Consider the following 72,089-nt stretch of genomic DNA (forward strand, 5'->3'; position numbering starts at 1 on the left):
ATGAGTTGTTGATGGTGAATGATTAGGGAGGCACGTTTGGGTTGCCAGATTTGATGAAGGCCGCGACAAAGATTTTGGGAAATGGAGGATTGGGGTCAGCTTACAAGGATGTGATGGGTGATCTGTGGTGGTGAAGAGGATGAGGGAGATGAATAGATTGGGGAGAGATGGAATTGATGTTGAAATGAAGAGGTAGGTATGGAAGATTAAGGCATAGTATACCCTCGCAACTTTCGTATCCTTGTGCCATAGGATTTCCTCCAAAATATTCCTTGCAGTATTGCCCTCATTCTCCAATCAAAACTTGAAATGCCCAGCTCGAAAAGCAACATATCAGCATTTGGAAGGTAGATATAGGATTGGTCTTCTTCGTTTTAGAACAAAAGAGTTTGTTGGGTTTGTTAATCTTCATCTCGATGAAGTTTTGTTGGGTTTGAAATAAGGGTATTATCGGAAAATTTGCTAGTATAAAAAGTTTGCTGGGTACATTTAGAAATGTTTGTAGATTTTTTTCTACAATTTTCTGATAATTTTTTTTGGATAAAACTGGAATTAACAAGCCTTTATTTAATAGGAGCCATTGATCAACTTTTTCTGATAAAATTTGATCCGTTAGATTATAAATATATCCATTGCATATAAAAAGAAAAAGATAAAAACATATCCACTGTTTATTTTCAAACCAATTTGATCCTAGCCATCCATTAAATGACCATTGCAAAACTACAACGGTCAAAAATGGACAGCTCTTGATAGTGGGTGTTAGGCGGGATTCACATGTCTTCAACTTTTTCTCTCTCCATCCAATCTCTGCTGCAGCTCCATTCATTGCAGCTAGACCTGTAAATGGACCGGATTTTGATCCGGACCCACTCCAGATTTGTGGCTATTGGACGGGTTTGGATCGAAAATTTTGATCTATTGATCCGTTAATGATCCGAATCCGTTAATCCGTTTATTTAACGAATCAAATACGGATTTAGGTCGATCCGATCCGTTAATGATCCGGTCCGTTTTTGTAATAATAAAATATTATTTTTTATTAATATATTATTATTTTTTTAAAATATAAAATATGAAGAATTTCTAATACAAATTTTTTGCATAAATCTAAGGGACAGTCCACCACCCAAGATTCCAAGAAGCATTAAGAATTTTGATAACGTAATTCTACTTTTGGTGATAGTTTTCATGTTGTTTTAATATTTTATTAATATCTTATGAGGTATAATGATATAAATTTAATATTACTATTTAAAATTTTAAAATATTTGAAATTATAAACGGGTCGGATTAGTGAATCAGGTATCCGTTAACCCGACGGATACGGATTTGGATCGAGCTATCAATGATCCGCCGGGTTAACGGAGCGGGTTTGGATCGAATTTTTTTTTAAGTAAACGGATTTGGATCGGATCCAAATCCGATCCATTTACAGGTCTAATTGCAGCGCGTCACAAACACTCTCCCCAAGTGCGTCAATCTCGGTGTTGGGCTGGCTCATTCCTTGTTGTGGCCCCAATCAAATGTAGGTGGGTCTTGGTTCTGAAAAAGTCTCAAATATGAGACTTGGGATAAGCCCAAGTCCTATAATTATGAAACCAAGTCCCCTTAAAATGGACGGTTGGAGATATGAAGTCTCAAAATGGAAAAAAAATCCAATATAGCTCCCTGTTGGAGTTGCCTTAAGACCACCGTAGAAGGAATGCAATAGATCCAACCCTCTACTTGGATCCCACACTTCCCAACAACCTCCGCCACCATCATCTGCCATCCAAACAAACATTTGGCTCACTGGCAAGGCCAAACCAAGCACACCTAAATTCCCCTCGGAAAACTCTTTGCCTTCAAAAATGACGAGAGCAAACAAGAAGAGGCAGAAGCCTGAACTAATCTCCTTGAATGGAGAATGTATAGGTTGCGATGGATGCAAAAACAACGCCGTACCACATACCCCAGTAGAGAGCGCTAGGTCAGATCAACAGATATAAAACTTGAAAAAAAAAAAAAAACAACTCCCAGGAACATGAAAGATTATTGAAAAAGTATTGGAAGACATAATTTGTTGGGCTCAAGTGTTGGGTAGTCACTTCGTTAAATTAATACAAAAATGCAAATTTTTATTACAAAAAAATAGAAATTGGAAAATATAATTGTTGGGTCCTGGACTCCTAGTGTTGGGTAGTCGGTTCGTTAAATTGGCAGTGAAATGCAAATAATGTAAGATGAAGCGTTATACCAAACAGTACCAATGAGGTTTCCTGAATTGTTAACGTCATCAATTATATTTGAGTTTGTTATTTTTTTTGTTAAACATTAAATGTAAATATGCATGTGATTATAAGCTAGTGTGGCTATATAGTGATAAAAATACTGTATTGTACGTGTTGATAGAGAATTAGAGATGTAAGAGCAACTCCAACAGCTTCTCTATAATTTTTGTATTATAGGGAAGCAAAAGTCAAAGCTTTAAGCAATTTTTCTTCTTCAACTCCAATAGATTCCCTAGTTTACAGCAATCTCTAAAATCTCCAAATTATTCCTTAAAATTTTAGAGATTGCTGTAAATTTAGGGAATTTTGTTTTCTCTCTCCTCACTTTCCCTAAAATGGAGAAAGTTATAGGGAATCTGTTGGAGCAAAAGAGACTCGTTTTTCCCTAAAATAGAGAAAAACTAAAATATGGGGAAGCTGTTGGAGTTGCTCTAAGGGGCATACTAATTGCCGGTGAGTGATGTTCAATGCTTGATACAATTACAAATACTAATTTTTTGTATTAATCTTTTTTATTTATTTACTAGTTTAGCCTTCTAAAATAGATTTGTACCGGTATATTTTACAAATAGTTTTAACAGACTTCAAACTAGCATCGATGGAGTACTTTTCCGGTACCGATTTCAGGGCCGGCTCCTTTGTGCACGGCTTATGCCGTTCCCAAACCTGGGTGCTTGTATGCGCTGTTTCCTTTTGTTCAGTTTCAATTGAGCCTTGGCCATCATCTGCTTCAACCTAATCTTGGTTGTACTTCGTGAGGGGGGGGGGGGCGGACGTGGATGCGCCATCTAGCTGGGCAGGGACTGTTGACCGACTTCGACCGAGTCGGGAGCGACTGAAATCGGGTTGCATGGAAGGACCTGGCCTGGTGGCGGCGGGGCTGGGTGAGAGATTCATGAGGGGTCATTGTTGGTCCATGATTACATATGATGGGAAGATGTCAGATCGGTGGTCGAGTTCGGGATTTGCCATTGACGCACGAGTGGTCGAAAGGATCTGGATTTGGCGGAGCACTAACCCGATTTCGATTCTGAACCACGTCAAGACTGGTGGCGTCGGTGGTGGTAACCGGGCTAGAGTGAACGGAGCCGGGATGGGTTTTTTCCAGCTAAGGAAGGCAGCGCGGTGGCTGGGGTCGAGGTTCGGGCAGATCTGGGTGCCCAGAGAGAATTTGGGTGCCCAGATGTGGACTTGGGCCTCGTTCTGTTTTGACTACCCACGGTGGGCCTTGTCTTCTGTTTGGATTCGCATTTGGGATCCAAGAGATTTTCTATGGGCTCACTTTTTGGCTGCACTTTGGAATTGGAATTTCGGCTACTTAGGTAGAAGATTGCTCTCTACTCAACGTATTATTTTGCGTAGAGTAGGTAAGGTCAGTCACACTACCGGCAGTTACCTTGATAGAAGGTTACCCTCTATTCGACAGATATCTTTGCGTGGAAGTATGGTTGGCCATACTATTGGTACTGTTTTACATTGCCTGGGCTCTGCCTGGTGCTTCATCAAATGCTTTATAGCATTCCTCATTATTCTTGTTAGGTTTTATTTTCGATGCCTTGTTGCATGTAGTATTGTTTTTATTATGTTTCAATTTGATGTAGTTACTACATCTATAAGTTGTAATCTTTCTTATTATTATTAATAAAGTGGTTGACTATTATCCTCAAAAAAAAAAAAAAAAAAAACTAGCATTTCGCTTTCAAGCACATCTGAAATTTTGAACAACATGAAGATGCTCTATCAAAGTTTGGAAGAACTTCCCCCAGAAATTTTCCTCATTGCAATGCCTCTTGGCCTTCATTTCATTGCATTTCTTTTCTTATATGTACTCAATGCAGGGGGTTCTTTTTGTCTAGAAAAAAAAAAATTTGTTTTGTAGACCATTATTCACAAATCGAAATTTTGATCAAGGTCGTAGTGGTACAATTATCATGTGCCTTCTGAATAAGCTGCTTTGCATATTTTTCTCGAGACAAAAAGAGTCCTTTCTCCTTATACCTGATTTCAATCCCCAAGAAATAAGACAAGGGACCAAGGCTTTCATATCAAATACATCACTCAGCTCAGTGATAACAGATATGATTCCAAGTTTATCTGATCCTATTATAACAATATCATCAAATCCTAACGAACTTTCTATTAACTAATCTATTACAGGTTGTTGTGATGTTGATTGGACTGGAGAAATAAATCAAAGAATGTCTACCACTGGTTTCATTGTGTATCTTAGACATTGTCCAGTTTCATGGCAGTCTAAAAAGCAGGGATCTGTTTCAGGGAGTTCTACTGAAGCTGAATATAGATCACTTACAAATACTGCAGCTGAGATATCTACAAGGAACTATTAATAAGGGTATGTTTTACAAGTATGGAAAGTCTCCAACATTTCCAGCATAAATCAAAGAAGGTCTACCACTGGTTTCATTGTGTATTTTGGACGTAGTAATTCATTCACGCAAATCTTTCTCTTTCTTTTGATGATTGGGCTCACGCAATTCGTTGCAACTTGTAAGAGCCACACAATGAGTTATGTCATACTACCGGGCTTTTAAAGTCATCAACTTCCACATTTCTTGAACGTTATTTCATTCTAGGCTGTAAATTATATCATTGTATCAACTATCAACTTTTCAAGTCATGTTTGGGTCATAGTTTTGTCGCAGATATCTTAGCAAGTTTGGGTCATGAGTTTGGAGAAGATCGTGTTTGGACTAAATCCATGCCTAATGAGGCTTCAGATCTAGAGTCATTTTAATTATTTGACGTTGTAAACTCTAGTTGCCTAAGAGACTTCCACATTTAAGAGCATCTCCAATAGATATGTCAAAATGCTTATGCCAAATTTGAATTTGAAGACTAATGTATCAATTGTCATTTTGACAAAATTCTAGTCAAGTGGATACGTTAAATTTAAATATTATTTTATTATTTATCATAATATTTTATAGGGAAAATTTTGCAAACAGTACACCAAGTAAAAACTATTAATAATTTCCATACATAAAGTTCCAAACGGAGCATTTTGGTACACAGACTCTCGAGCCCGACCCACTATGTAGACACGACATCAATGACGTTGTTAACTTTAATGTCATTATTCATTTGTCGAAGGATAATTTAGTACTTTCACACTCTGGCTCATTTTTTTGGTATTAAAAAAAAAAAAACAAACGTATCTCCTCTGACTCTCTCCACACCCAGAAAGCTCGACCCGGCGACCACCGCATCTCCTCCACTTTCCAAATCCATACCCACCAAACTCAACCCCACTTCTAATCCCACCAAAACCCTATTCTAATCCCAGCCTCATCCTCATCACTGATCACCACCACAATCCCTACGCCCATCCCCATCATTATGTTCCTTAATCCTTATCATTCATCGCACCCTCCACCGCCTCATCTGGGGACTTCGTGCCCAACCGCACCCTCCACCGCCTCATACAGATCTGGTCCGAATCTGTCCGTCTCCGAAAGGCGCGATTCTAAACAGACAACACCAGCCACTCGAAAGACCAGGTGGTAGAGCTGATTCAACAGATGGACCACCACAGCTCCTCTTTTGTGGATTCGCTGGCGAAGATTGCGCGGTTCGCCAAGGAGTTGGAAGAGAACAGGAAATTTCTCGCCAAGTGCAAAGGGTTTGTTACGCTGCTCGTGGAGGCTCTCGGCGGCGGTGGCAATGCCGGCGACTGAGGTCACGGGAGCAACAACATTCGCATTCTCGAGCAAATCGTCAGGATCATTCATTTTCTGATTGGAGAAATCCAAGAGAATGATGAATTGATGAGATTGATGTTGAAGAAGAGCGGTGTCGGCGCCGACGAGGAGATTGCTTGGCTTCTCTACTGCTTGGTGGTGGAGCAAGTCGGGTTCTGGTCGGGAAGGACTGGAAGAGGCGGTGAGAACCCAGAGTTGTTGTTGCTGTAGTAGTTGTTGTTGTTGAACACTGGGATTGGGATTATGGTAATGGGTGTTGATTCAGCAGAGATGAAATGCTGTGGATTGATGATAATGGTTGGAATTGCAGAGGTGATCGGGATTGGGAGAGGGGAAGAGAGATGGGTGCCCATGTCCATAGTGAGAGAGAGAGAGAAAGTCGGGTGCTCAGAGTAAAAAACTGGAAAGACCATATTACCCCTCAAATTAACGGCGTCATTGACGTCGTGTCTACATAGTGGGTCGGGCTCGAGAGTCTGTGTACCAAAATGCTCGGTTTGGAACTTTATGTATGAAAATTATTAGTGGTCTTTACTTGGTGTACTGTTTGCAAAATTTTTCCTATTTTATAATTAAAAAAATCACCTTTTCTCTTTCATCTATATCTTCTTCTCAGTATATTTCTCTTCATCTTCTCCACCTTTTTCTATATATATATATATATATATATATAAATCAAGAACAATAACACATGAAATTCCAACATTATAAATTCCAAAATACCAGAATCCTCAGTTCCTCCAAAATACATTTACAAACAGAGGACGACATAGAACTAGACAAAGCGTTTGGGAGATTATAAACTCATCTCATGAAACCTCTATATCTCCCCAAATAGAGATGGCTATATACTCTCAATCAAACCCTTCGATGTGCATCGCCACCTGTTTGTCCTCGGATCCGGACACAGCCTCTATTGCGCCACGCCGTGGGAGAAAAAAGGCTAACGTTGCTGCTCCCAAACTGCTCATCTTGGATGACAGGGTTTGATGCCCGGCTTGGCGGACACCCACTAAAGAACGGTGGCGATGAAGCCAATTGCTTCATGGATCTCTCACCGTCATTGTCCCCCTTATTGAGAGTTAGTAGTGCATTTGATTTTGGGTGTAGATATTCTTGATTTTGCTTTGGTCTGGATACCGGGTGCGAAGAAGATGAGAAGGAATGAGGGAGAAGAGAGAATAAAAAAAGAAAAGACAGATTACTTCGAGGCTATCAAATTTGACAGACTCCAGAATATGTCTTTTGCCATGTCAGATCTGATACAAGGATTGGAGGATGTAAATTTGTCAAAAGTAGTTGTTGGGCACTCCACATGGCAAAAGACCATTCCACTTGTGATGCTCTAATATAGTCTTTTCGTATAAAGAAAATAAAATAAAAATAAAAATAAAAAACTTGTCAAGTCAAGTCATAACTGGCCATATGCACTGATAAGCTATTTCATGGGCATAGACTGTCTATTGATCATTCTGGAAAAAATGAATGCAAAATTGTCCGAGCGATTTCATGGGCGATCGCCAAAGGCTTGATTGCCCATAAGGACCCAGGCTAGCACATAAATGGTAGGCCCGCACGTGCACGTGCAGAGAAGCAAAAACAAAATTTAATGAAAAAGAAATGTCAATTAGTTGGTTGGTTGACATGACTTTCTCTTTTAATTTAGTCATGAGAATTATTTGTTGGCATTAGGGTTTGGTTGGGTAAGGAGGAAAAAAGAAGAAGTAGCTATCCATTTATACAAGTAGTAATAAGGTAGTTAGTTTCATATGCGCGAAGTTTAACGCTGATTCCTTGAAAGTGATTGTTTCAAACTTCCAATATAGCCTTCATTCGAATTGTGCTAAATTAGCTTCATCAATTCAACATCATGACTGGAAACTTCACTTTCGAATTTGTAAGGCCGCTAAGGGCTCTTGTTCAGTGGCAGATTCAGGATGAAAATTTGGGGTGGGCTAAACTAAGGCTTGCTTAAAAAAAAAAAAATTAAATCAAATCTAAGGCTTGCTTATAAGATTTTTTTTTTTGGCATTAATGATTTGAAAAATTTTAGGACTAAATTTTAGAAGAAATACTAATGGAGAATGTTGTAACTAAAGAAAAAAAAAGGACAACATATATATATATTTTTTTTGAATTGAGCCCGAGGGCAAACAAATATATTTATCATAAGCCAGAATAGGCCGTTACATACCCTTCCGCTGCCATCTAGAGAGACAAGAAGATAGTGGTAGTACCCGGCCATAGTAGTACATAGAAAATAGACTTACTCATTGTACAATCAAATACGTAGACATAACGGGATCCCCATTTGGTACTACGCCGGAGGCGCTAGGAGAAACTAAAAAAATAGAAAGATCCGGTCCTCCCAACCTAACTCATAAACAGTAAATCTAGTCGCTTAGAGACCTCAATTGGTGTATAACTAGAAACACTAAGAATTAAGTCGACAAAGACCAAGACCAAATGCTAAAACTAGATGCACAAAGGTGCTTAGACTGTCCCTGAAACTAGGAAATTATTGGAAACAAAAATGTAAAGTGAACTAAAGAATAAGGCAGGGCCCAAAAATGAGCCCCAACCTAAACTTCAGCCTAGGGGTCGTTAATGGGCAGGGCCTGGCCGGCCTTGCCCAAAATTAATGGGCTCGGGCCGGGCGGGGCAGGGCCACAAGGTATTTTTTTTTATTTTTCGGGCCAGGCAGAGCCGGGCTTCTCTTGAAAATCAAGGCCCAGGGCCTTTTAGGGCCAGGCCGGGCCAAGCTTTTTGGGTGGGCAGGGCCAAGCCCATTATATTTATATATCATATTATTTTGTTAAAAAAAAAAATATAAAAAGCTATGAAAAAATTAAGATATGTTAATGATTGAACAAAATAAAATACAAAATTAAAGGAAAATATGGCCTAATGCAATAATTAGTTCAATATAACTACATAAAAAGATATTAATACAAGAATTGAATGGGCTTTCGGGTAGGCTTATAAGGCCGGGCCGGATGGGCTTTAATGGCCATATAATGGGCCGGGCCTGGGCTTTGAACCCTCCGCCTAGGGCTAGGATTTAGAACCGAAAAATCTAAGGAACCGCACCGAAAAACTAGGTTCGGTTCGGTTCTACAACATATGACACTACATTTTTTTCGGTTCGGTTCCTGGCAATGTATTCTCGGTTCGATTCCGGTTCTTACTTTCAAAACCCCCTTGAAACCGAAATACAGATGTCAGTGTATAATTGGATAATATGACCAAGCTTATTTATGTAAAATAGACCCTTTCTCATGTGATCAGGCACCAAGTTAGTCTTCCAAATGCGATCATAACCTTCCATTTTAATAATCTGATCTCCTATCCATTCGATCAAAACCCTACAACATTATCTCTTCGACCCTTCCCTCAACTCTCACTCTCTCGGTCTCCACTCTCCAACCTAGAAACAGAAACAGAGAAGCCGCAATTGAGCAATCCTTATCATCAAAACCCAGATGAGCGAGACGACCTCCCTCAAAGTCTGGAACCCAGAAACATCGCGTCTTCTATTTGTGTTGGCCATCTGGGATTTGGTTGATGCAGCCCCGTCTGGGATTTGTTTGATGAACCATCTGGGATTTGGTTGATGTAAGCTTTCATTTTTCTTGCTCTACTCTCATCAATCTCCAATTTCAATTATAATAGGATGTTTGTACATCACTCTTTGCCCGTAAAATCTGACCACTCTTTCCTCTTCGTTTGAACCCAGTCCTGCAGTGAGTGCAATCCAATTTCATTCTTGATCAGATTTCCAAATTTCTCCCAACCCAGTTCAAAGGTTTGCCCTTTTCCTCTATTTTTCCAAATTCTCTCGCTCATTGCAGTTTGCAGCTTTCCTCTTTTCCATTCAAAGCTTCAATTCAAATAGTTGGGAATTAACTAAATTTGCTTTCTTTATAGGCTTTACAGGTGATTGAGCAAAACCCAGAGCCCGAGAACAAGCAGAGAGACAAAAGGTTCTTGAATTTTTATGCTTTATGTGTAATGTCTTTGACTCTTTGTGGGAATTTTGTGTTTACTGTTTAAGTTGGAAAAGTTGGTGATATAGGCTGTTCTTGATTTTTTGTGTTATAGTTGGAAAAGTTGGAAAAGTTGGTGATATAGGCTTTACAGGTGATTGAGCAAAACCCAGAACCCGAGAACAAGCAGAGAGACAAAAGGTTCTTGAATTTTTATGCTTTATGTGTAATGTCTTTGACTCTTTGTGGGAATTTTGTGTTTACTATTTAAGTTGGAAAAGTTGGTGATATAGGCTATTCTTGATTTTTTGTGTTATAGTTTCAGAAATCGTAGAGTTTCATTACTGTTATATTTTTTGTGTATACTGTTTACAATGATCAAGCTATAAGCTCTACACTTATTAATCATTCCTGGTAGATTGACTAGATTATGTAGGTATGAAGTACTAAGCAAACTTAATATGTCCTAATTTATTATCACCACACTAGTTTGGCCATAATAAAGTAAGACATTAATTTAATAGGTCCCTATATTTGTTTACTTTGGTCACACATACACATTACTTTGGAGTGTTAAATTAATCTATGTTGCCTATTCCAAAAAGTATAGGCTTGTTGCTGGTGAAAGTTGGTAGCATAGGCTTGAGTTGACTCACTGTATTTTCGGCTTTGAAGAAAATTGGGAACTTATGTGGGTAGGTTACGTGTGGTTTGGGGTATGAATTGTGGTCTAATTTGGTGGCTGGTTAAGTAATCTTGTGTGAAAGGTCTGAATTGTATTGTATATTTGACTATTTGTATTGCATCTGTTTTGGTAATTTAGATGGGAATTGAATTGCATATGTCAGGAAATATTGAAGTTGTACATACACTTTCTACCTTGGAGATCTACTTCCATGTTTGAAGCATCTGCTAGCTCCTCTGACCCATCCGTTTCCAATTCTGAACCATCCGCTTGCAATGAAATTGTGGTTGCAGTCAACCAAGAAGAAAAAGCAGAAAAAATGATTCAATTCACTCAATAATCAAGGCTGCATAAAGGTCTGAACATTTTTGCTTCATTGAAGTTCTTTTTTTTTTTAAATTATCCTAATACCATTAATTGCACATTTGTAATTTTCTATAATTCTATGTAGATTTAGTATTGACTGAAGGCTGAAGCCTTGTTGCATTGAGGAAGAGGAAGCTATGCTGGAAATATGTTTGCAGTTGTGCACTTTGATGAAATATTGAATTATTGATGGACTATTTCAATTTTAGGTTATTTGTTTCAGTTTGAGACTTTGAATTGCTCAGTTTCAGACTTTCAGTATTTTAGTTTGCTGCAAATTGATGCACCTGCATTGTTCAAATTGGACAGTCTATTGTTTGTTTTTATTTGCTGCAGTTTGCTGGAAATGTGTATTATTGCAGACTTGCAACTTTGCATTGTTCTGTAATTCTGCTATTTTGCAGTTCTGCAGTTTGCAGACTTTGAGTTTGTAGTTGTATTGCTGGAAATTGCTTGAGTGTTGAGTGTTTGATAGTTTGCAGACTTTGAGTTTGTAGTTGTATTGCTGGAAATTGCTTGAGTGTTGAGTGTTTGACGTGTTTGATAGTTTAATGCTTTCATCAGTTTCATCTTTCATGCTTTGATAGTTTGGGAGTTTGCAGGAAATTGCTAATTTGCTATGTTGATGTTGATTGTTGAATATGTAGATTGTAGATAATGTTGAGTTTGAATGAGTGAATAGACTGTGCAATATTGAATCATTTGAATGTATGTATGGAAATCAGGAAAAATGAAAACTGGAACTAGAAACGGCTAAAAAGCAGTGTTTCTATATGGAAAAACCGAGGAACCGAGTTTGGAACCGAAAAACCGAGAAACCGATATTGGAAGTGAATTGAGATTGGAACCGAAAAACCGAGGAACCGACCTGAGCATGGTCAGTTCGGTTCTATTTCGGTTCTTGATGCAAAAAACAGCAAATTCGAACCGATAAGCACTGGTCGGTTCCGGTTCCGGGTTGAGTACTTGAAACTGCAAAACTGACCCGAGGCCAGCCCTACCTCCGCCCTAGCCCTGCCTCGTGCCCAATGGGCAGGGCCGAGATGGGCTTTACTGCGGGCCGGGCGGGCTCCCGTGGGCTTTTAGGCCCGCGGGTCAAATGATGACCTCTACTTAAGCTCATAATGGGCCCACAGCCAGTGCCTAAGCCAAGAAGGTCAAATCAAAAGGTGGGTCGTACCCAGCCCTCCCTGCCGAGATCAACCTCGCTGCGCCTTCATCCCCGTCTCCACCACTGTTGTCGGACAAAAAAGACGTCGTTGCCGTCTGACCCCTGGCGAGGACCGCCACCAATTGCCATCCCTATCCCACACCAGACCACACCCTGAGCTTTGCGTCAAAATTCAAACCAGCAATCCGATCACCGCTGTCAACCAGTCGAACAGCATCCGATCCATTCCATCTAACACGACCCACCAACTTCCGACCGTCACCAGACACTGCTACGCCCCGACAGAGCCTTGAGTCTACTCCGATCCCAGTCTGCAGCCACGACTCAGCTACTCCTTTCAATCGAGAGAGAGGAGTAGGTACATCCCCCGATCTCCTCTTCCGAACCTGAAACACGGCATCAAAAACGAATTACCCGTCCGGCAGCACCCACCGTGCGTTGGCTAGGCCAGAGGCCGTCACCATTGTCGGGGCGTAGCTGGACAGGCACTAGTGCAATCAACGGCGTCTAGAGCGAGAGAGTATTCTCTACGGTTTCTAGGGAGAGATTTTACTACTTTTGAATGTATGTAGAACAATATGGGAAAAGAGGGAAAAATAAAACAAGCAAAATTTTCCTTTAAGAGAAGAAAGTTCTAAGAAATACTAATAGAAAATGTTGTAACAAAAGAAGAAGAAAAAAGGCACAAAAAAAAAAAACAAGAACAAAATAAAGAAAGGGGAAGGAAATGGGGAAATGGCAAAGCAAATAGGCACGAGGGATTGAGGGAATTTGAACCAATGTCAAAGCTTGAGGGAGGGCAAAATAACTCATCATTTTGCCAGCAGAACCAACATCACATTCATGATATGTTACACACTTATACTATCTAAAATATTCCATAAGCTTTCAGTTGGGCCAAATCAGTCTTTTACGGTGCACATTTAACGTCGGAATGTGTTTATTCGGGTCATTCACGGCGTGCATCTTATGTGTGCCGTAAATTTAGTTATCTATTTACGGCATGCACAAATATATATGCCGTAAATGAGTTATTTTATTAGTGTTTTATGACTTATTTTTCTAGCATGCCGTAAATAAGTTATAAAATATTAAATTTTATCTTCTTTTTTTTCGAAGTATTCTTATTTTTTATTGCAAAAAGGAAAAGCGAAAAAGAGATCCCTCCATTCTGATTTCAAATCGAATCCCCAAACAAGAGCCCTGTTCATGTCTTAAAACCCACGCATTTGATTTTTTCGACGACCTCTGTTCTTTCTGAAACCTTTCTCCGTCCACGAAAGATTGGCGTCCGATTCAAGCATTTCCTTCCTCAAATGAGTATCGTCGGATCTTGTATCTCACTTGCAGCGATTCGTGCATAGCTCATGTTTGGCTCCCAAAATCAGTCTGGTACAAACTGTCTCTTTTGAATGCGCGAGCGTGCCAGCACCGTGGGGTGCAGTCGTCGGGGGAGTCCCTTGACCTGACTTCTTTCAAACGATGTGGACGAGGAGAGCACCAACCTCGTCACAAGGTTCTTTTCTATGCCTTCCGGAAAATGACTTTTTACCTTACTGGTAAGGGCTTTGGTTGTGGTCTCTTGCGTTCACCGAATCGATACTTAGTGTTGTAGATTAAGCAGAGCAATCACTGGGAAGTTGGGAGAAGCACGGGGTTTGCTAAAGCGTGACTTTAGCTTCGCTGGGTTGCGAGGGCGTTACCCTTGCTTCGCTGGTTGAGATAGTCTCGGTGGCAGTGGTACTGGCAGTCGGCTCCTGGGGAGACTGGGACTGGAAGTACGGTCGCCGGGTTGGTCTGGTGGCGCTGACAGTCGGCTCTTGAAGAGACTGGGACTGGAGCGTGGTCACCGGGTTGGTTTGCTCCGGGGAGGCTTTGATAATCGTAGAGATTAATTGGAGAGAGTTGTTTTTTTCTGTATCGTCTTTAGCCTCTATATATAGGCTGCTTGTAGATTCACTTTCCAAATGGGAATGAAATACTATATTTTAGGCCACAGTTATTGGCCTTGAATCAAATCAAAACTCCTAAGTCTTGATAGCTATCGTAGACAATAATTAATAATTATCCTCTGTCACCGCTGGAATATAGGCAAGGTTACTTGCCTCTGAGAACAATTTCTGGGCATGCACGTCTTCCATATATATATTAATATATCTTCGCGAGGACTTCAAACTGCTCGCATCCATGAACCTCTAATTGCACGGGAAGTATGATTGTTTGTTTAATATCGGCAGTGAAGGATGTCCACCATGCCAAGGAGTACGTCCTTCCTTAATTGGCCCACCACTAAGCAATCATATATACATGATATATATTAATTCCTTTGATTCCTTAGTCAATAAGAGCTCCTGGCCTCCTGCTTTCACGTCCCCCTTAATTGCATGGGAATCTAGATTCCTTCCTCAATCTTCCTAATTGATAAAGCCATGACACCAAGACTCCTTGCTGATCTTTTGCCAAATATGTCCATTAGAATCCTAGCCAAACATAATCATGAGGCCATCTTTAATGCAAAGATCTTCCATATATTCCATCTTCGTAACCAAGTAAACCACTATTAATTATCAAATATCTTGATTATTAATAGTAAACCGATAAGATCACGATTTGCCTTATGATTACTTGGTCTTCAAGTAGGCTTTACTTAGCCTCTAAACAATATATTCCGAGCTTATCGAAAATAAATAACTTGGGCCACGGATATTAGCCCGGATTTCTTCGAGTCTCTCTCGTCGGGAAAAAATGTTATTTTGGGTTCAAACAGCTCGACCTCCATGGCCATCAGAGGCGTCGATTTCAAGTGTTCAGTACCTTTCTTCTTGCTCCGCCTAGGTTTACTGTGCCAGGTTTCTGATTTTGAATTGTGATATTTTTTGCTTTGCAAGGTACGATGGATTCTTCTTGTCGATGAATTATGAAAATTTAGTTTTGGTTTCTTCAATTTCTTCTTGAAGATGATTGAAAAGTTGCAATTTTACTATTGTACTTTATTGCTTTACAATTGGGATTGATTTGGCTCGGTAGTTCTTTAATGATTGGGACTCCTTTTCATGTGCTTATTGTTTTCCTTATGGCAAAGTTTGAAATTTTTTTGGAATAAAATTAGGTTATTTTCTTCAAAGTATTTGTGTCTTGTTCTAGATACTGAGAAAGTTGGAAATATTTACGACTGAACTTGTTGATTGTTCTTCAGTGGGACTCTTGCATCTTCTATTTTTGGTGGTTCTTTCTTTGTCCAACTTATGATGTGTTCCTGTATTCAGTGTTGGCAATTGTGGTTTTTATGTTATAATAAATTTGGTACAGTTTTGAATAGTTTTTATCATAAAACAATCTGCTATCTGGCAATTGTGTCTGTTTTGTATATATCTTTCTACCCGACCTGATGACACTAAGGAAATTAAAGCAAGACTTACTACCTGGCCTAATGACACTGAGGAAAAAGTAAATTGGCATCTTACATTTTACTCTCATGTTCTTTATACAAGTTATCTTAGGTTGTTCCCTAAACTAGACTCCATTTTGTCTCAAGTGCTGAATGATAAAGAAAAGAAGAGGAAATTAGGTAAGCCTCTTCTGGATCTAAGTACTTTATGAGTTTTCCCTAAACTAGATGATTAATATTCTAGAGGGATGGTGTTAAACCTTGCTATGAGGTATTATATCTGGAGATGAGTTGTTCTCATATACCAATGCAACTTTTTTTTCTCTGTCTCTCTTGAAGGAGATTGTTGATTGGTTTCTGGTGACTATTTTTGAAGAGAACCATAATCTAGTATCACTCAAATTTGAAAACTTACTTTAATTTGGCTATTTGTTTTGTTTCAGGGAGTAGCTTAAGTCAGTCATCTTCCATCCAGGTAAATTTTGGCTATACTGTGCAATTTTCCATGGTTTTCGATGTCCAGATTATATTCAACTTTTTGATCAATAGTTTTTGTATCTCCTTTTATATTTTGCTTTTGCAAATTGACAGGATAACTGGAGGGGAATTCCTACTAAATTGAATAGCATCCCACACTCTAGAGACATCAGGAACTATTTTTATGATGATGTACTGCAAGCCACCAAAAGATCTATAAATGATGGAGGAATTCGATTAAAGGTTTGCTTTTGTTTCTACTTAAGATGCATAAGTGATATATGTGTGTGTGTGTGTGTGTAAGTCTGCATTTCTACACTAGGATATTGTGTGTACATCTCTTTGTCAAGTCATGTGGTTATTCATGTAATGGGGCTGGATTAATTTGGCTTCATGTGTCATTCCATATTGGCAGGTGGAAATTAATATTCCAGAGCTGAACCCAGAAATGGTAAGGGACCTTTGCCTTAATTTTCCTAAACTTGTTTGGAGTTAACTATATCTTATGATGGACAGGATGTTTATCGAATAGGTACCTTAATGGAACTTGTTCGAACTCTAGCTCTTTCATTTGCTGATGATGGGAAATCTGTCAAGGTATTTTGATCCTGGTTGCTCTTACTTAGACTAGTGCTTAATGATCATGTGAACTTTGCCTGGCATCCAAAATTTTCATTGTCGGGTTTGTGTGTTCAAGTCTCTATGGGGGAAGGTGCCCTTGCTGGAATGCCATTGCAGCTTGCTGGGACTCGACAGGCCCCTTGTTATTTTCTTATGAATTGAATGATTTGAGCTACCAAGTTAAATTTTTGTTGTGATGGTCTTTCAATGATATCCTTTATTTTCAAATTATCATCTTGAATTCAGATGTATGATGTGTGCTGCCTGGCATTTTTTGAATACAACTGGTTCTTTTATCTTATATATTTTGTTTATTTACTTGTTTATATGGGTGCTGAATGTATGATTCCAGGCAATAGAGTTGGTGCTCCATGGCAGGCAACATGATCTCATCAAGCTTGGCACTCAAAAGGGTGGGATATGCAAAAAATATGGGATCAACAAGGTGTGTATTCCTAAATTTACTTTCTTATATCTCCAAACTTTTGTCAAAAAAAAAAAAAAAAAAGAGGAGAAAATAAGAAACATTTACATAATTTTGCATCCTTTATGCCTTCTGGAGCATTCTATGTAATTGTCATGTGTGAGCCTTTGATTTAAGCTTCATCTTTAACGCAGAGTGTCTATTTGAACTCAATTAGCTGGGACTAGGGAAACTGGAATTAGTTAATCTGGGTAATCATAGTTTAGGTGTTCTGCAGCTTCTGCAACCTAGCTAGCTACTAGCTGAACAACTAGGGTGTTGGACTTAACATCTCTTGATTTGATATGCTAGAGATTGATACGAAATGTTTCAGCCTTTTCTGATCTTCTAATATTGTGTGCATGAGAAATTTGAAAAACTGCGGAGATGTCTCAAACACTCCTTAAAGGTGTGTAACGTGATATAAATCATGTCCTAGTGTTTGGACCCAAAATGAGCATTTTGGCCTGACAAGGCGTGTCTTGGAGAAATTGAGCCAAAGTCAGTGGCTCAAGCTATATATTGTTGACAAGTTCGAAATATATTATTTAGAGGCTAAATAAAGCCTACTATGGAAGATTATGCGAGCTGCAAGAAAAGGAAATGATGGAAGCATGGAAATGAAAAGTCAACTTTAGCACATTTTCCTACTTCGGCTAGGAGAAACCGAGCTAAACAAGGAAGGAGGGATGGAAGACTGACCAAATGAACTCGAAATGAGCTGAAACTTTGCAGATCCATTCTAGACATCCCAAGAATCATTTCTTATGAAGAGTTCCAGAGCTAGTTTTGAGTGTAAGGCCTTCAAAAAATCAGTCCAATTTTCTGCAGAAGCAAAACTGGAAAACTGGACCTGTAAGAGGTCCAGCAGCATTTCCGGCCCAACCACATGGAAATAAATTCTGAAATTTTACCACAATAATCTAAATTCATGGTGGATCATTTCATATGAATAAATCGAAGGTTGAATCTGAGTTGTTAGTGGAGATAAAAATTGAAGGATAAGGGAGCAGAAAATGACTTAAACCTAACAAATTCCATTAAGTGTTTAAGTATTCAAACCTAACATTCCATTCATGTTTAAGTGCTAAAACCTAACCCATTATGAGTTGTTTAAGGCCAAATAGTGTTGCTTGGTAGCCTATATATAGAGGCTACAACAAGTATCAAAGGCAACAACACAATTCAACAAACATCTCTAAGATGATCTAAGTTCTCTCTAGAGCAACCTCTCTAAGAGCAACTCCTCTCCTTCTCTTTCTCTTATCGGTGATCACACTCCTAGTCCTAGTCTTCTCAGAAGCCGACTTTCAGTGCCACCAAACCCTCTGTCAACATGCTTCGGTCCTAGTCTCCTCGGGAGCCGACTGTAGTGCCGCGACCAAAAGAATGACAACAACAACACAATTCAACAAACATCTCTAAAATGATCTAAGTTCTCTCTAGAGCAACCTCTCTAAGAGCAACTCCTCTCCTTCTCTTTCTCTTACCGGTGATCACACTCCTAGTCCTAGTCTTCTCAGAAGCCGACTTTCAGTGCCACCAAACCCTCTGTCATCGTACTTCGGTCCTAGTCTCCTCGGGAGCCGATTGTAGTACCACGACCACAACGGTTACGGAACCAGCCAAGCAAGGGTAACGCCCTCGCAAACCAGTCAAGCTAAAGTCACGCTTTAGCAAGTTCTCTCTACTTCCCAGTGGTTCTCGCTCTGCTCGATCTACAACATCGAGTATCGATTGTGATTTTCAAGAAGCTCAGCAAAAGTCCTCACCACGAGGCATAAAGAATCCCACGACGAGGTTGGTGCTCTCCAATCGCTTGATAGAAGTCAGGTCAAGGGACACCCCCAACGACCGCACCCGAATGGTGCTAGCACGCCCGCGCAGAAAAGAGACTGTTGACCAGCTGCAACAAAAACTGGAGCCAAACACCTAGTGATTGCTTTTTTCTCATTATGTTTTTTTTTTTAATTCTTTGCAATATAACTGTGTAGCTTGGTGTTTTTATTTGTGGTTGAATTATTTCTTAGATCTGGGGAAGTAAGAGTTTTTTTTTATAAATTTTTTTTTTTATATATATATGGGGAAGGTAGAGAGTTGCTCATGTGGATTAAAGTTTTGTATCTTCTAAATTCACCTTGAAAGTGGGGTTATTTGTTTTGACTTTTATGGATGATTCTTTTGGACTGATTGAAGGGCCAACTTCACTAATGATTGTCATTGCTTGTCTATGTAGGCTCTATGATGTATGACTTCTTTATAGAAAATGGTTGGCATGTGGCACCATATCAAGCTATAATCAGATCCTTCAAATACTTATGTAATCAATTTGTAGACAATTCTAATCTAGCTAGCATGCTCTATATTTGAAAACTAGTTATACTATGATTTTGTAATATGAAGTTATTTAATTGATATCATTTACTACATGAGTGCTGTTCTTTACTATGCTTGAATGAAAGGGTTTAATTGAAAGTATTGTCTATTACACTACTACAAAAATTGAATCAGATGACGCCTCTCACATGACGCATCATATTTTTCCGTTATCTAATTAAATTTTATTTTTTCGGACGTCGTTTCTACAAAATCTGTCGTCTGATATGGACTTATGAATTAGTTCAGAAGGCGTTTAAGGACAAAACCGTTGTGTGACGCTTAAAAAATTGAGCGGCAAGTTTCCCACCATGTAAGTAGTGCCAAACTCCATATCAAACTCCAAATTTCCTCTCAACATGTATTAATCATACGACGAAAAATAATAAAACTGTGGTCTGATCAATATGTTTGGCTGAAAGAGGGAGATTTCCCATCACCATTTTTCTCTACCTCCCAAAGAGGGAAGTCAAATTGATTGGAGACAAATCCCAAATTTAAAATGACTGTATTCAGACCACATTTTTATAAAATTCTGTCGTGTGAGTCTTTGTCCAAATTGATATAGCCAGACTTGAAGCCCTGACACTTGAGCAAAACAATAACAAAAATATCCACAGCTCCTCAATCTCTTGACAGCGCCTCACTCTCTCTCTTGACACAGACCCATAACCAAAACCCACAACTATCAGTGCCTCCTCACTCCAACCATATCTCTTTGTTCTCGATGGTGTCGAAATTCATCAGATCTAAAACCTAGACCTCTCTCCTCTGTCCTCTCCCCGACAACCAAACCAGTTTCCGCCTCATAGAATTGATGGTGAATTCATCCCATCACTCTCTCTTCAAAACAAACCGGAGAGAGGCCTACATTGGAAACCCTATCTTCTCCAATTCTTCGAGTCCTCTTTCTCTTACATAATCCAAGGCGGCCTCTCTATATATGTTTGCAGAAGAACCCGAAGCTCGAGCTCCTTCGACCCCATGAATGGGTCAAGAAGATCGAGTCGGTGCCTAGCATAGATGACGAAGAACCCCATCGCAACTGATTCTCTCCCGAAAGGTAAATGTCCCCAATTGAATCTCTGTTAGAGTTGGATCTCGAGATACTTCGCATCTGTGGTAACCTCTCTGTTATTTCTTATTTCCATGTTGCCATTATTGGCAGTTGTCTCTCCTCTCCTCTCTCATGCTCATCGATTGTGTTGATCTTTGATTGTAATTTGGTTACTGCGCGAATTTATGTGGATTTCGTACCATATTGATTCGCTTTTCTTTTTGGGCTCAAGAACTAATTTTGATTCGCTTTTCTTTCTGGGTATTCAGGATTTCATAAGAGAAGGACCTTCCCCAAATGGGTCTCTCAGATGCGCCCCAGAAATGGTTTCAGCTCAAATCCTCAAATAGACATCCACTCAGTGCTCTGTCTTTTCATGGCGGTCTGTTTATTCATTCTTCTCTTGTTATATGTTTTTCTTGTTCCATTTGCTCAGGTTTTGTGAAATTTGCTTGACTAATTAGTTTCATTAATTATTTGATTGGTTGCTTAGAAGCATAGGTCTGCTTTCTCATGCATCATCAACTGTGTTTGTTATCTGTTGTTGTGTTCATCAATCAGATTTAGCTATAGATGAGACCAATTCTAGAATAACATAATGAATTGTTGCTGGTTTGGGTCAATCTTGGAACTGTCTGATGTTTCTGCCTATATATTTTTGTGGGTAATTTGGTATTTGTGCTTCTGCAGCAGTTCATGGTTGTATACTAGAATTACTGAACAAGAAACTTGAAAACCAGAAATGGGTATCACGTAGAGGCAATGTGTTGAGCTCCTTCACAACTAAAGCTGCTTCTTTGGAAGGTAAGGCTTTCTCTACCTTCTTGGAGCAAACCCAGCAGCTTTAGCTACTTCTAGATTAAACCCAGTTTCCAAAATTGCACAATTCAGCTTTAGCTACTTCTGCAAATCAATGAGGCTTTGGGAGAGGTCATTTAGAGCATGTATGTGAAGATTTTCAATGACAGACATTAAAAAAGATGTCCTTATCAGATATATTGATTTTTCATCTCAGGTTTCATTTCTCCTTTTGGAACAAGTACGGTTTAAGGCAGCTGATGCCGGAGACTGGAAGCTGTGGAAGTATGTGGACGAAGCTCAGTTTGGGCCTGGGCCGCCCATCAATTCGGTGTTTGTTAGGGAAAAATTAGTGAATGCAGATCAAAATTTACAAGGTTTGCTTATATCACTCACACTTCAGCATTAGAAATATCTTTTTTCGATTTTAGGAAGCTCACTAGTTTTCGTTTCAGTTAGATATATTCGAATATAAAGTTGTTTGATTTTAGCATCATCGTATTCATCTGCTTTCTCACGAACTAGTTTATCAATCACAGCATAGACTGGTAAATCTTCACCATTATATCGAAAAGTGATAGATTCACTAAGAGGAAAAGATATTTCACCTATTGATGGTACATCCAGAACATAACCGATAGTAAACTTACCGTGAGTAGACTCAGTAGTGTAAGCGTACTTGATTAGTAAGTGCAATACAGCTAAAACTATCAGATCACACTGATTACATCTTAAGTATGGCTCTTTGAAAATTAATCCAGCTATTATCAACCCAGGATAAGGTCTAATGCAATACTCACGTTCGATACTAAAAAGTAAACTGTAGTATAATGCCATTATTTGATTCCGGGTCATTACAAGTGTAATGCATAAGAGAAATCCCCCTCTTTAAATCACGCATACAAGATTTGAATTCTTCGCATTTAGAATTGTATGCGGCGCTAATATTATCTTCATCTATTCTACCATTATGTATACATAATGGATAAGCATATCTCCTATAAGTTATAAGTATACATTGATTCCTCTGTTCCCACAGTTTCTTCTTAGAACTACTAATTTTCTTTGGTATTCTATCATTCAAGATTTGTTGAAGATAATCAATTGGAAGTGGTCTATCAAAGTAATGAGGAACTGTATGCCCAACCAGCAGATTACGAGTAATATAAAAGTTAATTAAAGTTAAAGGATTAACTAAAACTTCTATTAAAGTCTAGCTTTCCGCATGGATTCGATAATATGTTTTATACTAGAGAAAAAATATAGGAAACAAATGTATTTTTAGACTTGGATGAAAATGTTTTAGCAATGTATTAACAAGAGGATTTTTTGTCGTTGAACAAAGCGGTGGTTTTATGTCTGGAAGATTAGGCAAGTCCTGTACTTAATATAAATCGAAGGCTGTAGGAGAAATAAAAAAATGGTGAAAAATATGCTGTTTTGGTAAGATATGTGGGACTTATGTTAAATGTACACATGCAGAGACGTGTAAGTGGATGTCGGTCGAAAGCTGTCTAAGCTGGCTTCAGGAAGTGAAACCAAGATGTGAGCGTGTGGGGCCTTTGATAGTTGTTGGGCTTCCAAATGAATTTGCACAAACAAGAGAGTTGCAGATCCCATCGACCTTACCTTACCAGGTTTGCCTACTGCATTTCTAGATGGATTGAGTATGCTTTAATAAGCTTCAAGGATGGATGTACATGGAAGCATTCATAAGGAACCTTGTAATAATCCGGATGTTATTAGAATTGCTTAGAATGGCCTATGTTTACCTTTCCTCTTTTTATATGTAATTAAAACCCACTCACCAGCTATTGAACTTGAGGGAACCGTTTGGTGAACTGTCCTGGCTTATTTCATTCTCCTTGATTAGATGCGTTTTGACCTTCAATATCTGATTTAACAGCTCTACTGAGAAAATAAGTTTGCGAATTTGATGACCATGGTGTTCAAGTACTGGTTCTGTTGTTTTATTTTACTGCACAATTTTTATCAAGCATTACAGATTCATATCTTTGTTTGTGGTCTTATAGAATTAAGGAGTAAAAATTTATTTTCAATTCAGGAGTACCCTCCTGGTGTTGTGCTTGTACCTATGGCAAGCAGGACAGGAAAACCTTTTCGTACAACAAACCTGGTTGTTTTTGCACCTAAAAATGTTCCAAATGATTCTGAAAAGAATGGTTTTATCGCGTGTGGAGATGCGTTGATAGTGGATCTTGGGTGTCAGTCTAAATTCCATGAAGAGGTATGGCATGTTAGTTTGCTCTGCTGCGCCTGGAAAATGGTTTATTTTTAGCCATCTTTTACCAGGTCTCTTGTAAAAGAATTAGTGTTTACAGATTTTATTGTGATAGTAGGTTTTGCTAAGACTGGAACCAGCTTTATTTTTCATCTGTTACAATTTCAACAGTCTGTACAGAGTGCTTACCAGTTTAGTTCTTAATCAAGGTTCTAAAAATCGCTAGGCGCTAGTCGGGCGGTGGTCAGGGGACTAGCGCCCAGGGGTCTAGGCGGTGCCTAGGCGGTTTAATTTTTTAAATTTTAATTTTATTTTTATAATATTTATTTATATAATTATAAACGTATAAAGACTTTTTTTTTTTTTTAGAAAGACAACATAAAGTCATTGGTCAACCCAAAATAAAAAATTAAAACTCTAGCTAATTATGGTTGGTAAAAAATATATATATAATTTTTTTATTTATGTTAAGCTTGTCAAAATGGAGCAGCTCGTGGCTCCTTACTAACCAAAGATTCAATCTATCTTTCTTAACCAACTGCTTCACACCTCTTCGTGTTGCATCACACCTCTTCGTGTCCCAGTATTTCCTCGTTCTTCCCTGCCATTCGCACAAGCCCTGACTTCATTCTCAGTAACTCACTCCCCCCATATTTTAATCCAAACCAAATATATCAAGAAAGCCTCTAATTATAGGAAAGATCAGTGCGACGATTCGTCAGATTAACAAAATCAGTGCAGAGAGAGAAAGAAAGAGATTGATTATTCGAGGAGAGAGAGAGGTACTGTCAAGGAGAGAGAAGGATTTTCAGAGTTAGATTGGCAGCCTATTGAAAGAGAGAGGCGGCGAGAGTTGAGGAGAGAGACATGGGTTAGCTGGCCCGCCTAGCCGCCAGCCCGCCCAGAACGCCTAGGCGCCCGTCAAGCTCTTCTAGGTCTCCGCTTAAATTCAAATACGATTTTTTGAGCGACTAGGCCTTAATCGGGGCGGTCATCTACCTTCGAGCGCCTAGACGCCGCCTCGAGCGCCTAGACGCCGCCTAGAGCCTTTTTTAGAACACTGTTCTTAATATAGATCGTTTTTCTTTCTGTATTATCAGCTCAGATTTTTTGCACCAACAGTGTCTGGAGACTCGGGTGACTAACAATATGATACCCGAACTTATAAAGTTATCAATATGATACCCAAACTCAATTTTTCGTATCTCCGTCATATCCAGAGTCATTTTCCGTCACAGAGCCGTCAAATTTGACCACGTGCAACGCACATGACTTAGTAACGGAGGGCAAAAAAGACTTTTTCAACTAATATCAGCCCTAAACTCGATCAAATCCCCAAATTCTTCCAAAATAACAACACTCGAACAAAAAAATGAGGGCTAAATACTGGTTACTACCATGTGGTCTAGGTCCAAAATCAATTCAGTTCCTGGACTTCTAATTTTATCAAAAACACCTCTGCAGTTTCAATTTTGATCTAATAGGTCCAATCTGTTAGTCTTCCGATAATTGAGTCATTTAACTTGTTGACTTGACTAATATATGGCCTATGTTTTATGATGTGGTGTTGAGGTGGTATACATAGTCAATTTAGGAGTGGGTCTCACTATTAGAAATCCATCAAATAAAAAGTTTTTCATCAACCCATATCAGAATATTAACGAATTGGACCTATTAGATCAAAATTGAAAGTACAGGGGTGTTTTTGATGAAATTAGAAGTCCAGGGACTGAATTGATTTTGGACCTAAACCACAGGGTAGTAACCAGTATTTAGCCCAAAAAATGACCAAACTCATTCCCAAACTTGGATTCAGAAAATGCCTCAAAAATAATGGGGTGCCTTCGATTCAAGACCAAGGTGAGAAGGAGATGATATGCTTGGCATATCGACCAGAGAATATGCTTCACAATCTCATCATCAACACCAAAACCAGGTGGATATGAACACCAAATGGCCAACCCAGATTTCTAGGCCAAACCATTTCTATTTCCTTTTTCATCTGCAAATTGCAAACAGATGGGATGATGGCATTTTCTAGCAAGACAATCAACCAGACGATAACTTTTTTCAATCAATGCAAAACCGAAAGCACAATCGAATCCAATTCTCTGACGGACAGACACCGTCGGAGACTCCATCTCGTCTGAGTTCTCCGAGCACAGCTCGCTCGACGGCGTCGTTTCTTTGAATTTATTGCTGGCCAGAGCGGTGTAGACGATTCCACAACTTGGCCTCCAGATCCAGAAGCAGCGAGCTAACGAAAATGACTTCGTTGAGATCTAGAGCAGCAAGAGGAAAGCAGTGAGTGCTCGTCAGAGCAGGAACAATTGAAATTAACACCATGTATATCAATGTAACAAGAAATGAAGCTTGTTGACATTCGCCTGGCTAACCCACCAAACACAAGTGTTCTGAGTTCAAAGCATGAATATTGAAAAACACCCATATCCCGAAACCAACAAGACTGGTCAAACCAAGCCAAACCCAGATGAGAAAGAATTAAAATACAAGAACCCAGATTTCTGAAAACATCAAAAACCAAAGAAAATCACAGCAAAATACTCCAATTCAATGTCATGGATGCTGTAATCGTCTCCCTCTTCACTTTCACACCTGATTCGCCATCTCCAACTCCTCAAAACTCACCACTCTTGAAATTATCAATCCAATCCATACATGGTTTTCAAGATCAAACAGTCCACCACTCCCTATGAAATTTTCTTAGGAAACTCAATTGTTTTTTGTTGGAAATAAAATGGGTATTGAATTTAACAAAGTGGGTATGAAAAGGATGAAGTAGATATATGGTAGAAGATGGAGACTTATAGCACATTGGAATTGCAGGTACATTCAATTGTTCTACTAGAGGTTTTAATCTCCAATTAAATCAGTTGGGTTCCCTTAGATCAGCTCGAGATCAAACTTGGGCTTCTTGGGTTTGACGGCCAGATTATCACTAGAACTAGGGTGAGTTCTTGATGATTTAGATTAGGCGGAAGAAGAAGCCGAAAAAGAAGAAGAAAGAAAAGGGGAAAAAAAAAAGTTTTTGAGGGTAAATCAGTCTTTTTGTCCTCATTTAGTGACTCACGTGAGTCACACGTGCTCAAACTAACGGCCCTGTGACGGAAAATTGACGGAGGTACGATGTTGATGATAAAAAGTGAGTCTAGGTATCATATTGATAACTTTGTAAGTTCGGGTATCATATTGTCAGTCACCCAAGTCTCTAGACACTGTTGGTGCAAAAAACCCTATCAGCTCAAACAAATTGTAGTTGCTTTGCCGAGAAAGTTAATTGTGTTTGTTACATTCGTTTCTCAACTAATTTTTCTCCTTTTGTTCTCTCCTGCTCCTTATAGGCTTTGGATAAATCGAAGTATATGAATGGCCTTCGAGCAGTAAGGAAGCACATTCAGAAGCTGAAACTGGACCATGAGTTGCTTAAAGCACATGCTAAAAGAAAAGTTGAATTTAGTTCTGATGCTATTGAAGAAACTTCAGAAGATATTGAGAGTGTAGAGTCTGGGAGCTCCTCAAACTTCAAGCTCCTCAGACTCTAATGAGGCCATGAGAACAGCAAAGCTTGCAAAGCTAGACACTGAAGTAAATTTCTGGATGTATTTTGATAGGAGAGTACTATTAGATGTACTCCTTTTGTGGATAAAAGATTATCTTTGTACAATCCATTTTGGTGCATGATGTGGATTATAACAATTTCTTCTATATATATATATATATATATATATATATATATATATATATATATATATATATATATATATATATATACAGATTTTATCCAGAGCGAGGCCTCGCTTTGAAATTTCAGAGCGAGGTTAGGGTTTATGGTCACTTTTTGGTCTCATATCCACATCTCGACCGTTCAGTTTTTAGGTACTAATGTATAGATCATGTATGCAAAATTTCAGCCAAATTGATGATCTTTAAGGTATCTAACTCACTTAAACCAGTGGACGAACTGAATTTGTCCAACCTAAACCGTACTAGCTTTAAGGCAGTTATCAATGCCTTGACGACCATCAATTTGGTTGAAATTTTGCAAAGATGATCTATACATTAGTAGCTAAAAACTGAATGGTCGAGATGTGAAAATGCGACCAAAAAGTGACCCTAAACCCTAACCTCGTTCTGAAATTTCAGAGCGAGGCATCGCTCTGGATAGGATCTGATATATATATGTATTGATCAGTTACTATTAATTTGGTCATTTTTGATTCCACATCCAGCAAATATAATGCATTGAATCATTCTATTAGGAAAGTAATAACCACCAAAAAAACTGTCGTATGTACACAATATTCACAACAATCTCAAAATAAAACTGTCGTCTGAACTTAAAACAGATAACGGATGCTATGAAAAAACAGTTGTATGAATAAAACTCACACAACGGCCTTAAAATAAAGCGACCTCTGAATCACAATCACACAACAGTTTCTAAAGTCGCCCGTTGTTTGAAGAACAGTCACACTACAGCTAATGTTGTTGCCAGCATGTTGTCGACATGCTGCTGAGCCTTTCACACGACGGTTCCCTATAATCAACATTCATCAGACGGCGCCTCGATATACGACGGTTTGCCTCCATATCAGACGACGGTTTTTAGCCGTCGTCTGATTCAATTTTTGTAGTAGTGTTAGAAGAGTGAATGGAGACATCTTTTACAACACGCAAAATGACATTTTATGACACGCAAAATGGCATTTTACGACATGCAAAATGGTCTTTTAAGACACGTAAAATGGTATTTTATGGCACACAATCAAAGTTATAAAACATCTTTCACGGCGCACAAAATAGTGTTTTACGACGCACAAAAAATGTTTTTTACGGCGCACATTTTGTGTGCCCCAAGAGAAATTAGACTTTTACGACACGCTTCTTTATGCCGTATAGTTGTCTTTTACGGCACACATTGTGTGTCGTAAAAGACCAATTTTGCTGTAGTGTTCATTTAAATATGCCACTGCTGTTACCTATAGTACTGCTTGAAATGGAACGAAGGCAATTGATAATTGGTTAAGACTTGCACCAAAGGAAAAGATTTACTTCTCCATAGAGCCGGCCTTGGGGTAGGCTTAATAGGCTCCCGTCTAGAGGCCCCAATTCTATGGGCCCCAAAATTTGTGAGTTTCTATGTATAAACTTTTTTTTGAAGAATAGATAATTTCATTAACTTATCCATGGCCAGAAGACACGTACATCAGATTCTGTCTCATACCAAAATCATAAATGACCCAATCTATCAAGCAAAGGACAAATGACCCTCACTGTTAACACATACGCTCACTTATTGAGCATAACTACAGGAAAACAAATCCTCATTACTAACCTCTCTTTGGATAGTAAACCTAGTCGCTTAGAGACCTCAATTGGTGTACAACTAGAGAAAACTAATATGAAAGTAGTAGAAGACCAAATTTCTAGTAATAGACAAGAAGACTAGGAAAACCTAAAGCTTTCCTTTGCCCTTATCACGAGCCTCCAACTGCAACATAATGATCCTCCGAGATCCCAAATACCAAATCCTGAAGAAACAGAGCCTATTCACATGGTCCACCAAAGAGCCCAATTCCAACAGGTACTCAAAACAGGTTTGGACACTCCAGGTCCATTTGATTTTAGCCTCAAAACTGATTTGGGCACCCAAACTGATTTGGGCCAACCAATCCATTTGGGCCCCTTAGATGATTTGGGCACCCCACTTACCGCTACTTTGTCAATCACGGCGGGTGCCGCCGCTACCACTCCTTTTCCAATTTGAGCAGCAGATGCAGCCACCGCCATCATCTCAGATCCGGTCACCCCACCGGCGTGCTCTGCTTTCTCCAAAGCCTGGTACGCTTCACGGTGCACGGTGACTATCTCCGCCACTTCCACAGATTGGAGCGCAAAGGCCTGCATCGCCATCAATCATAATTTTACCGCTTTGATCCGAGTCTAGAGGTCGCTCGTCTGCCAAACAGGGCCTCTCATCTCTTGGCTTCCTGGCTTCATGCGCCAGTCATTCCCGACTGTGTACAGCCCAGACTTGAGCCGGCCTCGCCTCGGCCTAATCCGACATGGCCATTCTTCTGCCCAATCAACATTGAGTCAGATCGGACCGAAGCACCGATCCATATCCCTCACATCAACTATTTCCTTGCGGCACGAAGAGGTGATGAATAACCTAGGGCTAAGTTGGGTGGTCGCCGCACAAGATCGGCTCTTGAGTGTCATCAGCAGATGATGTAGAAGGGAGACCGATACCGGCCGCTATGGTTGAGGGCTAGGGTTTAGATTTCACCAGAGCCCCATTTTTATATATAATATTCTATATATAAACTTTGATAGATAGAAATACTAATGTACTACTAGTCTACTACATAGATCAGTTTCCACTGCATGGGATAATTAAACAATAATTGTATAAGTAAAAGACAAACTCAACTCAAGTATTAGTTTTAGAGTAAACAACCTGGTCTTTTAGAAAGACTATAAGCAAGTATATGAACTTTTCTCACCATCGAAGTCTTGGAAGTCTAAACTTTTCAAGCATTCGTACCAACTCAGCAAGTATTGCTATATTACATTTATATAATTTCAGACTAGCATGAGAACCCGCGCGTTGCCGCGGGACAGATTTTCTACTTTAATCTCTTTATGTTCGATTTTAAGTATTTGGTTGACAAAGATAACTAAGATGTGTTTACATGAAACGAAAAATATGTGTTAAACAAATTGTTTTAGAACTTAATTTACATTGTATGAATCTAGTTCAAGGATGTGCATTTTGTATGCAGTCTTTCCACAAAACATTATATTATCGAAATAATGGTGGATTTCACTTCATCACAAAAGATCGCTATGTAGGGAGCAAAAAAGGTCTTCACAGCTTCATATAAATCAGTGTCTTATCAAAAAAATGTTGTCATGTAGGAAGCAAAAATATATGCACATCTTCATTGATCTTCTACTGACAGTGTTCTAAAGATGGTCCTTCAGTTTTCAGTCTTGCTTGGCATGCACTTGATGTGATTTTGGAAGACACTCTCATGTGCACTTGTATTTTGAAGCTTTGAGAAATAGATAAAATATTAATTAGCAATTGTTATACACTACGAAGAAAAAGAATAACAATTAAGAAACAAAATAAATTCAATGCATAAACATATGGCCAATCAAAGTCTTCTGACTGTCACAGTAACAATCAAACAATACTAACTCACTCATACTCATAATTTCAGAAAGATGGAATATCATGAAGGCAGGTCTGTAGGTCCTCTCAGAGTTGTCCAAAGAACCAAGTTAGGTGATTTGAATCCCAAAAACACAGTTACTATTGTATAGTTTTATAGCTTGATTAAACTATTAACAATAAATAGATGGCCAATTACTCCTTTCTAGTTTAATCAGTTTGATAGCAAAATCATCATTAATCTCATCTCCATTCATTTACATTTGTATTACAAAATTTAGAAACAACAAACTCAATCAAGAAAAAACGAACATATGCATCTTTCAGATGCTATATTTGCCAAAGAAACTAAAGTCATTGAAAAGCTATTAAAAACAAAATTAAACTAAAGCTGTTGAAAACAACATATGCTATATTTGCCAAGGAAAAAGAACAATGTTAAGGTTAATATATACCCAGCTTCCACTACGCATTTTTCATATCTAAAATAATAAAATGTCCATGATCCAAAACATTAAGCAACTAAATATTAAGTTAGACAAAGCCATAACAAAATCTAGTCAGGCCGACTCGTGACGCTACTGCTGCTTTATTCATATACAATCTTTCTCGCAAATCGAACACAGATGATGGTTGAATAATCAATTATTAGGATACTCAATCGTAAAAACCACTCAAATCCTTTACTCTCTGTCGCTTGCTGAAAATCACAGTATTCTGAAGCTCATACACATAGGTAACATTTGACTCACTACCTACTATTAATAGCAGATACATGCATCATCTATCTATGGTCTTCGATTAGCATATACCTAACTTGGTGTATGGTCTTAATTTTAACGATGAGGAGGCAAGAGAAGCATCAGAAATAAGTGTTATACATGGAGGCTGGGGCAGGTAGGGAATCCTTCCCTATGTCGATATGTGATTCATAGTTCTATAGCCATACAAAAACAGATTCGGAAAAGAATTCAGCATCAAAGATAAGAATCAACAATCTAATGACACAGGACATACACAACATGAATTTAAATGTCGAATGGTAAGCATAGAACCAGCATTAGCACCTTGAAACGAATTTTCCATAATGTATTATATATTTCCCTATGTCCAGAGTAGGAGCTTCAATTTATGGGTAGCACATAACATATAACACAAAACATCAATACAAAACTTCGAGAAAGTACTTCTGACCAAACTGATTCCCAGGAAACTGATACCATATGGTTATAGTAGATTACCAGTAAAACTTGATGAGACTAAACCAATCAAAACCAAAAACCCTTTTGACCCAAAACCAAATTGAAATCACATTCAAACAAAATTCCACACTCCACCAAAACAAAAACCAATAATACTGTAATTGAAGGGTTCATGACAGTAACAGTCAAGTACATCAAATAGTTATGTTAATTCAAAATGCATGAGTTTTAACAGCAGGCAACAAAAGAGAGTTTGATAATTCAAGCATTTTCACACATTAGTACATTAATCTAAGGCAGTTACTGGTACCAGGTTGGTCATCAACATTCTGACAAAATGCAAGGCCTAATAATGTCTAGATCTATCTATGATGCTCTGAATCCTAATCCTATCACAGGTTTTGTTAACAAATTTTTTGTTTTTTTTAATCATTCACCGAATTGGACCCCTTTAGATAATTTTGAATCCCAACAGTAGGTCTGTTAACTTTTCAGTAGTAAAAGCAGGGGGAGTCTGCCTCAAAAGCATAAAAAAATTTGCTGATGAAAAGCAAAGATATACATGCAGGTAAAGAGAGTACTCCACCCAATTTACAAAGAAAATCCAAAGCAGAAAAGAACACAATTGGCAATCAACTTACTTGATACAAAATCACCTCAAGCTTTTAGCTGGGCTCACCGTCTTCCAGAAAGACCAATACCAAACAATGACTGCAACTAAACTAAGTTTTAAGCTGGGCTCACCCTTTTTAAGTAGAAACCAAAACATAAACGTCATGAATGAATTAATATCCCAGACAAACATTTATCTTCTTAATCTCAATATTGACAGTAGAATCAGAGACTTTTCTCTTGATACCAACACTAAATGGCCTACAGGTTCTTATTCCATCTAATCAGTTGACAATTAAGAAACAGAAACAATATGCACTATATAATCTGAAACATCAGAAAGCATCAGTTAAAAAATTTCAATACCAAAGAACAGGTCATATCACTCAAAATCTACAATACACATGTGATTTGAATTTGGAAACAAAGAACACCAAGTCACTGCAATCCCAACTAAATTGTGCATTCAGATCAATCAAATTCAAAAGGATAGAAGATTAAAATGGATGCTCCTTGAAGAACTAAACATAATCCCATACTTTGCTCGAATGGCATATTCTCAATAATGTTCTGGTTTGCTTCCAAAATAGTAATTTCTCTATAAGTCTATCGATCATTTGTTTCCAAAATTTTTATATGGTGATCAATAATTATAAATAAAAAAAATGAATAACATATACCTGTAACAATAATAACGCTTTATTACTGGAGATTATGGTTTATCAGGTTGGTATATCTCTGTATCTGCAAAAGAACTTTGTCAAAGTCAGTCCCAACAAATAAATCTGATCCCAGCTGCTAGTGCTAGCCATTTTATGTGGCTATGAGCCACTTTAACTGTAATATGTTTATGTGACGATGCATATTTGGATGTTGTAAACCAGATATCAAGCTACTTCATTCACAAACTCACGATTTCGTCGCTTTGATTTTGAAGAGAGTTGCCTAACTGCAATTGTAGTGCCATCCAATGATATGCCCTGCATTGAACAGGTTATTCAATTTTCGATCATTATGAAATTAAGGCCTATAAATTAAGATAGTAAATGAAACCTACAGTACCTTATCGACACAACCAAAACTGCTCACCAATTTTGTTTACAGGATCAAAGTTATTAGGGGCAGCTTTAATTTGCCTCAACGTGAAAAAAGCCAGTCTGCAGATCCAGTCCTCTTAGAGCTGCCCAAATAACCAGGTTAGGATATTAGTAGTGTCCTGAAAATTGATAAAATTTCTTTTGACGTAGTATCTGTGTTCAACCTTTTCAGCAACCAAACAACCTTTTTGGTCTACCACTCAGAGTTGAAACCAACCCAAATCCAAACCATAGTTCAGCAGCTGAAACCAACCAAATCCAAACCATGATTGCTTTATCCAATTGTACAAAGATCAACCCATTAAATCTGTCTTGCTGTTTACATCTCAATTAGTTACCATGGTAAAAGTAGGAAAAATAAAACAAATTACCAAGTGAGTGCAAAGCTTCAGTTCTTCAAATATGTATCAGTAATTTGTGATCTGATATTCATACTGAGATGCATCAGTATCACTGGTGGTCTTGGTAGCATTGTCTTCACATTTAGTTTCATTGTATTGAGGAGATCAGAAGGTAAAGCTGGATTTGGTTGCCCTGTCCCAATGAAGTGGTTTACGCGTGACTATATGAACTCACATCCTATCTTTACAATGTTGTGCACTCCTAATACAAAACAACTCAGAGATTAGAATGGCATATTTCAATGATAAGTAAAATTTGAATGAGGAATAGAGGGTCAGTGAGTACCTAGAAGAGCAACTGTTTCTCTCTCACTAAAACCTCCATTTGAGAACAGATGCAATATCTGAGTGATACTGTCACCAGGTTTTGGAATCTCCGCCAATGCCACATCAAAGTAGGACTGGGTACTATCTCTTCTACCTGTCAAGACCGGATAATATAGGCCACCAGTCTGCCTTTTCAGACATTACAACCACATCAGCATGAAGACTGATTTATCCTGTTAAAGAGAAAACGTAAGAAACTTAAATCCAAAAAAAAAAAAAAACGTAAGAAACTATGAGAGAAAGGAAGAGAAAAACTCATTATCTCATATACTATCTTAAGCTTCTCCCTTCAGCAACCAAATATGTCGCCTTCTTCTTCCTCTTCCGCACCTTACCATTGCATGCATCTAGTTTTTAATCAGCAGAATAACTGCAAATGTAGATACCTCGGTGATATCAGTGTAGAGCTTTCCACCATATTTTGAATTTGTTATATGAGTGTAGATGGTAACGCTGAGATCAAAACCATTGCCTAGGCAAATCAAAAAACAATCTCAGCAAGGTCTTCATCACCAACAAAAGCAATCGCAAAGCCCAAACCCCAAATCACTCACATAAGAAGATTTACACTGATCCTAAAGATTTTTTTTGAAAAAATCAAGCAAATACCTCTTTAGAACCCACAGCAAAAGCCTAACGATAGAACCCACAGCAAAAGCCAATCCATGGAACAGCAAGGCCGACATTATTAATTAACCAAACCATATCGAGCCCAACCATATCGACATTATTAATCTATAGAAAAAACGCAGCAATTCAGTATTTTTTTTTTCTTTTTAAATTTTCTCAGAACGAAAACTATAGCTATTGATATACCTATTGATATACTTGCATGTTCCCGGTGAGATGCAGCGGCAAGAGATCCTTTTGATGCTTCCATCCCCATCTTTTTTATTGCAGCTTTCTGCATAGAGAGGACTATATGGGTGGGCCTTCTAGGAAAAGAAGGATTCATGCAGACAAACAAATTAATATGAATTTTGCGTACGATTTAGTAGAACTGCGCGTCTCCCTCTTCTTCTCTTCGCTCTCTGTCTCGCTGGAGCCAGCAACCCAAAACCGAAAGAACGAAACCCGTTCTCTTAGTCTTTCGTCCTCTCCCTCTCACTCTCACTCTTTCTATTCGTGCAGATCAAAGAACCAGCTGTCGTTATGCAAACCAAACACGCAGCAGTGGCATGCTACAAACACCTATCGGGCAACAATGCAGAAGTCCAGAAAACAGAGGGGCAAAAACGGTAGTGCACTGTTACTAAGGGAGTACTGTTCATAAGCTACAGTACCCCCCTACACTGTATTAGTATATAGTAAATTTGATCTCGTTGTTAACATCTTGAGTTCGATATACAATTTTCTCTTATTATTCTGTCTTTAATTAGAATGGTATTTGGTGTAAATGTAAGGTTTTGCAAATATTTTGATTGAATTACTTTGTTACGCTATATGATTTTTAATTGTTCTTATAGTAAGTCTTAAAAAACTAAATAATCACTAAAAAATACGGAGATATATATATATATATATATATATATACAGATCCAATCCAGAGCGGAGCTCCGCTTTGAAATTAACGTGTGAAGTTCGAGTTTTTGGCCACTTTTTGGTCACATATCCACATCTCGACCGTTCAGTTTTTAGGTACTAGTGTATAGATCATCTCTGCAAATTTTCAACCAAAATGATGATCGTTAAGCCATTGGTAACAGTCCTTCTTGGCTAAGGACGTCCTTACCTAAGCTTAGGTACGTATTTCCAGTTTTTTGCTATTTTTCGATCACATATTTACATCTTAACCGTTTAGTTTTTAGGTCTTAATGTATAGATCTTCTCTGCAAAATTTCAGCCAAATTGATGATCGTTAAGGCATTCAAACTGCAATTTACAACAATGTACATGAACGGTTCCCGTTTGACAGATTCGGTTCATTCGTGTAAATTACTGTTTTGGATGCCTTAACGATCATCAATTTGGCTGAAATTTTGCAGAAGTGATCTATACATTAGGACCTAAAAACTGAACGGTTAAGATGTAAATATGTGATCGAAAAAAAGCCAAAAACTGAAAATCCGTTCCATAAATTTAGGTAAGGATATCCTTACCTGAGAAAGTCTGTATATATATATATATATATATATATATGTGTGTGTGTGTGTGTGTGTGTGTGTGTGAACGTCACGAGCCTCATTCTTTGACTCGCCTCAAGCACCAGAAACCTCAAAGTTGGCCCTGCTTCTCCATTTTTATTTGCATTCGTGATGAATTTCTCTTGAATGGTAGTTTCATCTCCTATATGTGAATGGTTGAATTCAATGCTTATGTTTCACGTACAAAAACAATGGAACGTACTAAAGAAATTAAGTTGTTGAAAACAAAAAATTTCACTTCATCAAACATACATTGCGAGAGAGTATATTAGCCGACCAATTAATCTTATTTTTTATTACAAGGATAATTGTGTTTGTTTTAAGGATTAAATTATGTTTAGTCCATGTACTATGACCCTTTTTTCGTTTCAGTCCCTGACATTCTCAATTAATCTGAAAAGTCCCTAACGTCAAAATTTCCGTCTGATTGGTCCCTCCCGCGTCAAATTAGGAGTTGGCCTTAGGTGAAATGTCCAATATACCCCTCTGTTATTTCTTTTTCCTTTTTCTCCTTTTATTTTTATTTTTTCTTTTTAATTTCTTTTTCTCCTTTTTTTTTTCTTTTTAATTTCTTTTTTTCCTTTCTTCCTTTTTTCCTTTTTTTCTTTTTTCTTTTTTCTTTTTAATATCTTTTTTGCTTTTTCTTCTTTTTTTCTTGTTCCTTTTTAATTTTTTTTCCTTTTTTTCCTTTTTAATTTCTTTTTTGCTTTTTCTTCTTTTTTTCTTGTTCATTTTTAATTTCTTTTTTTCCTTTTTTTTTTTCTTTTCATTTTGCCTACTTTCTCCTTCCTCAACCCACCAATCTCATTCCGATCAAATTCCACAACCCATATGTTTCTCTCCCCAAATTGAAACCAAACCCAGCAAAGACCTAGCTTGGCGGTGCAGAGATGGACATCGAGCAAAAGCAAGAGGCTAGGAGCTGATCGATCACTTCTTCACCTTCTCTGAAGTCATCTCCCTCTGTTGGGATCCGCCCTCGCCGACGCCATCTCCCAAACACAAGCAGATCCCAATCAGCTCGGAAATTCGCCGCTAAACCACTCCCCTCTTGTTTTCACAACCTACTTCTCTCTCTCCCACTCAAATCTCACTTTCTCTCTCCACATCAAGCCTCAATCTGGAAACTTTTCACTGAAAACTACCATTTTTTCAGACTCTGAGGTTTTTGGGTCTTGCTCAAAATGGTGATATGGATTTTGGGTCTGGTTGAAATGATGGTTTTTGATGGCCAAGTTGACCAAAACCAGAAGTGAAGAAGAAGAATAGTGATGGAAAAGGAAAATGGCCGCCGGCGTGGAGAATAATAATTGAGGTTTCGGGTCGATCTGGATTGGTTCGCCGACGTGGCGCTACCGATGCAGCAGGATACGATGGTCATTAAAAAGGAAAAAGAAAAAAGAAAAAAGAAAAAAGAAAAGAAAAAGGAAAAAAGAAATTAAAAAGAAAAAAGAAAAAAAAATGGCCGCCAGCATGGAGAACAAGAATTGGGGTTTCGGGTTGATCTGGATTGGTTCGCTGATGTGGCGCTACCGATGCAGCAGGATACGATGGTCATTAAAAAGGAAAAAAAAAAAAAGGAAAAAAAAAAAGAAATTAAAAAGGAAAAATAAAAAAGCAAAAAAGAAATTAAAAAGGAAAAAAGAAAAAAGAAAAAAAAGAAATTAAAAAGGAAAAAGAATAAAAAAGGAGAAAAAGAAATTAAAAAGGAAAAAGAAATAACAGAGGGGTATATTGGACATTTTACCAAAGGTCAACTCCTAATTTGACGCGGGAGGGACCAATCAGACGGAAATTTTGACGTTAGTGACTTTTCAGATTAATTGAGAATATCAGGGACTGAAATGAAAAAATGGTCATAGTACAGGGACTAAACAGAATTTAATCCTTGTTTTAATCATATTCAACCTACGTTGTAATTTTTTGATAAACTATTGTAATTTGTAAATATCCCAAAAGAATTTTTTTTACCCCTTTCTTTATAATACTTTTAGTTATAATAAAAAAAAAAGGAGCTTCTATTCATACCTTCAAAATTGGCATTTGGACCTCTTTCTTTTTTTCAAGTGATAATTGACTTTGTCAACTCATGTCAAATTATCAATAAAGACACAAAATAGAAAGAAAAAAAAATTTAAAAAAAAGTCTTTTCCCTTTTAGAGGTATGAAATCAACAGATGGTCATCCTCATGCCATTTTTTCCCTTTTGTTTTTGTTATGGTCTTCATCCTTACCAAGAAGCGGAGAAATCAACAGACCAATTCCTTACTTTGTAGTTCCTCGAGTCAATTTCGGATACGCAATATTCTCTAACCAAAACACCAACAGACCACTTTCTCTTAAAATCATACTCATCCATTGGAGCTGTAACAACCCGAAATTTTAATTATATATTAGATCGTGTGATAATGTTTTCTTTACCAGCTTGTGTGTGTGTGTGTGTGTGTTCGAGAAGTCTATTACCTATTACATGTAGACTTGTGAGGAAGCTAGTTTTACTCAATTGGTTTAAACATTTTCGGATGAGACCTTATAAACCCAATCAATGAATCTCTTATTAGTCATTGTTCGTATCCAAGTGTAAGTATTCTATTTTGGTGATTATGCAAAGTTAGGAATTATAGGTGTTGATGAACCTGTAGACTCAGCTAGCTAGTAGCTCGAGGTGGCATCACTCAATTTATAGTTCAAGCTCTATTTATCTATCATTAAAACTTCTAGTCTACTGCTATCACATGGATATCCCCAGATTGTAGAAATAAAGCTTATCTTCTTCCTATATGTTTTTATATATAACCTTGGTCATTAAGTTATAAAGGGATAAGAGCTTTCATACCTATCTCTGCAATACTTACTGATGAAGGCTTCTATTAAGAGATAGGACTGTACAAGTATATCTATTGAATGCTTGGTGATTAAGTCATTAAGTGATAGGTATGGACAAACACATCTATGCAGATTTTATTATAATTGTTTTACTTGATGGCCAAGAACCAGACTAGTATAAATAGGAGCTATCTACCTTATTCATATTCACTGTACAATAGAACTTAACGTGAGAGTGAGGGAGATAGAGGGAAGGGCTGGAGTAGAATGGAAAGAAAGAAACAAACAGGAAGGAAACTAAAAAGAGAAAGTAAAGGATGTGAGGAATAGGAGATTAGGAGCATGAAAGAAAAGAAGAAAACAAACGAGAGAGACTAAGAGAGAAGAGAAGAGGAAAAGAAAGAAGAAACAGAATTAGGATCAAAAAGAAAAGAGAAAGGAGAAACATGAGATGTGAGACATGAGAGAGATATCTGAAGTGAAGAAGGAAGGAAGAATTAGCAGGATTAGTTCAATAGATATTCTGATGGGATTCAAAGGTGAATTCAATCCTATAAGCTATTCCAATTGTTATTCTTGTTATTATGTTTAGCTTAGCTCTTGTCTAAATTGGTTTAAGCTGCTGCACAGTAACCTAAATGATTTTCAAACAGAATGCAAGCATAGAAACAGATTAAGATGATAAGAAACTTGGCTTTCTTAAGGTGGGTGTCCTGAGTAAATTCTTAGGTTGCTGTTTGGGTTAGAATTCTTATTTTGTCTTAACAACAAGAGGTTAGAGTGATCAAAGAACCTATATACATCAGTTTAACAACCTTAGACTGAGCAGTAACCTCAAACATTAGTTTGTAGGCATTGGAGAAAGCTAGAACAAGTTTCTGCATTATAATCATTAGTTAACTTTGAGCAACCATATCCTTTAATCTAGACCTTCATTTTAGAAACCATTTGCATGTGTTGAAAGCTTATAATGTAAGCTTGATATCTGTACAGTTTCATACAATTTCATGTAAGATTCAGTGGTTAATTTTGAGGCTAAAAACAGAGGTCTGCAATCTGTTATTTTTGAACCAGTTTTCTTTTTACTAAAAACTGTACATTTCGGATGGGTATTTGAAGTTGGTGTCTTCATGAAAGTTTCAGTAGACATATCAAAGATCATTTCAGAATTGAAATCTCATGAAAAAGACTTTTCTAGAGTAACTTATGATTTTTCGAAGTTGAGGGTCTGCATCAGGAAATTCTTCAATTGTCACTATGTTTCTGTTTGTTTCATTTGATTTCAATAGTTTCCTTTATTCAAACTTGTTCATAAGCTGAACATAGGCATTCTTAACTTTCCAATAAAACTTATTATGACACCACTTTCAGACTTTATTTCAGATAGTTATGTCATTGTGAAATTGGCTAGCCATATCTGTTTTTCGTCATAAGAAATCTGCAAGACATTTTGGTTGGTTACTAAGCACTTCAAATGAAATCTAAATGGCTTGAGATTTTAGGTACCATTTTCTTAAGACATAAGCTCGATATTGAAGTATGTTCTTAAGGCAGAATCATAGCTTTATGTTTAGAATAAATTATGTGCTTATGCATAGGAAAGGTGAATTGTACTTGGATATTTACTTTTTATGCAGGAACATGTATCTATACAATAGCTTGGAATCCAGGTAGGGGGATCTAGGGAACCTCTACTCAACTGTATTTTATGCATATATGTTGCCTCACATGTTTGTTATGGAATGAATGAATATTTGATGCAATTACATTGTGAAGTATATATTATCAATTGATGCATCATCCATTGAGTACATATGAAGTATAAGGGTGGCGATCGATGGTGATATGTGTAATGTTATCGATATAAGAAAGTTTGAAATTTATCTTTTGCGTAGTTGAGTCCATAACCTCAGCAGGTACCAGATCCCAGGTATGCCCATTGTTAACGCGCAATTAGTATAGGATTGAAAGGGTAATTCGGGACTGGCGAAAGGGGCATGGACAAGATGACTAGCAAAAGAGGGTTAGGGGGATTGATTTTGGGTGGGGGTTAGTTCATATAGTTGAGTACTCTGAGTCACCTTCGTGGTAAAATACATGGTATGGGACATGTAGGCTCAGTTTATTCTGCTGTGTGAATTATCGGGAATAGAACATGCATTCATGCATACCATATGATGATTGTTTGGTTATCTTTTTTGTGAAGAGAAATAGCTCCCTACTGAGCCACAGGTTGAGCTCACCCCTTAACAGTCTTGCAGGTTATTAAACACAAGAACTATGAAGATTAGTGATCGAAAGCAATTAGAGTTAGTTGGAGTTTTGTATATGTAAGATCATTATTCCGGAAGTGAGTACTCTTAGTGATTTTGAGTTGGATTTATCCTTATATCGAAATGAAAAGTCAATTCCATTAACAAAGTATCGATTTTATTTTCTATTCGTTTATTTTTATTTTTACTCACACCTTGGATTTCGGGAAATATTTAAAAAAAATTGACCCGGGTTCGGGGCGTGACAGGAGCCTACTGTTCGATCAAATATATGAAACGAGAGAATCTTAGGAAGTTGAAGAAATGAACTACTCTTGGCCTGTAAAGATGCATATGCCTACAAAATACAACAAGTCATACGGAACACTTTCTGAAAACAAGGGGGGGGGGTTTTTTTTAAGCTTAGTTGTATCAAGAGTAAAATAATATTGTGAAATGTTCAACAATTGATGGAGGTCTAACTACCGATTTTGGAGATATATGACTAGAACACTCTAAAAATAAGTTTTTATTGATATTATTGGATGATAGGTATTATGGGAAAATTAAGGAGGTGTAGATAATATATTGGTTATTTGTAAAAATAAGTTGGAGGTCTATTAAGTGAAGATGTTTAAATAGTGGATTTAATGAAAATACCTAGTGCTCTGCTAGGGTTGGGAGAGCGCCGCTCTTGGCCTCTCTGTACCTTCCTCCTTCGTCGATGGAGCAAATCTCCGACACCGTTCTCGGCGTCGTTACCCTTGCGCACGGCTTCTACCGTGCATGTTTACCAGTCGCAGCAAGCTTGCTTCCCGGCGACAACCTTCAGGTCCCAGACTCTATCTGATCGTGGCTGGTGGGGAGAAGCAGCGGTTGTGCCGCCTTGTTGGGTTGGAACAACACCGGATGTGAACCGTCTCCGACCGAGTCGAGCACGTCTGAAAGTGGGTTTATTGGTTAGATCTGGACCGGTGGTGGTGCGGCGTACAGCGGGTCGGTGCGTGATCATGATCACTGGTGATGGGAAGATGACAGATCGATGGCCGGAGTCAGAGACTGGATTCGGCGTTTGCTCTGCTATAGATCCGATCAGTGGGGGTTGGTTCTGGGGTAGAAGATCTTCGGTCTTCTGCGGACAACGCCACATGACTGATGGGGCTGTGGGCGACGTCTTGAGTCAGGCGAACAAGGCCGGGACGGGGGTCCTCCGGCGAGGACTGGCGGCTCAGCGACTGGGGTCGAGGATAAGGCAGGTTTGGGTGCCCAGAGGGATTTTGGGTGCCCAACTATGGACCTGGGCCCTTTCTTGTTTGGGCTACTCAAGGTGGGCCTGTGCTAGGGTTGGTTGGACCTCTGTTCAGTTGGATTGTTCAAGAAGGACTTTGGGCTGGGCCTTCCTTCTTGGGGCTTTGCAGCTGGTGAATGAGCCTGCAGCTGTTAGGATTCGTATTTGGGATCCGGGAGACTGTTGTTGGGCCCTAAATTTATCTGCATGTTGGAATTGCTTCTTTGATTACTTAGGTAGAAGATTGCTCTCTATTCAGCCCATTTTATTGCGTGGAGTAGGCAAGGTCGGTCATACTACCGGCGGTCATCTTGATAGAAGGTTACCCTCTATTCGACGTATATCTTTGCGTGGAAGTATGGTCGACCATACTATTGGTACCGTTTTACATCGCCCGGACTCTGTCTGGTGCCTCATCAAATGCTTAATTGCATCCCTTCGTATCCTTGCTAGGTTTTATTTCCGATGCTTTGTTGCATCTAGTATTTCTTTTGCTATTTTATATTTTGATGTAGTTTCTACATCTATCAGTTGTAATTTTTATTTTGTTTATTATTAATAAAATTGAGTTGACAGTTTCTCAAAAAAAAAAAAAAAAAGTGAAGATGTTTAAATACTAATTTTGGAGATAGAAGCTCCCTAAAAAAAATTAAAAAAAGTACAAACAAACGTACGGATGCTAATTATTAAACTCAAGTCGTCTTAAACTTTGAGCAACGAAGTACCACTACTGAACAAGAACAGTGAGATAAATCCCACAAGAAGTTTATTGTGATCAATCTACATGAGCCAGCAAGGGAGACTAGTTGTAAAATCTATTTATAATAGCAGTTCTCATAGCCTCCTCGCTTGTGAATCCATCAGGAACTCTTGCCACAACATCTTGAAGCATGAAGTCGTTCACACTTGATATGCTTGCATGATGAATTTGTAATTCAAGGTGTTTGAGTGCATTCATCAATCTAGCATTTGGATAGTCCTTATTATCTGGACATCGGACTCGAATCATGGCTTCGGAGCCTACAATCTTCACATCCACCTCTGTAGCAGCAGCGGCTCTATAAGTTAAGGAGCTCGTGCCTTGGCTGTAGTCAAGAGTAGTATTGTCACTCATGATACTTGGTTTGGGTTTCTTGGGTTGTGCTTGAATTTTTGCTTCCAACTCCTCAATCTTTGTCTTAAGATTATTGATGTATACAACTGCATCAGAGAGTAAAGAAGCTTTATCCATCTTCGATACATTAGGAACGACGGATCGGAGGGCATAGAATCGGTGATTAAGCTTTTCCCGTCGTTGTCTCTCGGCCTCCACATGGTTTATTGGTGAATCTCGCTCGCCTTTGTCTGATCTTCCTCTCTTTCTCAATCGAGTGTTTGATGTATTCTCGGAAGGCCCGGAGTCAGATGATGATCCACTTACGTTGACATTTTCTTTCCTACCACCTTCTATAGACATGGTGAAAGTACGTATACAAATCAACAAAAACTAATGAGAGTCGCAAGATATATAATTATGAATGAAAAAACACATACTAAAGAAATTTATACAAATCAACAAAAATTAATGAGAGTCGCAAGATATATAATTATGAATGAAAAAACACATACTAAAGAAATTTAAGGTGACAAAATATAAAAGAGAAAAAGTGACTGAAAAATACGTATAGAAAGATAGAAAAACTTAGCATTTTCAGAGATTAAATCACCGGCCAATGTATATTATGTTAGAAATATAAATTTTGATTAATCACCTTGTGTCGTCCACTCCTTTTGATCTGATCGTGGAAACATAGAGTTTTGCAGCTGAGGAACATGAACATGATCCTGCTTTGAATTTGAGACGCTGCTGCTGGCTGTGATTATGTCGGATCCAAAAATTGACTTTGAGTTCTGCACAAAACCCCAATCTTCTTTAATCACTTCCAAAGAAGCAAGTTCAATCACCCCATAGGGAGTTGGAATACAAACAAGTGTTTGAATTCCAGACATGCGAGCCTCCTTAACTCTCTCACACTCATACAACTGAAGCTCCTGATCTCCTGCCAACCACACAAACGCGCCGGAACAAAATGAACGGCCAAGAATATTGTTACTCCCATGGCCTGCAGCAAAGGACTGTGTCAAAGAAAGGGTGTAGAAGTAAAACCACTCCGAATCAGTCACATCTCCATTAATGTCCACCAGTCTCTCCATGTCCATGTCTTCCTGGAACAGAGCTTCGACTTGTCGGTTGATCACCTTCTTCGGCCTCTCCAGATCCAACCCAAATTTGAGCTGGAAATTGTTATCCAACTTCTTGGATGAGAAGTCTCTGATGCCTCTGAAATGGCCACCGGCCCATGACAACGAAACACCGCCGTTGCGGTCTTTCGAGGCTTGCCAGAAAATAGAGTAGACCCAAAATTCAGGCCGATTTTGAACTATCAACTGGAGGCGTTGTTGAAGTGTGTTTACAGAGGTTTCTTGACAAATACTATAGGGTGGAGAACAGGACGGAATAATATTAATCTCTTCCATGGCCCAAGCTAATTTGTTGGAAAAACAAGCTAACAAAGAAACTCACTATGAATAGCAGAAGAGAGACAAAGGATATGTGAGGCAGAGGAAGACGATGAGCCGGGTATGATTGTGATTCTGGGAATTAAAAGGCCACCTATAATATGAGCTATCTCAGTCACAGTACGTCGTACTATAGTTGTGCCACGTGTTGTGAATAAGACTCATTTTACCTCGTGATAAACATGCAACAGTAGATTCGCTGAATGTGGGCTGTGTTTCGGCTTAGGGTTTACGATTGCTGCTCTTATGTTCTGTTCTTGGGCGATCTACTCACATCTTTTCTGGAAACACTTTGGATTTGTCATTACCACGTTCTCGTTGATAAAGTAATTTGCGATTCACACATCAGAAAGTCATGTTTAAGTGGTATCAGACATTGTAAACGGTCCAATACTTATGTCCGTTGTAATCGTCATACTTCTGATCGACATTGTCTAGTGTTTACGCCTATCTGAGTAGGCTCGTCTAGTTGGGTAAGATATGTAGAGAAATATTTTGTAGAAGTATTATCGAAATAACTTTATTACAAGGTATTTTGAGATTCTCTTTCATATCTCTCACTAGGAGCTCCGTACGTGTCTTTGAACTGTATACCTCTCATATTGTGTGTCATTCATTCATGCACCATATCTCCCTACCCAAAATAAGGTTTTCGATATTTTCACCTCTATTGTCGATTAATATACTTTTACTTAATAAATTTATCATCCAACAGTCCATATCTTAAATTAACCTTTAAATATCATTTATGTAAAAAATCAATCGAATCAAAAATCGTTTAATTGTCTAATTGAATCAAACAAATGGATGGTTCTAACAATATTTACTACTATTATGATGAACCGTCCATGTATTTCATAGAAATGAATAACTAAAAGGTCTTCAATTTGATTGATTTTTTACAGAGCTAATCTTTGTATGATGTTATGCAACATGAATAGTTGGATTAGAAAATCATAAAATTAAAATGCATTAATCGCAATAGAGGTTGAATATGCTCATTCACCCTAGGAGTGAACCTAAAAATTGTCCTTATAGTTCCTTTGATATCCAACAAAGTGGTATTAGAGCTCCCAACAAGTGGTATTAGAGCTTCCAACATAAGACAATAGATTGAGTGGCCCAAATTCTTATATTCATAGGGTTTAAGTTATACACGTCGATAACTTATATTGGGTGACAGAGAGCTCATGTGGCCACGAGGCATGCACACGAGGGATGACCCACTCTGATACCATGATAAAATAATATGAGCTTCACATCCAAAATCAATTGGTAATGAATGAAATGACTCAAATCCTTAAAACTCATAGACAACTAGGTCCTCGTTTTTTTATGTGAGATCTATAATATCAACACTCGTGCTTACTTGTGTTTTGTTTTTTCTAGTGCTTGTGTATTTTCTATCTCTGTCTCTTTCTCCCTCTTTATAAATTGAGAGGAAGGCCTCACTGTTTATAGAGCACGCCAATCTTATGTTTTCTTCTTTCAACCAGAAAAAAAGAAGGGTGGCTCTAGTTGGACCTCCAAATTTGATATTTGGACCTTCAACTTTTTTCAATTATTAATAGACTTTGTCAAGTCATATGAAAAGAAAAATAAGGACAAAGAGAGAAAAATAGAAAAGAAAAAAAAAAACAAATACTCTTCTTACCTCCCCAAATATAACATTCAATTAATTTTTTTTTTCCAGAATTTTCTTATATTGCCCATGTAGTTTTATAATTTACCTAAAACAATTAAGTAAAAATAATAATTATCATTTAATACAAAAGTAAATCCAAAACAATCTGATTTGAAATTTTCTTAAACTAAATTCATTAAATACTATGATATAGTTATTACTCGATCTTCCAACCAAAAACCCTTGAAATTCTTTTTTTAGCAAATTCAAAGGGATTCCAAATTTCCAATAACATATCAAGATTAAGAACCAATCTCTCTGATTAATTTTGGTGGACGAGAAACCTACTCATAAAAGAGCAATATCATGTGTTTTGATTCATTCTTCTTCTCGTGGTTGAAGATACAGATAAAAATGAAGTAGAGTAACCGATTGTTGTATTTCATGTTCAAATGTGTTTTAGTAAACATAAGGAGGTCTACTTAGCATTTCAAGTATTCCAAAAAGTAAATTAGAGGTGTACAAAGTATGAGAGGTCCAAATAGTAAATTTAGAGGTCCAACAAGAACCACCCAAAAAAGAAAAGAAAAAAAGAAAAAAAAAACTTATGTTGGTTAAATGTTCACCCGACTAATTAACTAATTAATCCGTGATTCGATCCTAAGACTAATTAACCCATTGACCCCAGTGCACTAACTAAGTCGCTCCCCATAATCCTAATGCAATAGTTAATTAACATAGTATTACATAAATAGTTGAGGTCAATAACTACATAGTTTTCCAAGACCCCTTCAAGTTCACTGATCACTCCTATAAAAATCAATGGAATCTTGATCAAACCCACAATCGGTTTTAGATTTTTTAAGTCAATAATTCATGCTAGACTTTTCAAGGGCCCTGTCATGTCGTAGTTTTTAAGGATATCATGCCCCTCAGCAGATTATAGGTCGGTGGTCGTTGTAACTCTCTTAGTCTTCTAGAGCTCTCAACTCTTTGGACAGTATTACTAGAATATCATGTCCTAAACGCACGTATAATTGGTGGAATGATTGAAAATAGGAGAATTTAAATTATTATAATTTTGATTATCTCTTCGATCGTTTATTTATTTACATTACACTCTGACTATTCTTTAGATTCTTTTCAAATTTAGATATTTTTTTTTTGAATCAATGGTGTCAGCCCTTTATTGAAAACAAAAGTATCTAGACATTCCAATGAATTTGATTATTGGAAACGTGATGAAATATTTAGACTTTATAACCTTTAAAATACAAGAGGGTGTTCATTCCAGTGAATTGGAATCACTATGACTCAAATCTCTCTTTATAGAGGAATACGATTATCATTCTTCTCTAATGGACAACTTTTCTATAAGTACAGTGTTACATATAGCTGTTATATTGACGAGAGGTTTATAGCAGAATTGTCATGGTATCAGAGCGAGGTTACCCACGTGGCCACGTGTGCATGCCTCACTGTCACACGGGCTCCACGTCACCCAAAGTTGTCCACGTGTATGGCTTGAAAATTCGCTTCACGTGTGGGGGCGTGTTGAGAATATATACATCCCACATGGAAAAAATGAGACCTGACATATGTGTTTATAAGGGTTTGGGTTACTCAATTTATTACTAATTGGTTTTGGAAATTTGTGAGTTAAGTGTAAGATGGTGTTGAATGTGAGTGAGTTAAGTGATATTTTTGAAAAGTCAGTGAGTTAAGTGTCGAACAGATCAAAACTTGGTGACTATTAATGATTTTTTGCCTAATATAAATTTGAAGCGAACATATCATACAAATTTACTTCGATCGATCAAGTCTTCAACTAATTAAATAATTCACAACCTGACAGGTTCTCAACCTCAAGTTTGTGATGTTTAATTATTAATTCACGTTTAGTTTCACATATTACATGTGAAGAAATGAATTGGTAAGCTATTTCATTAGATAACTACTGAGATTGTGACATAAATTTGATCTTGTAACATCATTAAAGTACTTTTCGGATTGGATAGCAAAAGAGGAGCCAAATACCAAAATGAAAGAGCTTGTTAGTAGTAGATAACGCAAAACAAGCTAAACAATGACAGTAACACCGTTCACTTAACATCGAACATTATAAAACAGAAAACTCCCGAAGAGGCTGCAGGCTTGATCGAGAATTCCAGATTAGGAAGGAAATTAGGATATTTGTATTTGTGCACGTGCGTAATCTCAATGGTCCGTCCTCGTTCCCAGACGTCACATAGCTTGTCCTGTCGATCCATTCATGACATCAAATTCAACGTATCATGGATTCATTGATATCGACAAGACTATTGATGAACCTATTCTGTTTGCATAGCTTGAATTGCATCAAATTCAACGTACAGTTGGAGCTTTGTACCCATTCTGCCGAAAAATGCAGGGCAACACGGCTTCTTCCTCCGCTTATTACATGCAGATCGATTGAGGATGCATGAATATAAAAAATGCAGGTCTCCCTTTGTAAAAACAATCATTGACGCACTGTTGATTGATTTTGTTTTTTTTTTTTTTTGGTGGAATGTGATTGGTTTTTAAGATTTTCACACGGAAATACTTTAACTTTTAAATAAAATAAAAGGAAGAATTACATATATGGTCACTGAACTATGATTAATTTGATACTTTTATCACTGAATTTTCAAAAAATATCACTTCAGTAACTCAACTTTAATACTATTTTTCACTTTAATCACTGCCGTTAAAATTACTGTTACAAACCGTTAACATTTGAATCCACGATGCCCGTGCCGGAGAAATCTGGGGGAAACATGGCTTATTCCTCCGCGTACTACATGCAGATCGATCGAGGATGCATGAATAGAGTGATTCTTGCGTGGGGCAGCCGCACCACCACGTGGTGCGGCAGGCCAATCATTCCCCTAGCAGTGGAGGTATTTTGGGTATTTCACATTTAAAAACCAGGGACAATTTCGGAACAAAAACAAAAATTTCTGAGATTTGATTGGGCAGCCGCACCGTACACGTGGTGCGGCTACCCGCACCTAAGAATTGGCCTGCATGAATAATATGCACGGGTCCCCCTTTGTAACCACGTGGTATTAATTAGTCTAATTAAAAGATTTTATTTCATGCAGGACTTTCAAGTGGAATTGATCCTGCTTGAGTTACTTTTGGTCCTTGATTTATAATCAATTTCAACTATTGTGTCTTGCCCCAATAATTAGAACCAAAATTAGTATATTATGTATAATATAAAAAGGACTAGATCTTAATCATTATTATTCCATCTCCGCAAGCTTTCACATGCGCGCGCGCGCAGGGTCGTAGGAAAGTAGACAACGGCAGCCAGCAAAATGTGATGAACGTGTGCATACTTTCAAAGTCCACTATGCAATCGACAATATTTTGAACATTACTTTCAGGTCTATTTTCCTCAAGTAATTCGAAACGCATTCCCTTTTCCTTTTTTCTTGACAAATTGATTCCCTTTTCCTTAACCAAACACAAATTATTTTCTCTTCAAGCTCCCAAGGATTGGAAAGACTAATCAATGATGACCAATACAGTATGTTTTAATGTTCAACTGTTTAAGGTAGATTGTGGGAACGCAATTACGTGGTCCTCTTATTGATAGGAACTAAGCCAAAAGGAAAAATGGGCAATGATATAGGGCCTCAATGAGGCTTAATATTTGTGGCCTCAAATCCTAAGTGTCGTGTCATGTAAGTAAATTCAAATTTATTTTCAATTCCACATAATAAATCTTGTCACATCATACTATTGCAACACCAACTTTACCCTTTTAAATTTCATTTTAGATGTTAGGGGATGAATCAATTACATTAAAGAATTAAATTAGGTGACGAAAAAAAAAAGATAAGCTATTAATTATGTATTCATTTAAGAGATATGTCTATAAATTCTTTGACAATTATTTTTCTTCATTTAATTAAATTCTTTCCTATAATTTTTCTTTCCAAATAGCATCAATATAGTCAAGAAATAGGCATTAACTTTTCTTTTCAAATATTGATTAATTTCCTCCAAAAAAAATAGCATTAATAAATTGAATTTAAAAAATACATATGTCCAAATTAAGAGGTAAGAAAAAATTTCATCGATTAATTATCATCTACAAATCTAAATATAAGGAAAAAAAACAAACAAAAATAATAATAAACTCAAAATATAACATGTAAACCCTAGCTACATATAGAGAAGAAGAAAAAAATTAACATAAGAATACATATAATCATATGAATATGTACTTTTCACATTATACTTTCAAAATTTACAAGAACCCAACAAATGTTGAATTCATATACATGTGTTATGCAAATCTATTGATCGAGTGTATGTGCAAATCTATTGACTGAATTACATGAATTTTTTTTCCATTCTTGATTGAAGAAAAAAATTGTTGTTTAAATCTAAGCATGAGAGTAATGAAAAGAAAAAATGAAAAAAAAAAACCAAAATAATTTTTGTTTAGAAGAAAGCCAAAGTAACTTAGATTCATTAGATTTTGGAAGGATAAGATTGTCTTTTTCTCAAGAATTACATGTCATGATATGACAAATTAGTGCTAGATGGTTATCGACTTTACCATATTAGACTGATTGCATATATCAATTTTAATATTTCTTTAAGAGCTCCTAAAAACCCTAAGACCCTCAGTTTGCCATCTCGTTCTCGTCCGGCGGCGGCTGGATGTCGGGGCTGGCCTCCTGCCACACCGTCGTCATGGTTTTGCTGCCGGACGGGAGATCTAATGCCATGGGATTGTCGGAAGGTTTTGGCTCGGTTTCCGTCAGAAAGTTCGGCTGGGATGGTGCGATGGGTGAGCGTGCTTCACTGGTCCGGTCATCGATTCATACTGCTGGCTTCTGGGATCGACGTTGGCCATGGATCCCGATCGATGGCGCGTGCGGTTGCAGGGCCTGCAGGGATGGGTCTTCTGTGCTGATCCAAGTGGCGGAAGCGTTGGCACTGCTCGGCTTGGATCGCCGGGACGAGATGGTGTGGCTAGGCGGGCGTGGCGATGCAGATCTTGCGATGTGGGTCGGGCGGATCTTGGCCGGACGGGTGCTGTACGACGGCGTGGTGGAAGGGACAAGGTGGATTGGCCCGAACCAATGATGGGCCTGGTGCATTCCTTGGTGGACTCCCCTTTTGAGCTGGCACCGTTTGTTGGGCTTCGGTTTACCCTAGTCCATAAACTTCTAAGTTTGGGCTAGGGTTTAGGCCCTTGGCCCAACCCTATGTTTTTAGCTTTTTGTCTAATTACACTAAGTTCCCTTGTATTAGGAACCTAACATCCCTATGTGGTGGGGGCCTATATTCTATGTCTCCGTTTATCCATAGTTTATAGGCTCACTTTAAGTGAGCAGTTAGTTCGAATATAGGTGGTCTATTTCTATGTATCACAGTAGTTTTGCTACAACTTCTTGATCTGTCTAGTTGAAGGCAGCAGAAGGATATGTAATGACCATCTTGGCATGCGTTAATGAAATCCACATTCCCTTCAAAAAATATGACAAATTAGTGATGTGTGTAGGTGACAGGACATGACACCTAAGATTGAGGCCACAAATCATTTTCCAAAGGAAAATATGTTAATGGATTCCGCAAAGATACGAGAGCTAATCACTTCCTCAATGAACATTTAGACAAGTAAAACAAATTAGTGCGAAATTTTTTATTTTTGCTCCAAGAAATTTAAAGAGTTACTGAATTAGAAGTGGATTCGAGTAGCTTCCTAGGTTCAAATATAATAGGGAAAAAAATACAAACAGTACTCCAACTATGGCCCATTCTAAATTTTCATATCCAACTTTTCAAAATTATCACATTGGTACCCAGGTTATCCAGCACGACCCAACATACATACACGCCGTCTATAACGGCGTTAATTATTATGCTAGGTGACATATTTTCAGGGGTATTTTGGTCCTTCCGTGTCTTCACCTTAATTTTTTTTTAATTATTTTTTTAACTAAATTTTTTATTAGTTATATTTACTTATAAGAGAATATCAGCCCTTCATTTCCACTCACTCTAAAATCCTACGGCCAAAAAAATAATACCACTGTTTTTGGCTTTCTAATCCATTTTCTCTTTCTTTGCCAATGGAAATCCAGTTCTCTTCATCTCCTCTATCCCTTCTGAAACCAGACCTTCCTCTCAGCCATAAACCACCGCCCTGATTAGATCCATCACCACCAAATCTCTTTACAACCCCAGAGGAAAAAGAGAGGTATCCCCACAGATCCATTCATAATTCTATTGAAAATTTTAGGACTAATTTCAGTTTACCCCCTTGAGGTTAGGGGTCGTCATCATGTTAGTCTCTCTAGTTTTAATTTAATCATGTTAGTCCCTGTACTCTCAAATTTAATCATCCGTGTCCAATTTCTACTATTCCGTCCAATTTGGACCGTTAAGTCTGACTTTTGAGGGCTAAAATGGTCATTTCAAGACAAAAAAAAAACTAAAAAAAAAAAAAGATTTTTTTTTCTTTTTTTCGTTTTTTTTTTTTCATTTTTTTTCTGTTTTTTTTTTTGCATTTTTTTTATTTTCTTGTTTTTTTTTTTTCTTTTTCTTCGCTTATTATTATTATTATTATTATTATTATTATTTTATAATTTTGTCTTCAACCGATACACCACAAGTTATAATAGGTTTATAAAAACAAAAAAAAAATACTCTAGGTGGTTAAAAAGCCGCTCGCTGGTCTACGATATTTGTGATATATCTCCGATAAAGCGAAGAATTTTAGGATATATCTGTAAAATATAATAGGTTTATAAAGTGAAGAATTTTAAGATATCCTCAATAAAGTGAAGAAATATCTATAAAATATGATTAAAAAAATAAATACAGATATTTCTTCACTTTATTGGGGATATATCCTAAAATTCTTCGCTTTATTGGAGATGTTCCACAAATATCGTAGACCAGCGAGCGAAGAATTTTAGGATATATCCTCAATAAAGTGAAGAAATATCTGTATTTATTTTTTTAATCATATTTTACAAATATTTCTTCACTTTATTGGGGATATATCATATTATTCTTCACTTTATAAACCTATTATATTTTATAGATATATTTTACAAATATATCCTAAAATTTTTCACTTTATCGGAGATATATCACAAATATCGTAGACCAGTGAGCGACTTTTTAACCACCTAGAGTATTTTTTTTTTTTTTTATAAACCTATTATAACTTGTGGTGTATAGGTTGAAGAAAAAATTTATAAAAATAAAAAAGATACACCTAGAGTATTTTTTGTTTTTGTTTTTATAAACCTATTATAACTTGTGGTATATCTCTGATAAAGTTAGAAATGCATTTTTTTAGTGTTTAGACAAATATACCCTCAATTTACATTTATTAGACTTTTTTCAATTTTTTAAATTTCTGAGATTTCTAATAAAAAAATGATTTTTTTAACTTAAATATAATTTGAAAAAAAAATTGTCTTTTTAAAAAAAAAAAAAAAAGTTAGAAATGCATTTTTTTAGTGTTTAGACAAATATACCCTCAATTTTAATAGCTTTTAACGGTAGAATTAACGACAGTGAGTTAAGTGAAAGACGGATGTAAAACTGAGTGAGTTAAGTGATATTGTTGAAAATACAGTGAGTTAAGTGTCGAATAAGTCATAACTCAGTGACCATTGGTGATGTTTTCCCTTATTTTTTTAATCATATTCTACAGATATTTCTTCACTTTGTTGGGGATATATCCTATTATTCTTCACTTTATAAACCTATTATATTTTATAAATATATTTTACAGATATATCCTAAAATTTTTCGCTTTATCGGAGATATATCACAAATATCGTAGACCAGCGAGCGGCTTTTTAACCACCTAGAGTATTTTTTTTTGTTTTTATAAACCTATTATAACTTGTGGTGTATAGGTTGAAGACAAAATTATAAAATAATAATAATAATAATAATAATAAGCGAAGAAAAAGAAAAAAAAAAACAAGAAAATAAAAAAAATGCAAAAAAAAAAAAAAACGAAAAAAAGAAAAAGAAAAATCTTTTTTTTTTTGTCTTGAAATGACCATTTTAGCCCTCAAAAGTCAGACTTAACGGTCCGAATTGGACGGAATAGTAGAAATTGGACACGGATGATGAAATTTGAGAGTACAGGGACTAACATGATTAAATTGAAACTAGAGGGACTAACATGATGACGACCCCTAACCTCAGGGGGGTAAACTGAAATTAGTCCAAAATTTTATCTTCATCAATTCATCAACTGGGCATAAGAAGAAAGGAACAAATCCAAATTCCAAAAACTACCAATCCATTTGATCCAAATTCCAAATTCCACAAACATCTAATCCAAATTCAAAAAGATTAATCGAAATTAAGAAGAAACAAGGAGAAGAATAGGGAAATGAGAGTCGAGAGCTTTCTCTCTCGAAACCATAGAGCCGCCTTATTTGGGCTGCTTTCAGGGAGGTTTTCGTAGCCTCCATATTCCTTCTCGTCTTGACGATCTTGTCATGAGACAGATCGTTTCAACCCTTGGTTAGAGGAATGGTGGGTTGCCTTTGCGACAGTGCTCGGTTGGCTTTGCTTCGGGGTGCGATCACGGTGGAGATGCTTCTGTGGTCAGAAAGGGAGATCCGGTTTCAGGCGGCGTCTTCCTTCGTCCAGGGATTGGAGGATATTTGATGGCGGAACTAGGTGAGTACTTGCGGCGGTGAAGCGAGGTAGCAGGTTGATGTCAGAGTGTTCGAGGTGGCCAGCAGCGGTCATGCTGCAGTCAGTGACGGAGCAAATAGAGAGAGAGAGAGAGAGAGAGCGTGAGAGATAGACGAGAGAGGCAAAGAGAGAGGGAGAAAGAGAAGGAACTAAAGAATGGGGCTGGAAAAGTAAATGACACAAATACCCATCAAATACGCCACGTGGCATACGTGTTAACCCCGTCATGGACGGCGGGTACGTATATTGGGTCGGGCTAGCTATTTGGGGTACCATTGTGATAGTTTCGGAAAGTTGGGTATGAAAATTTAGAATGGACCATAATTGGAGTACTGTTTGTATTTTTTTCCCAATATAATAAGAATGGACAAATAATGATTTTTTTTTTTTTAAGATTCCGTAAGTAGTGGTGAATGACCGTTCTTAATCGAAGAAACGATTTTTTTTGGAAATATTACAAAACCATGGAGGCCACTATATATATATTTCAAAACCATCAACTGTGGCTTAATACAATCTAAGGGATCTATAGATCCGGCTACTACATCAGACTTTCTTGGCCAAAGCATCTATAGCCTGTCAGACTTTCTTAATCATACGTACATCTGAATTATTTGTCAAGTTTGGATTTCTTTGTTGTTGTTTAACGCGTAGTATTAGGTCTCGTCCTTTAGCAAAATTAACTAGATAAATTCTTCCTTTAACTATTAACGGTCATGCACCACTGCCCACTGATATTTTTGCCAATAATACATTCGGGCAATAATATGGGTCTCAATGAGGCCTAAGATTTGCAACCTCAAATCCTAAATATCATGTCATGTAAGTAAATATAAATTTTATTTTTAATTTCACATGATATTTACATAAAAATTATCCTTTCAAAAAAATAAAATTTATATTTACTTACATTCATATACATGTGTTATGCAAACCTATTGATCGAATTACATGAAAATTCTTCTATTCTTGATTGAAGAAAAGTTTTGCTGTTTAAATCTAAACATGAATGTAATGAAAAAAAAATCAAAATAAATTTTTTTTTTTAAACTAAATTAATTTAGAGCCATTAGATTTTAAAAGGATAAGATGATTTTTTTGTCAAGAATTATATTGCATGATTTAGCAAATAAGTGATATGTTTATGTGACATGACATGACATGACATCTAATTGTCTAAAATTGAGGTCACAGATCTTAAACTTCATTGAGGCCAACGTTTTCCAATTCATTATCTTTCCAGATAATGAAGGGGGAGGATTCAGTGCACCGACATAAATGGATGCCCCTTATCATGTTTGGATATAGTTTCTCCATTTTTAAGTCAAAGTTAGCTGCGAGGCACCACTCTCTATTCCTAATTAATATTTGATTCCGACCATTGCAAAATCCAAGAACCGCAATTTCCTGAACAATAATTATTAGCATAGCTCACCTTTATTACGGCAAATATTGAGCTACAAGTACAACGTGCACAGAACATTTGTTTCTGGGGTCAATCTTTCACATGGATGAGATGTACGATGTACCACGTACATACAAAAATGAAACCAAAGAAAAGAAAAGAACGAAAATTCTGCTCTCAGAAAAGAAAAAAGAAGAAGATAGAACCACGTAGTGGGCTAAAAATAATGGGCTCGGGTATACATAAGGCTTTGTATTAGAACTGGCAAGAGCTTTCATCTCCATCAAAAGCCTCTAACAAAAGTATCATATCAAACAAAAGTCCAATCATTCATATACCTCGGTTCTGAAGAATTGCAATGAGATGGGTCCATTACATTTCATTTTCAATATGGAACATCAAATATTGCATGACAATACTAGCTAGATATATAGATCCAATATGAGCCTGGCTCTTAATCTTGAGCTAACAGGCTTCTACGGACTGATTCAATCTTACATGAACTATTGCTGCTACTACTACTACTAGATCCGAACCCACATTCCTCTACTGGGTACACCATCACAGACCACAAACAACAAATAGTACCCAGGTGGTGCCAATTCGGGCCTCGCAGGTGCATAGCTCTCAACAGTGTAGTAATGATTAGATTTAGAACCTGCAGGTTTCTTAGTCTTACTCTTACGCACGTGGCCCATGTCCAAAACCAACAACCTCTGGTTCATAGCAAACGAATGTGTAGTAAACGACGGAGCCACCATCGTCACATAGATCTTGTCCGTTTCGTAATTCAACCTAAACCCCACGTAAAATTTCTGGACATAACGCAACTCCAACCCCGGCTTCACGGAGCTTATCACCGGCCTGGACTTCGACAAAGGATTCAAGTACGGCGGAGAGAAAGCTTCGAGACTCAGCTCGGTTGGGAAGAGAGCAGTGAAGTTATAGTTCGCGTTGGGGTTGCTGCCGCCGACCAGAACACGACCGTCGGATAACAGATGCGCTGTTGAATGATAGAGGCGAGGTATAGTTGTAGGAGTGAGGACCTCGAACCGGGATGGTTTTTTATTCCATGGTTTGTAGAGAACCGGGTTTAAAACTGGTTCTCTAGCAACTCCCCAACCGGCTGTTCCTTTTGCCGCGCCATTTATGACGAGGACATCTCCTGTCGGCAGCATAATCATGTCCCCCATTACTCTGTTTATCGGCATTTCCTCAACTTCCCATCTGGGGTGTTTCGAAGTGATTACTAAGCGGCCACAGGTTTTCGATGCGGGAACAAACACTCCTGCGTCGGCTTTGACGTTGGCATCAGCCACTGTACCACCGCAGACCAAAACCTCTGCTTCCGCCGGAAAATTAGTACCACTACTCTTTTGCCCCACAAGACTAATCGGAAGCAGAGCAGATGACCCGGTGCTGGGGTAGTTTCTAGAAACCCCACCAGGAAGTACCGGAAACCTCTTCACAACAACATTGTTCACATAATCGAGCAAGATTGCCCTATCGTTTGCGAAAATGAAGAGATTCCCATTGGGAGCTAAGTGCACAAAAGGGTAGAGATTGTTGGGTATGAAAGCCGAGTACCTTGTTTCTTCAAGAAATGGCAGACTATATATCTTGCTTTTGGGGACGAACTCGTAATTGAACTGAAACCTCCCGCCAACAATTACGACTCTGCCATCGGGCAACACTTGGTTAGAAGCGTACCATCTTGGTACATTGAGGCCGTTCTGGTCTTCTTTCCAGTCGCAATTGACACAGGGCTTAAAGTGCCTTACGACTCTTTCTCCGAGACCATAGCCGCCGGTTTGAATGAGCTCGCCGTTCCTGGACAATGCACCGGAGGAGCACCAAGTATCGGTGGAGATAGTGAGCGGTCGGAAGTTCCGGTTTCCAGGGTTGAATTCTACCGAGTGAGCGTAACAGATTTCATCTTTGCCGCATCTTTTTTGTGGAAGAGTGAGGTTGGAAGGACCGGCGTCCGTTCTGTCGAAGACGATGACTTTGTCGTTCGGTAACAATGCCATGTGCATTGCCGAGATTCCAATGCTCTTCTTCAGCAGCTTCCATTTGCCATTGTGGCTGGCTTGGCTAGCAAGGCCGCCAAAAGAAAAGAGCACTGAGCAGAGTGACAGTACAAGCAAAACAGAGGATTTTGCTTCCATGTTCTAATTTCTATGATGAACAAGATGACCACAACCCGCTACCTATGTGAAAAAGTAGGAGTTGGGTTTGATTAGACTTGAAATATCTACTTATCCAGTGAGGAATTATAATTACTTGTTAGTGGGCGAATCAAACATTAATTAGCAGTGAACTAATTGCTTGACCAAAAAATAGAAAAAACTAATCGGGCTTCTATATACATTAATGGGAGGATAACACAATGATTTTGCTGAGATATAACTAGAAATAGGTTGTTAACACATGGTGGGTGAGTTCTGGGTAGGTCACTGGGTTTATGTAAAACAAAGGAGCTAGGGACCATGTATGAGGGCATATAGCTGTAAAATGTTAATGCATGATGGTGATGAGGCCAATTCAAGCATGAACCTCTTTCAAAGAGGGTAAAGGAGACTAAGAAATAACTATATACGTAAGTATCGCTGTATAAATTCACCAACATTAGCCATTGTTTTGATCAGGGAAGTGGACCAAAGACCTTCAGAATAATGCATGGACAATGAAGAGCATTTACGCCAACGTGGGTGGGAAACTGTGATCATTGAAGATCGTAATACGTGAAGTGGGTAAATCATAAATGGAATGATGTTTGTTTTTTTGTGGCGGAAAACTGACGAGAGGTAATGTGACTTTCTGCAGAAGTTTCCCACTTTCGGTTTTGCGTACTATTTCTGGGGTCGCTGAGGTTTGTTTGAAGCTAGCCAAATAATGGAAGCGACTCAATTAGTTGAAAAGATGTCATAGAAGAAGGACTCGGGGTGCCATAAACTCAAAGTGTCGGTGACACAGTGATCCGTGAATTCGAAGCTGATTTTATAGTTTTATACATATTAATATGTAATTTGATCTGCTATACTTTAATGAGTAATCAAACAGTACATATGAAATGAAATGATGAAATCAAAAGAGCTCTGAGCGAGGTTTGGTATGACATATCACTCACATATGGATCTTCAACCTTTAAATCCATGAGCTCAATCTTTTGTTTATTAATTGTTACACATATAGCAGAAGAAATGAATATGATAGTCATTAGATTAGATGTACGTAAAATAGTAAACCGACACCCAAAAATGAGAAATAAAATTAAAATTAAAATCATGAATTAAATACTATGAGAACTAAACTTCATAATTTTTTTTTTTTTCGAATCAAACCCAAATCGGGTGCCAATATATTCATCACACAGTGGTGTTCACCTGGTCAGTTGTTGACCAAAGAATTTATGCTCAATAACCCTTAAATTTACATCCAAGTGTGGAAAACAAAACACCTCAACTTAATAATAATTCTCTTTGCCCTTGGATTTACATCCAAGGGTGGTTGAACATTATTTTCTTGGTCAATAACTGACCAGGTGAACATTTTCGATTCATCACAAGTCAGATTAGGCCGTTACATTAGACAAGAAGATAATGGTAGTACCCACAGTGGTATATAGATATTGTAATACCCCGAAAAATCCAAATTAAATTCTGTGGATTTTTAGAAATGATTTCACGATAGTGGGAGCGAGTACGAGGCTCGGAGGAATTGTGGAATTAGTTCGAACGATTAATTTTCGAAAAAACGAACGTTATTTAGGGGGTCTCAAAAAGTGACTTTTTATACATTGGGAATTTGGGAAAACTTCCTTCATGAAAGTTGTAGAGGACATTAAACCGAGTGCGTGCATATGTGGTACGTAAAAATCGGAGTTCGTATGCGAAAGTTATAAGCAAAATATGAAAGTTACTGTTTATGGTAGATTGGTATAAATTTGAAATGTTACTGTAGCCAGGTAACTTTTCTTTCTTTTCTCTCTCCTTCCCCCGTGCTCTCTCAGTCTCTCTCTTCTGCAACTCTCTCTTTCTCTCTTCTGCAACCTCCTCTTTCACCACCTCTAGACCACCAAATGGCGAGCTGCGAGCATCGATAGACTCGTCTCTTCCTCCTTATCACGCATGTGGGAGTTGTTTACGACGATTTGGCCGGAAATGTGGAGATCGAAGCCAACATTTTTACTGTAGCAAATTAGTCAACGCCGATTTCCGGCCACCTCCAGTCATAAACTCAGGTCCATTAGAAGCGCCTTAAGCCGCTCTTCATGCTCGCCAAGTCTCATAACCCAGATCGAAGCATGGAGGAAGAAAGCATAATTGGAAAATTTCACTGTACATCGGAGTGCTTAATTGTTCGGCTACTTCAAGGTATTTTCTGACTTTGTCACAGTTGAGAAAGTGATTGGAAATGTTGAGATGATGCTGTGGATGAAATTTGGTGGCCAGAGGAGGTGGTTGACCGCCGCGTTGACCGCCGTTGACCGCCCACTGACCGCCGCTTGTGGCGGCGTATTCGACCATATTTTGAGTTTTTATTATCTAGGTGATGATCTACGCATCCTTACGAGCGTTTTGATATATTACAAGGTCATTTTAGAAAACGTTGATAAATAGTGAATTTATGTTTTGACGTTACTATTTAACGTTTTTACGTTTTATCTTCGGTTTACGATCTGTGAGGATCTGACCATCGGTTTTACTTCAAATTTGGATATGATGATCTTATGACTGTCCCAGTGGCTTTGTGTGGTCATGGGCGAAGATCCGACCGTTGGATCTTCGTATAAATGTAAAACAATGATTCGGAAGGCGATTCGTGAGAATCCGACCGTCAGATTTTCGTATAATTTTATGGAGATGTTTGTTAGAGTGATTCAAGAAGATCTGACCATTGGATCTTTGTGATAATTTTGGAGGATGATCCTAAGGGCGATCCGTGAGGATCCGACCGTTGGATCATCGTATAATTTTGATCCGACCGTTGGATCATCGTATAATTTTGATCCGACCGTTGGATCATCGTATAATTAGGATCCGACCGTTGGATCATCGTATAAATTCGATCTGACCGTTGGATCATCATTAAATTAGAATCCGACCGTTGGATTTCCGTATATGTGTGGTTTATGAATGATTGCTAAGTTAAGATCGTATCTGACTAGGTGATTGACGGTTTGAGTTGGTGGACGATTGTGGATCGTATTTTGAGCTGAATTGAAGACGCAGCGGGATTATCGAGGTGAGTAAACCTCACGTGGTTCATATTACGAACCCAATACAATTAATTGCTTTATTTTGTTGCAATCATATGAACTATTGTTGGTGTTACTAGACATTCCTGTGTGAATGTCTGTATATATATTATTACGTGAAATAATATGTATTGTTGGAGTTGTGTTGAGTTATTGTTGAGAAACAATATATTGTGAGAGATATTGAGTTTATTGTTGAGAAACAATATATTGTGAGAGGTGTTGAGTTTTATTGTTGAGGAACAATAAATTGTTGTGATCTGTGGAGATCACTAGGTCACGAGGTGACCATGGCATCTATTAGTGAATCACGCTCTCGTACCGGGCTGGTGGTTATTAATAGTATTAAATCGTAATCACGTCTGTGGCCGGACGAGTGGTTACGTTCAGTTAGAGCTCTAGTCTGTCTGCCAAATGTGGAGTGAACTTATGAGTGAAATTGAGAGTAACTCATAAGTGTCAATATATATATGGTAACCTTATGAGGGAAATTGAGAGTAACTCATAAGGGTCTATATATATATATGAGTCTGTCTACCAAATGTTGGGAAATCTTATGAGCGAATTTGAGAGTAACTCATAAGTGTCTATATATATATATGAGAGTGAGTGATCTTATGAGCTAAATTGAGAGTAACTCATAAGTGTCTATATATATATATGAGAGTGAGTGATCTTATGAGCTAAATTGAGAGTAACTCATAAGTGGCTATATATATATATGAGAGTGAGAAAGTAACGTGGGTTTGTGGTAGTCTTGAAATCTAATAAATCAACAGTTCTTTCTTGTTTACTCATACTGGCTGTAAAAAGCTTACCGGGTTTTGTGTTGTTGCAACTCCCGGTACACTATTCAAATTGTGTAGCGGGTAATCCTACAGGACAGGAGAACCAGGACGGTGATCGTGCGGTTAGAGCAATTGTTAGAGTTTTACAACAATTGTAAGTTGTGAGGTGTGTTATGCTCATTTGAGCTTTATAATATATTGTGAGAGTGAATTGTAATAATGAACTCGAAGTTTCGAGATTTGGTTTTTTGTAATTGTAATTATTCAGGTTTCGGATTTGAATTTATTATTCAAAATTCGGGGCGTGACAGTTTGGTATCAGAGCGTAAGGTGCATATTTGGTGATGTGTCAATACCTTCCGAGTGATGGCCCGTCTGCAGCGGATCCCCATCGTGTGCTCTTCGGTATTGGCTAAGTCATTGGGTATGCGTGAGTGTTGGGAGTTGTTTAGGCCGCTAGGTCGTTTAGGGAACGTGAATACCTTCCCTATAGTATTGACTTGGTTAATATGAATTTGTATTTGACTTATACTGTGTTTTAAGTGTTATACATGTCTTAGCCAAGCATACTATACTCCTTAGGTGATGGAGATTCGAAGGGGTTGTACTTAGAACCTTACAGTTGTCTTGTAGGTTCGTATTGGAATAAGTTCAGTGGCCGCGAGTTACAATCCTTGAGGAATAGGAACCTCTTGATTCAACTCTGTTAAGTCAACGAGGATTGTTTTATGGAAATGAGGTTCTTTTGATTGTTGAAGTGTTTGGTTGAAGACATGGTGTGGACCTATGCACGTACCTAGTGTGGATACGAGTATGAATTGTTATAAATTTTGTCTTCTTAAGTTGGACGTACAGATGTTTAGATGAGGTGTACGTATCAAGGATTAGATATCTTGTTTTATAAAGAGACGTCTTAGTGGAGTTTTGGTAATTGACATGTGATACGTGATTAAAGTGACTCTGAGGCAATTATGCTGACCTTGTGTGAGATTGAATTCTTAGTGTAGACTAAGAAGGTTGTGTGGTGATTTTATATACACTACGTGATGAACTTTTAGAAGGAAAAGTTATGAGTAAAAGTATGGGTTTTTCCCTGATGTCTATAGCAGACTTGTGAATATAGTTTTGTTCAAGTGAATGAAATTGAATTTTGAGGCCTATGTATGGTGCAGGAAGAAGCATGGAGGACATGTTAGAGTCAGGCAAGGGTTTGCCTTTGGTGATTGATTTTAGGTGATATAGTTAAACGCAATTTCAGATATTGATTTTAGTGACTTTGTTAGGTATCCATAGTGGTTCAAGTGAATTACTATGTGATATGGAGTTTGATTCGATTTCTGAATCGCTAAATGTTAGGGATTGAATTGTGGTGAGTTTTTGTTGAAGCAATTGATAGATGGAATTATCGAGATTCTATAAGAGTTGTAAGAGTAACTCTAAAAACGTGGGTTTTTCCTAGCTAACTCAGGATGTGTTTAGCTTTATAAATCCCTAATCCTATCGATGAAATTGTTGTGTTTGGTTTGACTCAGAGGATACTAGCTAGACCTCGATGCGACTTAATTGATTGTTGGATTCTTTTTGAGTGATTGTTTTTATTGCATCATTATGAAAGATGTGTGCAGTAGAGTTGTTTATGGTTTTGAAAATAGTATTGGGTGACCAAGGTTCGATCCTTGGTGTTGTTGTTGGTTAAACAAACAGGAAAGAAAACATGCACACCATCTTATTGAGTTTATATTACAAAAAAAAAAAGAAAAAAAAAAAAAAAAAAAAAGGAAAACGAGGACTATGCTGTACTAAGCCTAGTCAGCAGCTCCGGATGGGTTGAGGCTGAGCTCAAGAGAAACTGGAGATCCACGGTTGTAACCGCCTGAGCCACCGAAATAGTAATCATGTGCACTACCTTCCTCGGAAGTAGTCTTCAGGTTACCAAAGACGTCCTCGCCGTGCACGGGGAACAGAGGAAGAGTTTGAACCTCCTGGTGATCTCCTCCTCGTTGTTGCAGGGATGTTTGTCCTCCTGTTGTGCCAAAAGAGTTGGACTGGTATTAGTGTTGAAGTGTGAGGAAGAATATGAAACAAAATTTAAATCAAGAAATCCTTCATTACCAGTAGAATAGGTGGAACCAAAGTTGAGATCAATGGATCTACCATCATCAGTAGAACTAGTGGACCCAAAATTGATGTCAATGGATCCACCAGCTGGCCCAAAATTGATGTCGATGGATCCACTAGCACCAGTAGAACCAGTGGACCCAAAATTGAGATCAATGGATCTACCAGTACCAAGAGAACTAGTTCCCATGGGCACTGGAGCAGCCTGATTACACCTATTCATCTGCTTCTCTCGAGCCCTGACGTTCTGGAACCAAAAGTAAATGTTCTTACCCTCAACATACCCATACTGGTTCAGCTGGAGACAGATCTCGTGAATCTGCTCTGTAGTTGGGCACTTAAATCCCTTGACATAGTAAAGATCCTTGAGGATTCTTATTTGTTCTGGAGTAGGAATCCACCTGGTACGGCTTCGCCAGAAATCCATGTTGGCACTACTTCCAGCTGCTTGGGTGTTTCCTCCCTCCTCTGTTGGTTGCTGTTGTTGTGGTTCCATTTGTTGCGGGGTTTGGAGCTCCATTAGTTGCAGAGTTCGTGGCTCTTGGGTCATGGGGTGAGAGGATGTGGAAATCGAGGAATACATGGTTTAGTGTTTGAGGGAGATTTTGTTAGAAGGATTGGAGTTGTTGAACTGGTGATTGGAGATCTGAGATTCTCAGAGGAAAGATGAGATCGAATCTTCAAATGGAAGAAAAGATCTGAGAAAGAAGGATTGAAGATTTGGAGGAAAAGATTGAAGATCTGAAAGTTCAGAGGAAAGATGGGATTGAATCAACTAGATGGGAGAGAAGATCAGAAGAGAAGGATTGAAATTGATGAAGAAAGGATTTGAGAAGAGAAAGGCTGAAGAGTTGAGAGAGAAAGGCTTGAGCTCGGAAGAAAATTTCTTTTCTTTTGGAGTGAACAGTTTTTCCCCAGAATGCACCTATTTATAGAACAAGGTGAGCAGATCTCCACCGTTGGATGAACGATCTCAGAATTTGAATCCACGCGTTGGATTAAAGTCATCCGAAAACCCGGAAAAGTTGTTGGCGCGTGGAGAGCGTGTAAGGGGACAGGCCGAACCTCGAGATGCTGTGGCAGACAGCTTTAGCCGAAAGCAGATTTGACTGCCGTAAATCACGGAAGGGATAAGCCGTGACACAAGTGGGCCGTACTTGGGCCTGTCTCGGATCAAGGCATCACTGTAGCTGTGGGTGGAGGCCTGATGGGCCGAGTTTCAGAAACAGTTTTGGACATGATGGGCCGAGTTTCTGAAACAGTTTTGGATGAGTTGGGCCGAATTGTTGAAACAGTTGAAACAGTTGGTTTAAATAAAAGGATTGGTATGGATAATAACGTGAGCAGCCGTGCTCGAGTGGTTGAGTGTACAGTTCGTGTACAAGAGGTCTGAGGTTCGAACCTCGCCTCTCGTTTATTTTTATTATGTTCGTTTATGACATAATAAGTATAAAATTTGTACACATTATATTAAGCACAGCTTGTGCTCCAGTGGTTGGGGGACAAAGGTTTCGTGCGGCAGGTTGAGGTTTCGAACCTTGCCTTCCCCGTTATTTTATTTATGTCACTTATGACATAATAAATATAACACGTGAGCATATATTAGTGAAGGCAGCTCTTGCTTCAGTGGTTGGGAGCAAAACCTTCGTGTTCGAGGTCGGGAGTTCGAACCTTACCTCTTACAAATATTTTTGGATCTCGTATATGCTTGATATACGGACGTATATACGGTATGTACGGTATACATAAGTATATACGGTCTGTACGGTATGCATACGTATATACAGTTGTACGGTATGCATACGTATATACGGTCTGTATGGTATGTATACGTATATACGGTATGTACAATTTCATACCGTAGCCGAGCTGGAAGTTGGTGGGCCGATTGGTAGGCCCAAATAGTAAGCCCAATTGTTCGGCCCGATTGGTAGGCCCAAATGGTAGGCCCAAATGTTAAGCCCAATCGTTCGGCCCGAATAGTAGGCCCAAATGTTAAACCCAAAGTGGTTTGGGGCCGGTTCGAAATGTGGATGGTCCGATTTCTTCAGGCCCAATTGGCCAGCCCTAGTGCTTAGCCCAAGGATTGAGCAAGCCCAAGTCATCATCATTGGGTGACATAATTTATTGGCGTACTTTTGGGGATGATTTGTTTTGAGTGATGCATCTCTATGGTTGTGAAGAGTGGTGCATGCTTAAGTTTTACTATGGAGATTTACCGTGATGCTAATTGAGTAGCGAAACACTTTGTGGGAGTGATTACTGTGCTTGTATGCCAGTACAGAGTGATGATCTATGTGAAGATCTATGTGATGATCTATGTGAAGATCTATGTGAGGATCTATGAGATGATCCATGTGACGATTTTGTGTATGTGATGTGGAGTGTTGTTGAACAGTTGTTTTGTGAATTTACATTGTGATGAAGGGATTTAGTGGCCATAGGAATGTATTTTTATACAAAGGATTGTGGCTTTGTAGATTACTACAGATTTGGAAAAGATGGAGATTCTATGATTAGGTCAACCTTAATCGAGAGGAATTGACTTACGCTTAAATTTCGGGACGAAATTTCTTTAAGGAGGGTAGATTGTAATACCCCGAAAAATCCAAATTAAATTCTGTGGATTTTTAGAAATGATTTCACGATAGTGGGAGCGAGTACGAGGCTCGGAGGAATTGTGGAATTAGTTCGAACGATTAATTTTCGAAAAAACGAACGTTATTTAGGGGGTCTCAAAAAGTGACTTTTTATACATTGGGAATTTGGGAAAACTTCCTTCATGAAAGTTGTAGAGGACATTAAACCGAGTGCGTGCATATGTGGTACGTAAAAATCGGAGTTCGTATGCGAAAGTTATAAGCAAAATATGAAAGTTACTGTTTATGGTAGATTGGTATAAATTTGAAATGTTACTGTAGCCAGGTAACTTTTCTTTCTTTTCTCTCTCCTTCCCCCGTGCTCTCTCAGTCTCTCTCTTCTGCAACTCTCTCTTTCTCTCTTCTGCAACCTCCTCTTTCACCACCTCTAGACCACCAAATGGCGAGCTGCGAGCATCGATAGACTCGTCTCTTCCTCCTTATCACGCATGTGGGAGTTGTTTACGACGATTTGGCCGGAAATGTGGAGATCGAAGCCAACATTTTTACTGTAGCAAATTAGTCAACGCCGATTTCCGGCCACCTCCAGTCATAAACCCAGGTCCATTAGAAGCGCCTTAAGCCGCTCTTCATGCTCGCCAAGTCTCATAACCCAGATCGAAGCATGGAGGAAGAAAGCATAATTGGAAAATTTCACTGTACATCGGAGTGCTTAATTGTTCGGCTACTTCAAGGTATTTTCTGACTTTGTCACAGTTGAGAAAGTGATTGGAAATGTTGAGATGATGCTGTGGATGAAATTTGGTGGCCAGAGGAGGTGGTTGACCGCCGCGTTGACCGCCGTTGACCGCCCACTGACCGCCGCTTGTGGCGGCGTATTCGACCATATTTTGAGTTTTTATTATCTAGGTGATGATCTACGCATCCTTACGAGCGTTTTGATATATTACAAGGTCATTTTAGAAAACGTTGATAAATAGTGAATTTATGTTTTGACGTTACTATTTAACGTTTTTACGTTTTATCTTCGGTTTACGATCTGTGAGGATCTGACCATCGGTTTTACTTCAAATTTGGATATGATGATCTTATGACTGTCCCAGTGGCTTTGTGTGGTCATGGGCGAAGATCCGACCGTTGGATCTTCGTATAAATGTAAAACAATGATTCGGAAGGCGATTCGTGAGAATCCGACCGTCAGATTTTCGTATAATTTTATGGAGATGTTTGTTAGAGTGATTCAAGAAGATCTGACCATTGGATCTTTGTGATAATTTTGGAGGATGATCCTAAGGGCGATCCGTGAGGATCCGACCGTTGGATCATCGTATAATTTTGATCCGACCGTTGGATCATCGTATAATTTTGATCCGACCGTTGGATCATCGTATAATTAGGATCCGACCGTTGGATCATCGTATAAATTCGATCTGACCGTTGGATCATCATTAAATTAGAATCCGACCGTTGGATTTCCGTATATGTGTGGTTTATGAATGATTGCTAAGTTAAGATCGTATCTGACTAGGTGATTGACGGTTTGAGTTGGTGGACGATTGTGGATCGTATTTTGAGCTGAATTGAAGACGCAGCGGGATTATCGAGGTGAGTAAACCTCACGTGGTTCATATTACGAACCCAATACAATTAATTGCTTTATTTTGTTGCAATCATATGAACTATTGTTGGTGTTACTAGACATTCCTGTGTGAATGTCTGTATATATATTATTACGTGAAATAATATGTATTGTTGGAGTTGTGTTGAGTTATTGTTGAGAAACAATATATTGTGAGAGATATTGAGTTTATTGTTGAGAAACAATATATTGTGAGAGGTGTTGAGTTTTATTGTTGAGGAACAATAAATTGTTGTGATCTGTGGAGATCACTAGGTCACGAGGTGACCATGGCATCTATTAGTGAATCACGCTCTCGTACCGGGCTGGTGGTTATTAATAGTATTAAATCGTAATCACGTCTGTGGCCGGACGAGTGGTTACGTTCAGTTAGAGCTCTAGTCTGTCTGCCAAATGTGGAGTGAACTTATGAGTGAAATTGAGAGTAACTCATAAGTGTCAATATATATATGGTAACCTTATGAGGGAAATTGAGAGTAACTCATAAGGGTCTATATATATATATGAGTCTGTCTACCAAATGTTGGGAAATCTTATGAGCGAATTTGAGAGTAACTCATAAGTGTCTATATATATATATGAGAGTGAGTGATCTTATGAGCTAAATTGAGAGTAACTCATAAGTGTCTATATATATATATGAGAGTGAGTGATCTTATGAGCTAAATTGAGAGTAACTCATAAGTGGCTATATATATATATGAGAGTGAGAAAGTAACGTGGGTTTGTGGTAGTCTTGAAATCTAATAAATCAACAGTTCTTTCTTGTTTACTCATACTGGCTGTAAAAAGCTTACCGGGTTTTGTGTTGTTGCAACTCCCGGTACACTATTCAAATTGTGTAGCGGGTAATCCTACAGGACAGGAGAACCAGGACGGTGATCGTGCGGTTAGAGCAATTGTTAGAGTTTTACAACAATTGTAAGTTGTGAGGTGTGTTATGCTCATTTGAGCTTTATAATATATTGTGAGAGTGAATTGTAATAATGAACTCGAAGTTTCGAGATTTGGTTTTTTGTAATTGTAATTATTCAGGTTTCGGATTTGAATTTATTATTCAAAATTCGGGGCGTGACAGATATAGACCCACTCATTAGACAATTAAATACGTAGACATAGCGATCCTCCTTTAATACTACTCTAGAGGCGCCAGAGGTACATAGAGTGCACGGAAATGCTTAGCTTCCTAATACAAGGAAATTATTGTAATTAGATAAACTAAAAATTACAGGAATGGGCCTAGGGCAAAACACCCCGGCCTAAATTAAAAGCCTAAGAGGGCAGCCCCAAGAGAAGGGGCCCAGCTCAAGGCCCAACAGAGAAGGGTCGATCCAAGCCCAAATCACCAACACCCACCAGCCGCATGCATAACTTCGGTGCAGCGCTGCCGACCACGCCGTCTAGATCCCAGCCGCCACGACCACACCCACGAACCCGCCTATAACCACCAAGCCACACCACCACTACTATCCGCCCATACCCTCCATAGCCACACCGCCACAACGATCCGCCCAGACCACCAAAGCCACGCCTCCACAAACGATCTACCCAGAAACTGCTATAGACACCGCTACCACTAATCTTGGAAATCCCATGACGAAGACGCCACTGCAGGTCCTAGAAGCCCTTGACGAAACCCGTCGTCCCTGTACAATCTGACCCCGAGTCAGAAATGGCGCCCGGACACCACCGTCACCCATTCCGCCAAACCCTCGAGCCAAACCCCTCACTCATGAAACCACCTAGACAGTAGCATTCAAGTACCCGCCCGGCATCAGCCCAAATCGGCATGGTGAACCAACGCCGAATGAGCACCGCCGGACGAGAAGAAAAAATTTCAAAAACCAAGACATAATCCGAGTTTTTTGGAGCAAACTCTTGATATATTTTTACTAAACTTCATAACTTTTGTAAGAAGAAAGAGAGAAGAAAAGAAAAGTAATAAATAAGACATTCTCCAAGACCATGATTTTACTTAAAACAATGGTATAACACACAATTTTTTGTCAAAATCGATGTTTCTGTGTGGTTCCCGAGCGTGTACCGAGAATCACGGGAGAGCAGACCATCGCTGGATTCCGTCACCTGTCAATCACTAACAAAGGTCAGAAGGCAGATCGAGGTTGCCAGTTTACGACTCTCCAATGCCTAAGTCAGATACATGTAAGAATGTAGACAAAGTATGATTAAGAGGAGAATGGTGGCTGTAACGCCCCGAATTGCACATCACCAGCTTGAGTACATTACAGTGCCGCGAGTCTCTAAAACATAAATCGAAAATACGATTTACATTCTAGAAATTCGCTAGGCAAATTTATTTAAAATAAATTTTTCACAAAAATACACAATGGAAGCTCTTAAATTCTTTTGAGGTGAAAACTTTTCTAAAACTTTAAATTC

At 38.2% G+C, this 72,089-nt stretch overlaps 3 protein-coding genes and 3 long non-coding RNA genes across 39 annotated transcripts; 3 read left to right on the plus strand and 3 right to left on the minus strand.

The window, feature by feature from the left end:
* The first annotated feature begins 9,354 nt into the window (after positions 1-9,354).
* Positions 9,355-11,512, plus strand: LOC133743719 (uncharacterized). The gene is made up of 6 exons (XR_009863224.1): positions 9,355-9,607; positions 9,729-9,797; positions 9,920-9,975; positions 10,094-10,179; positions 10,827-11,019; positions 11,115-11,512. It is a non-coding gene; the product is annotated as an uncharacterized LOC133743719 (long non-coding RNA).
* A 3,454-nt stretch (positions 11,513-14,966) lies between these two features.
* On the plus strand, positions 14,967-19,556 carry LOC133743721 (uncharacterized). 3 transcript variants are annotated; one of them, XR_009863230.1, is made up of 6 exons: positions 14,967-16,063; positions 16,138-16,308; positions 16,481-16,516; positions 16,582-16,662; positions 17,039-17,131; positions 19,386-19,556. It is a non-coding gene; the product is annotated as an uncharacterized LOC133743721 (long non-coding RNA). The 3 variants fall into 3 exon arrangements; XR_009863229.1 differs by having other exon boundaries at positions 16,180-16,308; XR_009863228.1 differs by having other exon boundaries at positions 14,967-16,308.
* Positions 19,557-20,548: 992 nt separating this feature from the next.
* On the plus strand, positions 20,549-23,694 carry LOC133745004 (uncharacterized). Its single transcript, XM_062173013.1, has 5 exons — positions 20,549-20,588; positions 21,273-21,386; positions 21,551-21,757; positions 22,863-23,017; positions 23,446-23,694. The coding sequence occupies exons 1-5, from the start codon at positions 20,549-20,551 to the stop codon at positions 23,677-23,679; spliced, it is 750 nt and encodes a 249-aa protein (XP_062028997.1). The 3' UTR covers positions 23,680-23,694.
* Positions 23,695-30,320: 6,626 nt separating this feature from the next.
* LOC133743717 (uncharacterized) lies at positions 30,321-35,634 on the minus strand. Of its 31 annotated transcripts, none has more exons than XR_009863223.1 (11): positions 35,451-35,634; positions 35,279-35,366; positions 35,072-35,197; positions 34,422-34,934; positions 34,106-34,337; positions 33,899-33,976; positions 33,700-33,817; positions 33,551-33,617; positions 33,318-33,392; positions 32,667-32,770; positions 30,321-30,687 (listed from the first exon to the last, which is right to left on the minus strand). It is a non-coding gene; the product is annotated as an uncharacterized LOC133743717 (long non-coding RNA). The 31 variants fall into 31 exon arrangements; XR_009863220.1 differs by having other exon boundaries at positions 33,318-33,381; positions 33,547-33,617; XR_009863216.1 differs by having other exon boundaries at positions 33,318-33,381; positions 33,534-33,617.
* Positions 35,635-43,680: 8,046 nt separating this feature from the next.
* On the minus strand, positions 43,681-45,609 carry LOC133743713 (transcription factor MYC1-like). 2 transcript variants are annotated; one of them, XM_062171746.1, is made up of 2 exons: positions 44,724-45,609; positions 43,681-44,415 (listed from the first exon to the last, which is right to left on the minus strand). In XM_062171746.1, exons 1-2 carry the CDS (start codon positions 45,487-45,489, stop codon positions 43,775-43,777), a joined length of 1,407 nt encoding a protein of 468 aa, XP_062027730.1. In that variant the 5' UTR covers positions 45,490-45,609; the 3' UTR covers positions 43,681-43,774. The 2 variants fall into 2 exon arrangements, with proteins under 2 accessions (XP_062027730.1, XP_062027729.1); XM_062171745.1 differs by having other exon boundaries at positions 43,681-44,418.
* An 11,983-nt stretch (positions 45,610-57,592) lies between these two features.
* Positions 57,593-59,879, minus strand: LOC133745564 (aldehyde oxidase GLOX-like). Its single transcript, XM_062173654.1, has one exon. It carries the CDS (start codon positions 59,450-59,452, stop codon positions 57,809-57,811), a length of 1,644 nt encoding a protein of 547 aa, XP_062029638.1. The 5' UTR covers positions 59,453-59,879; the 3' UTR covers positions 57,593-57,808.
* Between the last annotated feature and the right edge of the window lie 12,210 nt (positions 59,880-72,089).

Source organism: Rosa rugosa, chromosome 4, assembly GCF_958449725.1.
Source record: "Rosa rugosa chromosome 4, drRosRugo1.1, whole genome shotgun sequence".
In the NCBI taxonomy this organism is placed as follows: Eukaryota; Viridiplantae; Streptophyta; class Magnoliopsida; order Rosales; family Rosaceae; genus Rosa; species Rosa rugosa.

What these genes read in the sequence shown, in the direction of transcription:
- LOC133745004 (XM_062173013.1), top strand. Translation starts at nt 20,549, where the DNA reads ATGACGAAGAACCCCATCGCAACTGATTCTCTCCCGAAAG. An exon ending in TGCAGATCAAAATTTACAAG is followed by an intron (nt 21,758 to 22,862) that starts GTTTGCTTATAT and finishes GTACACATGCAG; the next exon opens with AGACGTGTAAGTGGATGTCG. An exon ending in CATCGACCTTACCTTACCAG is followed by an intron (nt 23,018 to 23,445) that starts GTTTGCCTACTG and finishes TTTTCAATTCAG; the next exon opens with GAGTACCCTCCTGGTGTTGT.
- LOC133743713 (XM_062171745.1), bottom strand. Translation starts at nt 45,489, where the DNA reads ATGGAAGAGATTAATATTATTCCGTCCTGTTCTCCACCCTATAGTATT. An exon ending in AAAGGAGTGGACGACACAAG is followed by an intron (nt 44,419 to 44,723) that starts GTGATTAATCAA and finishes CCATGTCTATAG; the next exon opens with AAGGTGGTAGGAAAGAAAAT.
- LOC133745564 (XM_062173654.1), bottom strand. Translation starts at nt 59,452, where the DNA reads ATGGAAGCAAAATCCTCTGTTTTGCTTGTACTGTCACTCTGCTCAGTG.